Source organism: Oncorhynchus tshawytscha, linkage group LG09, assembly GCF_018296145.1.
Source record: "Oncorhynchus tshawytscha isolate Ot180627B linkage group LG09, Otsh_v2.0, whole genome shotgun sequence".
Classification (NCBI taxonomy): domain Eukaryota; kingdom Metazoa; phylum Chordata; class Actinopteri; order Salmoniformes; family Salmonidae; genus Oncorhynchus; species Oncorhynchus tshawytscha.
In genome coordinates, this window is record NC_056437.1 from 38,882,101 (window position 1) to 38,954,189 (window position 72,089).

Sequence of the window (72,089 nt, forward strand, 5' to 3'; positions counted from 1 at the left end):
AGCTTTTCATGTCAGTGGATTGTGGTTGCAAGCACAATGTCAAAAAGTATTGAAAATCCATAGAAAATTAGCTATTAATAATAAAGTCAAGTCAATTTCCCCTTTCTGCCTGTTCTCAGTATGAACACGTGTGGCATATAAAATATGAGTGCTAAGAGAAAGCGCCCCCAGGGCAGGCCTCTCCGAATAAGATCATGGTGTCTCATTAGGGAAATGTCAATTGGTATGGATGTCTGGACACTGAACTGCCAGTGACCTGATTGCTTGAGGTGGAGAAAAAACATTGTCCCCGTTGTGTGTGGAAACACATTTACATTCGACATTTTAAGTCATTTAGCAGACGTTCTTATCCAGAGTGACATACAGGAGCAATTTACACGCTACATGCCTGATTCACTACAATACACCACTTACTATGAATTCATTGATCTCATAATTTCAACCTGGCCTACATGATCAAATCTTAACAAACAAAGTAGAAATACACACAATGTTCGCAAATTAAAGATGTTGGCCTTATTTGTATTCCTTGTAGGCGACACGGCCGGCCTGGCCGTCTATCGGCTGGACAATTGGTAGTGGCACAGTGATTGGGTGGGCCTTCAATATCCTTGAAGCTTAAATCCAGTTATAATCCTTTTCATTCACACCAAGAAAATCATCAGCCGTATTTAATAGTTGAAAGATACATTTGATCTATGAAAGCATATTTGCCTCTTTCCTATGCATGTATATTTAAGTCAGGTGAATGTTTAATTGAGGCAGACATTTTTAAATATTTGTTTTCCCTTCCAACTATTCACAGTATGGGATCAGGTGAAAATGTGTGTGTGTGTGTGTGTGTGTGTGTGTGTGTGTGTGTGTGCGTGTGCGTGCGTGCGCTGCTATTTAGCCCTATGAAAATGGTGTGGGGCGGGAGGGGGGTGTTTATTCAAGGAAAGGCCCAACGGAAGACAAGAAAGGCAACATGGGGAGAAGCTGTAATGTTCCACCTAGATATTTATCCGCCTTTGGTCTTTTAGCAGCGTCTATCTGGTGATTGGTCTGGGTTAGAACTGAATTTGAAGAGAGGAAGGGGGTAGCCCCGATCAATGTCCAATTCATGGGGGCCGTATCAAATGTATGTAAGTCCCTGCGCCCCCAAGACATTGGGCTGTAGCACAGCACAAACAGTACATCTCACTCAGGCTCCCTCTCTCTGGCTGAGGTTTTCTGGCTTGTTAATGCCGAACCCTTCCATCTATTCAGATTCATTTTGTGCCCATCTGCATGTTTTAAACATCACAGCGTGAGTGTGCTGCATATTACGTAATTGGCACATCCTTGCTTACATTAAAATGCTGTGAGCGTAATGGGGAAAATTCAATCATAGAGACGAGACAATCTAGACCCTCTCTTCCTAAAATGATCCGCCGCCATTGTTGCAACACCTATTACTAGTCTGTTCAACCTCTCTTTCGTAATGTCTGAGATTCCTAAAGATTGGAAAGCGGCCATGGTCATCCCCCTCTTCAAAAGGGAGACACTCTAGACCCAAACTGTTACAGACCTATATCTATCCTACCCTGCCTTTCTAAAGTCTTCGAAAGCCAAGTTAACAAACAGATCACCGACCATTTCGAATCCCACATACTTTCTCCACTATGCAATCTGGTTTCCGAGCTGGTCACAGGTGCACCTCAGCCACGCTCAAGGTCCTAAACGATATCATAACCAACCATCGATAAAAGACAGTACTGTGCAGCCGTCTTTATCGACCTGGTCAAGGCTTTCGGCTCTGTCAATCACCGTATTCTTATCGGCAGACTCAACATCCTTGGTTTCTCTAATGACTGCCTCGCCTGGTTCACTAACTACTTCTCAGATAGAGTTCAGTGTGTCAAATCGGAGGCCCTGTTGTCCGGACCTCTGGCAGTCTCTATGGGGGTGCTACAGAGTTCAATTCTCGGGCCGACTCTTTTCTCTGTATATATCAATGATGTCGCTCTTGCTGCAGGTGATTATTTGATCCACCTCTACGCAGACGACACCATTCTGTATACATCTGGCGCTTCTTTGGACACTGTGTTAACAAACCTCCAAACGAGCTTCAACGCCATACAACACTCCTTCCTTGGCCTCCAACTGCTCTTAAATGCTAGTAAAACAAAATGCATTTCCTTCAACCGATCGCTGACCGCACCCGCCTCCCCAACTAGCACCACTACTGTGGACGGTTCTGACTTAGAATATGTGGACAACTATAAATACCTAGGTGTCTGGCTAGTGTCACGCCCTGACCTTAGAGAGCCTTTTTATGTCTCTATTTGGTTTGGTCATGGTGTGATTTGGGTGGGCATTCTATGTTCTGTTTTCTATGTTTTTGTATTTCTATGTTTTGGCTGGGTATGGTTCTCAATCAGGGACAGCTGTCTATCGTTGTCTCTGATTGGGAATCATACTTAGGCAGCCTTTTCCCTTCTGTCATTGTGGGAAGTTGTCTATGTTAGGGGCACTATAGCCTTTGTAAGCGTCAAGGTCGTTTTGGTTTTTCTTGTTTTGTTGGTGACATTTTAACAAATAAAAAAAATGTACGCTCAGCACGTTGCACCTTGGTCTCATTCTGACGGCCGTGACAGCTAGACTGTAAACTCTACTTCCAGACTCACATTAAGCATCTCCAATCCAAAGTTAAATCTAGAATTGGCTTCCTATTTCGCAACACCACTGTGACCTGTATGCTCTCGTTGGCTGGTCCTCGCTACATATTCGTCGCCAAACCCACTGGCTTCAGGTCATCTATAAGTCTTTGCTAGGTAAAGCTCTGCCTTATCTCAGCTCACTGGTCAACATAGCAACGCCCACCCCGTAGCACATGCTCCAGCAGGTATATTTCACTGGTCATCCCCAATGCGAACACCTTCTTTGGCCACCTTTCCTTCCAGTTCTCTGCTGCCAATGACTGGAACAAATTGCAAAAATCACTGAAGTTAGAGACATATTTCCCTCACTTACTTTAAGGGTCAGCTGTCAGCGCAGCTTACCGATCGCTGCAACTGTACACAGCCCATCTGTAAATAGCCCATTCAACCAACTACCTACCTCATTCCCAAATTTGTTTTTCTGCTCTTTTGCGCACCAGTATTTCTACTTGCACATCCTCATCTGCACATCTCACTCCAGTGTAAATTGCTAAATTGTAATTAATTCGCCACTATTGGTCTATTTATTGCCTTACCTCCTTACTTCATTTGCACACACTGTATACAGATTTTTCTATTGTGTTATTGACTGTACATTTGTTTATCCCATGTGTAACTCTGTGTTGTTTTTGTCGCACTGTTCTTGTTCTCAACTGGCCTACCTGGTTAAATAAAGGAGATGTATATATATTTTTTTAAAGACTAGAGCTCACACAACGCCTCAAGAAAATCTCATGCAGGGTGAGTGGCATGAACAAAAAAATCCAGTGCCCTAGAGAGAAACTCATTGGAAGGTTGGGGGGAGAGTAGGTTACAGAGTTGGGGGTGATTTGTGAGTGCAAGTGTCTGCTTTAGTCAGGGAGCTGTTGTGAGAGCTGCCACAGCCTATTAAGACATGGGCTGGCATTAATGAAGAGAGTCTGTGAGCGCTTTCACAAACCAGTTCAGACAGGATTTACTGTGAGAATCCATCCTGTTGCTTCTGGACCTCCCTCAACCTGTTTAGCACACATACATGCTCTAACACAGGCATGAACAAACACACACACTCACTCACTCAGTAAGTGTGTATGGTGTACGTGTGCCTATGGGGAGTTCAATTGTGTTGATATCTGCCTGGATGAATGTCCATAAACATATTTTCCCTAAGGTGGATGTGCAGAGGGAGGAATTATCCCTACTGCTTTCTGTTTGGGATGTAACCAGTCTAATGCATTACAATGCTATGAGTTGATGCATTTTTTATGTGTATCTTATTTGCTTTGCGCAACTGCCTTTCTCTGTGGGACTGAAAGTAAGCCTTTTGAAATAGCATTTTCCTCTGTAACACTGTGGCTTTGACCATTCAGAGCATTTTGCATTAGTGGATGTATGTTTTTCATAACCGAGACCAGACCATTGATTGTGTGTCAGCTTTGGTATGGATAAGTGAGGTTAGTTTTCTCTTTACTGAGCAATGTGCATGATGTTGATGTTGAGGCTAATTTATAGCATCTTTAGAGTCTGACTAGGAATGCTACAGTAAATGTTTTAAAAAATGCTATGAAAAGAAATGGAGTTATATGCATATTCTTAATTTTTTGGGAGGGTTAGGGCTAACCTTAGCTCGCTCTTCTCCTTGGTGATGCATCCTCTTATGCCAACATGCCCAACAAGCATTACATGATGAGCAATGGCGACAGGTAGCCTTAGTGGTTAGAGTGTTGGGCCAGTAACTGAAAGGTTGCTGGATTGAATCCCGAGCTGACAAGCTAAAAATATGTCCTTCTGCCCCTGAGCAAGGCAGTTAACCCACTGTTCCCTGGGTGCCGTGGATGTTGATTATGGCAGCCACCTGCACCTCTCTGATTCAGAGGGGTTGGGTTAAATGCTAAAGACACATTTCAGTTGAATACATTCAGTTGTACAACTGACTAGGAATTCTTTCCCCAATGAGCAATAAAGAGATAATGTGTCTTATTTAAAGTAAGAGAGTTGATTACTTGGTCACAATGTGATACTACTTTTACTGCGCAAGAGCTGTGGATTCTGTTGCTCAAGGCAGAATCGAGCTAAGCCTCCCAAGATTTTTCCTTTAAAGGGGAAATTTGCGGTTGAAACAATAACAAAGAATTTTCCCTGCCACTGTTTCTGTAAAAACCTGAGGGATGGGGCTGGAGAAATGTAACACTCAAATTCATAGATAGATCTATGGATGCAAATACTGACCATATATATAGTTTGAAGCATGTTTTGAGGCTATACAGTGTTTGTTTACATTTACGTTGTTTACAAACATTGGAGTAAAACAAGTTTAGCCTATATTTTAGGTTCTGATAGGGTAAGACAGTTGAACTAAGTTTAAGGCATTTATAAGATATATTGTTCAAGAATCAATGATGGGTACTTAAATAATAAGGCACGAGGGGGTGTGGTATATGGCCAATATACCACGGCTAAGGGCTGTTCTTATGCACGACTCAACACAGAGTAGATGGATACAGCCCTTGTCCGTGGTATATTCGCCATATACCACAAACCTCAGAGGTGCCTTAATGCTATAATAAACTGGTTATCAAAGTAATTGGAGCAGTAAAAATACATGTTTTGTCATACCCATGGTATATGGTCTCATATACCACGGCTGTCAGCTAATCAGCATTCAGGGCTCGAACCACCCAGTTTATAAGTATCATGAATTTATAAGTTTAAAAAAATTATAGTAGCAAATGCAGATCGATCCTTTAAACTAGAGGGAGGAGTGCCCCCTACTGGCTCATCAAGAACTCTGCGTTGCAATTTTCCCAATGAGGTACTGAGCCTTCTTTAGAATAACATTCTGAAAGGTAAATCCATTACCTTCATTTGAAAGAACATCGTTATTTTGTGTTTTTCTACAAGTGCTTGCCTAATATACCATAGGTAAAATAATAACCTCACCAATTTTGTTCATACTAATTTTTAATTTCCAGCATTGCACCCCCTTATAACTAAGTATGCAGCCCCAGTACGCTAGGTGGAGCTAAACATTTTACGTACAAATCAATGTAGAAGAAGACAAACGTCATATTCGAAAGATGTCAGCGACCAGGGAAAAAGATGGTCGACCTGGGAAACCGTCAGGAAAGGAATCTCAACCTTTGATTATAGCCAGAACTCCAGCAGAGGAGCAGCGCCTTAAATTGGAGAGATTGATGAGAAACCCTGTAAGTGTCGGGGGGGGTGGTATTTGAGGATATAATCAAATAGATCATGTTTATCTCCACAGCCAGCAAGGCTAGCTAACGTTAGCGCCAAACGCAGTGATTCTGTTTACGCAGATAGTTAGCTAGAACATTCCCTGATTCACAGTCTGAGATTGATGGCATTCATTTGTTTGGAAAAATGAATCTCACAAGCCCTACAAGCCATAATGCTGAATACCATTGTATTTCAACGTAACGTTACTGTGCCATTTGTGTGTGCGGTTTGTCCTTTTTTTGGTAGGAATTTGAGAAAAATATCTGCAGGAAAGTACAGTATCAATAAACCAACTTTTCCAAACGCTGGTAATGGTTTATATCACATGTCATAAAACTTCCAAAATAATGCAAACACGTGTATGTATTTACATGCGCAACCGTTTCAGGTGATAAGGCACTTGAATGCACTACCAGCGCTTTGAAAAGGTTTCGTTAGTAGGGAACTAGTTAGGTGACGAAGATGGCGGAAGTGGATGCTGAGTTCGAATTAAGCAGGAAGTCAGTAGTGACAACAGTAGTATCGAAAACTAACGAAAATGAATTTGTCTAAGATTGGAGTGCAGTAAATGATAATGAATTGCATCTTGTTTGGATGCATATGTGGAAAACCCGTTTGTGGTTTCGAAAATGGTGACGTCAGAGTGACATGAGCTGTGTTCGAATACCCATACTAACTTACTGTGTAGTACATACTTAATGAGTATATATTATTAGTTAATTTTATTATACTGTAAATGAACGGTATCCTTTCAGTTGAGCATACTAGCGCTTCGCCTGTCTACAGGAAGTTGATTATGTTGCTATGCAACCTCTTGCTCTCTTATTAGCATAACAAATTACTAGCTAGACTTCGAGTGTGTTTGTAAATTCAATCTGTATTGCCAGAGTGTGCTTTGGGCGTTTGTAAAATCAGGGCGTTGATTGTCCGTTAATAAATTCTGAGAGTTTCGCTCCTGGAGTGTGCTTTGGAGGAGTAGGGTTGATCTGAGTGTTCTGACCTCAACTGCACCCAAGCTAACTGGCTAATGTTGGCTAGCTACTTCCAGACACAAATGAGAGAACACCTCACTCTGACCATTTTACTCGCCCCAGCAGAGTTGGTTAGGCAGTTTTCATGTTATCCAGAGCGTTGGTGACTAACTGTGCTGCTGGCAACAATTTAATTACGCTTTTTTGCCAATGTTTACTGACACCGGCCACATTCAGCGATCGTTTGTAAATTCATCAGCTATTCTGCGTTCTGCCTCTGGCAGTCAGGCGAGAGTGCTCTGAAATCGGAGTAGATATTCAGAGTGAATTTATGAACAGACCCGAACGACTATACCACTTAGCTAAGCTATGAATGACGTGAATAATCAAGTCAATAAACGTTGGGTTGTTAGCATAAAGTAGATATACTGGCAAGTTCGATGTACTCGGAGCCAACAAATCTGAAAACGTTGTGAAGCCACGCCCATTTCCAAAGAATTGCATTATGTGCCCTAAAAGCATGGAAATGTTGTCCATTGCTTTTATACTTCGTATTTTGGCCGAATGTAGGACCACATCTGGGACATTTTGGCATACTTACTCTTTCCATACTATGACCAATAAGCATACTACATACTCAATTTAAGTCACAAATAGTATGGTTAGTATGAGTTTTCCAACACAGCTCAGGAGTGGTAATATTTTGATTAATTAAATTTCTGAAGAGCAGAGGAAGATTGCAGTGGGCCTCAAAAGAATCAGGACAACAAAGGAGTCATCTCAGGGGTGACGAAGTATGTTCATGTTGAATACCTGAAGAGAATTCCTGATGTGGTTGGTGCCCGTAGTCTGACCCGCTGGGTGAATGGAGTGAAAGAAAGTCTGTCGGTCCTGTTGTTTTTTGATAAAGAGAAAATACCCACGCAGGTGAACCTTGGTTATGTAAGATATGCCGTAATGGCTTTCATCCCTAAACCACTGCAGTGTAAGAATTGAAAAGGATTTGGCCATGTTTCAAGTGTGTGCAGATGAACAGAGTATACTGAAGAATGGTGTGTAAAAGGATGACGTTGCAATTGTGGTGGGGATTATGATCCTGAGTTCCTGGAATGCCCTGTAAGAGTGAAGGAAATTGAGGTGGCAAAAGTCAGTGGTCAATTGAATCTCCTATGCAGAGGCGATTTAAAAGAATTGAGAAAACAAGTGATGCTAGTGAAGTTATGGTAGTGGATACACCACAGCCTGTAGTAAATGTTTGCTGCCAGACAAGAGACCCTGTGTGTTAAATTGATTTTGTGTTCATTGCCACAGTTAAACTGTACAGCACAAGTCTCAAAGAAGTCGAGGAAACTGGACATTATTGTGGCTGTGGCAGAAATGTTTTTGGGACTCAAGGATTTTACATCTGAAGACTTGCAAGGGGTACTGGCGCTGGAAGACCCACACTCCCAGGTTCCCCATGAGCCTGTATAGGGATGTTTTTTTTTTATTTTTTTTACAAAAGTTGTTTAATATTAAAATATATATATTTTGTTTCTGGTAGTTCAGTTTTTTGGGGGAATCCTGTTTCCATCCCGCATAGTAGGTGGCAGGATGCACATTAAATTGTGTGATCGCCAATATACCATAAAAGAAGAAGCACTTTGAAAAGTTGATTTAATTATGCTTTCCTGTGGACATTTTATCACCACTTCCTTCCATCAAAAGGACCAACAGAATGGGCAACCATTAAAGTAAGTTTAAATATAATTTATTCAACATTCTGGCTTGTAGAGACTTTTAGGGTAACTTAATTCAGACTGAATGTCCATGGGGTATCCATGGTAAGTCTGTATTAGGCAAGCTAGAACAGTGAGTGACAATACTAGCTAGCTAATTGTCGTAAAAATAAATACTCATGTATGTTTGTAGGATAAACCTGCTCCTATCCCAGACCGACCAAAAGAATGGAACCCTCGGGCTCCTCCGGAGTTTGTGCGGGATGTGATGGGTAAGCCTGCAAATTTAGCTAAATACCTGTGGTGGATTAATTTGTGAATTAGCAAGGGCAAGTTATTTTTTTGCAGCCAACGAGTCGAGCGAGCTCTGCAAGAATTATGGTTATTTATCTTGCAAGACTCGTTATCTACGCACATACACACTATCACATTATTAGGTAGGCAATGACATGTTGGCACAGTTCCGGCACTGGAAATCTTACCCCCTACTACTGAGTTGATTTTAATAAAAAAATCAAAATAATAAAAAACCCTTTAAGCCCGCTGATGAGATGTGTAATGAATCTCCCCAGGCTCCAGTGCAGGGGCTGGCAGTGGAGAGTTCCATGTGTACAGACACCTTCGTAGGCGAGAGTATCAGAGACAGGACTTTCTGGACAAGATGACTGAGAAGGTGGGCAGCTGACCTTATCGTTTCTCTTGGGAACCAATTTCTTTTAAACGCTGGGGTTCAGCAATAAACTCTTTTCTTTTTCTTGCAGCAAAAGATGGATTTGGACTATCTTGACAAGGTGTCAGATAACCAACAGGCAGCTGATGAAAGAACAGCCAAACGCAGGAAGAAAAGGTTGGTACATTAATCAAGGACCCACTAAAAATAAAATCTATAGAGTTTTTATTCTCTGCTATAAACTTTATACTTGCTGGTTTGTTACATTACACGTTTGTGTATTTCAGGGAAAAGCTGAAGCAGAAGAAGCTTATGGCAAAGAAAGCCAAGCAGGAAGCCAACAACGTTGAAGGTAAATTAAACAAATAATATTTAAGTGATGGATTTCATTGAAACATGTTCCCTTCAGACTTTAAGTGCAAAAGCAAGTCCATTACTTGTGTTGCTATGGCCAGTGCAGGAGCCAAATTGTACTCGCATATTATGCTTCAGCAGGGTTTTTCTGGATCAGAAAGGGGCTTAGGTGGAGGGCGTGGCAATGGGCATGGTCAGCCTGTCGGTGTTGCTGAATTTTAGAGACCCCCATCTTGGCGGTGTAGAGACATTTTTGTAATTTTAAGCCAATTTCCTGCAATTCTACAAATGTATCCATGGAGCTGAGAGAGAATGTTTCAGTTTTAAATATAATTTCCTGTGACTACATATTCTGCCATGAAGCTGAGAGAAGATTTTGCTGTTTTTAAAGCTAATTTCCTTAAAATCTATACCTTTTGCCATGGCTAATGCTTTATTTTGCTCAAACATGATAACAAAATCAATATTGCTAAATTCATTGTTTTGGAATTTTAAATTCTCCCATCTAGCTTTTATTTAGGTGATTGTTGTCAAATATGATAAAAAAATAGATAAATTGTATTTTTAAGTAACTTTACAGTGCATTCGGAAAGTATTCAGAACCCTTGACTTTTTCTACATTTTGCTATGTTACGGCTTAATTCTGAAATTGACTAAATTGTTTTCCCCTCATCAATCTACCTCATAATGACAAAGCAAAAACTGATTTATAACATTTACATAAGTATTCAGACCCTTTATTCAGTACTTTGTTGAAGCACCTTTGGCAGCGACTATAGCCTGTATTTGGGGAGTTTCTCCCATTCTTCTCTGCAGAGCTTCTCACGCTCTGTCAGGTTGGATAGGGAGTGTTGTTGCACAGCTATTTTCAGGTCTCTCCATAGATGTTCGATCGGGTTCAAGTCCGGTCTCTGGGTGGGTCACTCAAGGACATTGAGACTTGTCCTGAAGTCACTCCTGCATTGTCTTGGCTGTATGCTTTGGGTCGTTGTCTTGTTGGAAGGTGAACCTTCACCCCAGTCTGAGATACTGAGCGCTCTGGAGCAGGTTTACATCAAGGAGCTCTTTGTACTTTGTTCCATTCATCTTTCCCTCGATCCTGACTAGTCTCCCAGTCCCTGCTGCTGAAAAACATCCCCACAGCATGATGCTGCCACCACCGTGCTTCACCACAGGGATGGTGCCAGGTTTCCTCCAGATGTGGCATTCAGGCCAAATAGTTCAATCTTGGTTTTATCAGAACAGAGAACCTTGTTTTTCATGGTCAGTCCTTTAGGGGCTATTTGGCAAGCTCCAATTGGGCTGTCGTGTGCCTTTTACTGTGGAGTGGCTTCCGTCTGGCCACTCTACCATAAAGGCCTTATTGGTGGAGTGCTTCAGAGATGGGAGAACCTTCCAGAAGGACAACCATTTCCACAGAGGATCTCTGGAGCTCTGTCAGTGACCTTCGGGTTCTCGGTCACCTTCCTGACCAAGGCTCTTCTCACCCTATTGCTCAATTTGGCCGGACGGCCAGCTCTAGGAAGAGTCTTGGTGGTTCCAAGCTTCTTCCATTTAATAATGATGGAGGCCACTGTGTTCTTAGGGACCTTCAATGCTGCAGACATTTTTTGTTACACTTCCCCAGATCTGTGCCTCGACACAATCCTGTCTCGGAGCTCTACAGACAATTCCTTTGACCTCATGGCTTGGTTTTGCTCTGACACACACTGTGAACTGTGAGACCTTGTATAGACAGGTGTGTTTCTTTTCAAATCATGTCAAATCAATTGAATTTACCACAGGTGGACTCCAAGTTGTAGAAACATCTTCAAGGATGATCAATGGAAACAAGATGCACCTGAGCTCAATTTTGATTCCCCTAGCAAAGGGTTTGAATAGTTATGAATTCGGCAGGTGGCCTAGTTGTTAGAGCGTTGGGCCAGTAACCAAAAGGTTGGTGGATTGAATCCCAGAGTTGACAAGGTAAAAAATCTGTTCAGCCCCTGAACTGTTCTTGGGCAGTTATTGTAATTAAGAATAAGAACATACTTGCCTAGTTAAATAAAGGTTTAAATTATTTAAAAAAAAATGGTATTTCTGTTTTCTATTTGCAAAGATTTCTAAAAACCTGTTTTTGCTTTGTCATTATGGGATATTGTGTTTAGATTAATTGAGGACATTTGTGACCGACTGGCTCAAATCAGTCTTGTAGCAAAACTTGAAATAGTTTTTTTTACATTGGATAAAAGCAGAGACTCAGAGCTACAAAATGTTATATCATACACTACAGTTGAGGAACAAGGGGAAAGTAATTTTGCTTTTGAGAAAATGGAATTTGAATGTTTTGGTACTACTATTGGAGAGCCCTTTGTGTACCCCGATTCTGCACCGTTCATACCCTCTTAAGCTTTAGCCCCACCCTTCTCTTTAAGGGTTGATCCTAATGTACTAACAGCAGTCAAGCACCCAAGCTATCTTGCTAGCTGTTTCCAGACATTTTAAGTGCGAGAGAACAGCTCACTGAACATTACTCGACCTAGCAGAGCTGGCTAGGCTGTTACGTTATTCAGTGCGTTGGTGACTGCAACTGTGTTGTCAGATCGCAAATTCAGAGCGTTTCACGTTGAGTGTACACTGGACGAGCTAGCTTGCTAGCTATTTCCAGACACATAATAAGAAATCTCGAATTCTAACCATTTTACTCACGCTAGCAGAGCTGGTTAGGCTATTTTGATGTTATCCAGAGCGTTGTTGACTAACTGCTGCTGGCAACAATTTAATTACACTTTTTTGCCAACGTTTACTGACACTGGCGACATTCAACGGGTGTTGAGCGTTCGTAAATCATCCGTTATTCTGCGCTCTCTGGCACACTGAGACGAGTGCTGGCCAACATGAATCTGCATGTAGCTAACCAACCAGGTTTAATGTAAGCTAGATAACATTAGGCTATAGCTAGCCAAGCAAATAGCTGAGATGCGAATAATAATGTCAAACACATTTAGCTAAATTTAACTAGTTAAACAATGAACAATCGTAACTCATGACTTTATTATTCTGCCTGAATCTGCAGGTGATTAACCAACCAGGTTCAATGTTAGCTAGCCAACATTAGGCTAGCCACGCAAATGGCTCTTTCTGTCAATTTTAAACTTGTAATATCTGAAAAGGTAGCTAGCTAGACTATCTTACCCATATACATCATTCATGGTTGGACGCGTCTCCTGTCGGATGCCATGGTTGCCCTTAGTTTGAAGATGTAATCCGGAGACAGGTGTTTTCTCAATCTCCTTAGCTATCATATTTGAATTACACTGATTTTCAAAAACTCAGTCCTCCAGAAAGTGGAGAGCAACACTTATGTAGTTTTAGTACATAATAATTTTTAAAAAGCCGCATTAGACAGGATTACCTAGACATACTGACCAGCTCAAATAGACAGAAGCATGCTATATGGCAGACCAATCCAAACTCATCTCTCGGCATGTCCAGCCCACTTATTATCTCAGCCAGTCATGGCTAGCGGGAAGGTTGCTGACTTTTTCTGTGGTTAAACCAACTAGGCTCGTAATTTAACAAATGCCTTCTCGAACATGTGAACATTCATGTGCCTTTGCAACAAACTTGTATGCCATCTGTAAATACGAATAAAAGACAGCAAGCTTCGTCTTGCACCGAACTGCGCATATGCAGGCCGTCAAATCAAAAGGGACTGCTTTCAATAGTTGTTTTTGACGGGGGAAAAACGTGTCAGTTTGTCACTTTCATGAAGTTGGAGTAATAACATGTTCAAATACTTAAGACATTGGCTTGAATCTAGGTTGTGCCTTTAGATTGAGAAAATTAATAACTAAGGAAGATTTTTTCACTTCTCTCATTGACTTCTCAAACCCCAAATCCAGTTAAAATTGCATTTTAACTCTGTGATCTTGAAAAAGGTTGGTGACCACTGTTCTACAGTTTTCCCTGTTAACACTATCAACATTTCCCTTTACTGTGGAAATTGTGATCGAATCAATGCAATATTAGCCATTTTATATGCAACATACCGAAACAACAAAAGGAACTATGCAAGAGATTTTGTTGTAGGCAGAACGCATCGGAGATGGATTCTATTGCATTGGTACACACAACTCAGCCCGTACTCTACACAGACCGGTGGGGCATAACCAATCAGAGCTGCAGTAGGCCTATATGCAAATAGACCATTTTCATATGGATCTGTGCCATTTACTTTTAACTGGACTGTGTTTACAGCATGAGTGGTAGTGAGTAGATACGCTTGTTTTGAGTTTAAAGCGAGAGCGGCCTGTAGCCACGTTTGCACATTTTGTTCATGTCCTTTGCTAGTTAGTTGTTAGCACAGTTTTATAATTTGTAGCCAGCAATAGGGGAATGATTGCTTCCTACAAGAGCACAGAACGTGTACATTTCTAGGCACTTATAGTGGCAGTGTTTTCAGTCGCCTCCTTGTCTGAATGACAAGTGGATAAACAGGTTAATGTCAAGGCCTGCATGTTTTTTTTTCAAGTCTTATGGAATGTAGGCTTACAATGAACAGCATATCTTTGGGGAACATTACTCCCAACCCATAGGAATCCCCACCCAGTTGACATTGAAATGGCAGAAGCCCTCAATGATAATGTCCGTGCCAAAATGGATATAACTCCTCTAGAGCCCTCTTTTTACCTTTATGGTGTAAAGTGACGCGGGAGGGTAAACATATAATCCAAAGACACTTCTATGAGTGGTCTGATGCATTTGTTAGATTACTAGCATTTAAGTGCAACATTGGTAGCAATGGTTTTGGAAAACAGCTTAGATTGAACACTAAACCTGGCCCAGTACAGTTTCTTAGTGGAAAATGGTAAAGGTAATAAGTTATGGCAGAAGAGACTGATTTTTAGATTGTACCCTCTGTTCAGATTCTGAGAAGTCCTCCTCCAGCAGTGAAGAGGACGACCAGGAGAGGGAGGCTGAGGATGATGCAGAGGCGCCCAGCTTCGTCATGGGGAAGAGGTGAATGCCTACCACCGGGTCATGAGACACACTTCAGGAAGAAATTGAACAGGGGGGGTCAATATCTAATACCTGTTTAGAAATCAACACAGCTGAGCAACACAGCCCAGCTTTTATCAATGTCATGAACTCCATAGACATCTGAGAGAGAACAAAGGGAGATGAGCCTCTGTTAGGGAACTGACATTATTCCAAACTCATGTTTGTAGTTTAGAGCAGTGTTACCTGGCCCTGGTCCTCGGGTACCGCCAACAGTACACATTTTTTGTTGTAGCCCTGGACAAACACACCTCATTCAACTCATTGAGGGCTTGACGATTAGTTGACAAGTTGAAACAGGTGTGCTTGTCAAGGGTTACAATAAAATGTACTGTTGGGGGTACTCAAGGAACAGGGTTGGGAAACACTGGTTTTAGAGGACCTTGTTCCAATTCAGTGATTCGAGGTTGACAAAGCTGGGTTTCGCATTTATTAGGCACCAAACAGAGGAAAACTGACTAAAACAGGGAGGAATACCTGAACTTGAAATGCTCCTATAAGAAATACATATTTTTGTTTTCTGTTGCAAAACCTTTTGCTACAGTGTCCCCTAATGAATGCAATGATACAGGTGTTTCTCATTTGAAACATTTTCTTTTGTGTGGTAGTATAATTGCTCACTTGTTTATTTTTTTATACTGTACTTGTGTATATATTTTTAATAAACATCTGGGAAGAATAAGGCCTATATTTGCTGTATTTTCCTCCTGTAGAATCTTCTGGAATAGTTTATTACGAAATGATAGCCCAATTTCATAAGCTATACATTTACTTAAGGACAAGCATTGTCAAGCTATTTTCACAGTGCTGATCAGGACATAACTCCTATAAGGGTCACTCTCCACACGTGAAATGAATTTGGGGAAGGATAATGGAAATTTGAGTATTTGTTCTAAGAGGAAAGCAGATGCTTGTATTAAGATTTTTATAAAGAAGTGCTTGCAGTAATAACCTGCGTAATACATGGGTCTGCAATTACTTTACCAGGAAGCAATCTTTGCAGGGTATGTTGTCATCTTTATTGCATGTGTCTTGTTCATCCAATGAACAAAACATTTTGGTCACCTACTAATTCAAGGGTTTAACTATTTTCTACATTGTCAAACTATGAAATTACACATGGAATCATTTAGTATCCAAAAAGTGTTAAACAAATCTAAATTAGATTCTTCAAAGTATTGTCTGGAATGCTTTTCCAACAGTCTTGAAGGAGTTCCCACATATGCAGGGCACTTGTTGGCTGCTTTTCCTTCACTCTGCGGTCCAACTCATCCCAAACCATCTCAATTGGGTTGAGGTCCGGTGATTGTGGAGGCCAGGTCATCTGATGCAGCACTCCATCACTCTCCTTGGTCAAATAGCCCTTACGCAGCCTGGAGGTGTGTTGGCTCATTGTTCTGTTGAAAAACAAATGATAGTCCCAGTAAGTGCAAACCAGATGGGATGGTGTGGCAATGCTGGTTAAGTGTGCCTTGAATTCTAAATAAAATCACCAACAGTGTCTCCAGCAAAACACATCACACCTCCATGCTTCATGGTGGGAACCACACATGCGGAGATCATCCGTTCACCTACTCTGCATCTCACAAAGACACGGCATCTGGAACCAAAAATCTAAAATTTGGACTCATCAGAGCAAAGGACATATTTCCACCGGTCTAATGTCCATTGTTCATGTTACTTGGCCTAAGAAAGTCTCTTCTTATTGGTGTCATTTTAGTAGTGGTTTCTTTGCAGCAATTCAACCACGAAGGCCTGATTCATGCAGTCATTGTAAGTAAGAATTTGTTCTTAACTGACTTGCCTAGTCAAGTAAAGATTTTAAATTAAATTTAAAAGTTGTTACTTGAACTCTGTGAAGCAGTTATTTGGGCTACAATCGGAGGTGCAGTTAACTCTAATGAACTTATCCTCCTCAGCAGAGGTAACTCTGGGTCTTCCTTTCCTCTGGTGGTCCTCATGAGAGCCAGTTTCATCATAGCGCTTGATTGTTTTTGCGACTGCATTTGAAAGTCCTTGAAGTGTTCCAGATTGACTGACCTTCATGTCTTAAAGTAATGATGCACTGTCATTTCTCTTTGCTTATTTGAGCTGTTCTTGCCATAATATGGACTTGGTCTTTTACCAAGTAGGGCTATCTTCTGTAAACCACCCCTACCTTGTCACAACACAACTGATTGGCTCAAATGCATTAAGAAGGAAAGAAATTCCACAAATTAACAAAGCACACCTGTTAATTGAAATGCATTCCGAGTGACTACCTCATGAAGCTGGTTGACAAAATGCCAAGTGTGCAAAAATGTCAAGCCAAAGGGTGACTACTTTGAAAAATAAAAAATATTTTATATTTGATAACACTTTTTTGGTTACTACATGATTCCATATGTTATGTCATAGTTTTTATGTCTTCACTATTATTCTACAATGTAGAAAATCGTTTAAAATTTAAAAATAAACAAAAACCTGGAATGAGTAGGTGTCCAAACGTTTGAATGGTAAATGAATAGGTGTCAACTTCTCTACTGAACTAAGTTTTCAACATAACATTCTATTTAGATTGTTCCTATTCTAAGATTTTTTTAAAGTAAGCTTAATCTTATTTCCACATCTACCAAGTCTAGACTTTTCACAAACTGCCTCCGAAGTGAGTTGTTGCTCTAAAGTTGTAGAACTGGAGATGCAGCAGTGCAGTTGACAATGTAAACAACAGCTGCCTATATTTATGAAGCTGTCTGAATGTCTTGTTTACAGTCTCAACGCATTTTGTTTGTAGTCAAATGAAAGTCAAATGTTATGTCACATTTTTAGACTAACAAGTGAAATGCTTACTAACAGGTCCTTTTCCAACAATGCAGAGTTAAAGAAAATAAAAATAGTGACATGAGAAATAAATACACAGTGAATAACGAATAACAACTAGTAAAGATAACATGGCTATATACAGGGAGTACCAGCACCAAGTTGATGATCAAGGTTACGAGGTAATTGCGGTAGCTATGTACATATAGGTAGGGGTAAAATTAGTAGGCAACAGGATAGATAATAGACTGAGCTGTAGCAGAAGCGTATACGGTGAGTGTGTGGCGTCAGTATGCGTGTGTGGGCTTATGTAGTGTATGAGGGTAGAGACCAGTGTGAGTCGGTGAAAGAGAGTTAAGTAAATGCAGGTAGTCCAGGTAGCTATTTAGCAGCCTGGTTTAGCAGTCTTATTGCTTGGGGGTAGAAGCTGTTCATGGTCCTCTTGGTTCCCGACTTGGTACACTGTTACTGCTTGCCGTGCTTGGGTGGCTGTAGTCTGACAATGTTTTGGGGGCCTTCCTCTGTCACCGCTGGGTATAGAGGTCCTGGATGGCAGGGAGCTCGGCCCCAGTGATGTACTGGGCTGTACTCGCCACCCTCTATTGCGTCTTGTGTTCGGGTGCCTTGCAGTTTCTGTACCAAGCGGTGATGCAGCCAGTCAAGATGCTCTCAATGGTGCAGCTGTATAACTTTTTTGAGGATCTGATGGGAGCTGTGCTGGACTGGTGAGGCACACAGGGACATAACCTAACAATGGGTAGTTAGTGGGGTTAATTTCAATGAATGCCAAGGCAACAAAAATGACTTATTGTGAATTTCTAAGTTATACCAGGTTATACAGCCCATTACATATTCTTTACCAACTAATGTCTCATCTTGAGGTGTGTCTGTTTTTGACTTCAGTCTTCCAAAGACCAGATAGATGTCGACTTCTCCTGCACGTAGCCCTGGGATCACAAATTACAGCACACACCACCTTAGTAACTACTACAGCAATGTCCATTAAGGAAAATACACTTTGCTTTACAATGAAGGCATAACATGTATTTTCTTTTATATAAAAAAGTGATCACTACAGTTTTACATAGCTGATCAAATCAGGTTTGTCTCATTTTGAAAAACACCCTAAACTGTTTAATATGTTTCAATTCCTACAAGTGTTATTTGACTTACATAGGATACCCTTTGAAGGTGTGAACATATGTTTGTAATACAAACTGAAGACTAATAACTTTGAATAGTTCTGCAGGTATATTTACAGATTCTCAAGCTTTGACATAATGATTGTTTCTTACACCTGTCCGTTTACAATGTAATAAACCACATCTCTGGAGAAATGAATGAACAATTGAGTAACTGGTAATACCTGCCAAGAATATGTCAAATGAATATTCACCTGAATGAAATAATAGTCAACATGGGCTATGCTATGTGGTTTTTGTGTATTAAGCAAATAAAACTAAATTGAACAAAAGAGTATGCATGTCTAGGCGTGCAAAACACCTGTAGCAAACACCACAAATGGTTTCAATCAGGAATAACCACACACACCCATACAGACTAACCTGTGTTTGATTCAATCTCTTTTAAAAAGGGATGGGTAGGGAATCTATTTAGGAACGGTTCACATCAGCTAAGTTCAGTCACTTTCCCAGGCGCAGTGAGCAACATACAGCATACCAAATTGTTCAAAGAAATGGCATTACTATTTTATGTAGTGTTGTGCCTGTCTGTCTGGACTGGGTTCTGTCAAAGTAAGTGGATTTTTTTCAGTTGTAATATTCACAATATGTCAAGTGTCTGAATAGGTTTTTTTGTGGATTGTTAAAGTTATTAATATCCAGGATTATCTTTCACATATGATCTTAAAGGTATTTACCTCAGTTTCAGTTATGCAAGTTAGTATTTATTTAACCATTATTTTGACTGGGAGTCATGCTGAGACTAAGGTCTCTTTTACAGATGAGCCCTGTATCAAACATATACATTAATATACACTATAAACATCAATACAAGAAAAGCAAATCATTATTAAAGCAATCATTATTAAACAAACAAATCAAATTTAAAAAAAAGGTCCTCAATCAGCCCTAGAGGAACCAACCCTTCCAATTTTAGAGAGCTTTGGAGATAATCCAGAAGTAAGGTGTAAAAAACCCAAACAAATCCGATTTAGCTAACTCAGTTGAGATCAAAGGGATCTCCAGAATGAGCCATTCCTGAGACCTGGTATGGTAGCTCATATGTTTTTTAAATGGATGATAATTATTAAAACAAATCACAGCAATTAAAGAAAGTGGGGGTTTGAAATGTGTTTTTTTGGCATTGAATGTAGGCTGCATGTAACTGTTTTGCAAAGGTTTACGTGTCAGTTACGAGTTTTTACTGAAAAACAGGTGGGTTCCATAAAACAAAATGTGTACTATAAGAGAGCAACCTTTCTTCAGATTTAATGTGTGAAACTATCAAGCTGGCTCCACCAGTATTAGTCAGATGTGCTGAGTTTCTGTTGAACAACATTGCAGAAATTAGTCACTTAAATATGTGTGGAAAACACACTCACAAGGTATGCTGAATGGAACACCTACAATATTGGGAGGAGACGTAATTAATAGGTATAGTTTTCAGATCCAATTGGCATGACTGAACATGAGTAGTGTGACGTCTCATGTTGCACAATAACCTGACCTCCCTCACTGGTTTGGCCAGTATTGAGAAATTGGGCCAAGATGACAGATGTGTCATTTCAATTAAATATATTGATGCAAAGTTGGATAGAAAGTCCATAACAGTTTTTTTTTTTTACAGGCTTTTTATACAACCGTCTAGCAGTTTCACTCGACACACCCAAAATGTGTGTTGGAACATTTCAGGTAGAAGAAGAATCTGTAAAAACAAAGGGAGGAAACAGTTTAGACTAGAAAACATTCTCTTTCATTGTAATGCTCAAATTATCAATAGTTTTTGGGAATAGTCTAAATGTTTTTTTCTTTGTCCTTTCACAGTACCAGTCAACAACACTCCTGCAATAAACCCTTCCAACCTGGCTGCGAAACTGACCACTAATTCAGTGATACTGACGTCCCCAAGTTGTTACTTCGACAGTCTGGCCAATTTGCCCTGCAATTCTACTACTACCTGTGAATTATGGCTCGTATCGGCCATAGATACAGGTACTGGAATCCTCTGCATTTGATAGGAAATATAAAACCAAATGGCATACAGGAAGAGCAATTGAACATTCTTCCGTCTTTGATTTATGAAGAAAAAGACATGCAATGTCAACATTTTAGAATGTTTTGGTGCACCAAAGTAGATACAGTATGTTGTACTTCACATACAGAACAAAGAAAAAGAAAGCACAGTATTGCATTTTTGTTCTTTCTTATTCTACAACCTTGTTACATTTCAACAGGAGTCAACAATTTTGATGCCGACAAGAACAGGTCCAACATTGACACCCTCTCTCCGTATCCAACCGCCTTCTCTTCCAACACCTCGAAGAAATACTTCCTGACCAAGTTGGGGCTTCAGAAAGACTACCCCTGCCCCATCGCCGCTGGAACAGACTACTTCAGGGTTGGCTCTGACGGTAGCTGTTCCACTCCGAACTGTAATGGAATATTGCCTGTTGGCTCCACTGCCAGGTCAGAACCCCTCCTTCACCACAGTGCATTGACTTTGGATCTAAGTTGAAGTACCATTGTGTGAATTCAATGCAACCAACCTAAATTATGTTCTTCCACTATTTCAGATTTAGGTATGTTCTTATCAACCCAGAGAACAAAACAGTTGTTGCGGAGAGTTTGTGGTCCAACAACATCACTCTTTACACTTGTAAGGACTTCCCATATATTTTCTGAATCTACAGTATTCAGTAAATCAGAAATCTCCATGTACCTCTGCTAAATGTTAAAACAACACCGTTGTCTATTCCAGTGAAAGACCTTGAAAGCATTGATAATGGCTTTGCTGGAAGGTCTGCGTCCATGATTGTCATTACATCTATCCTGTGTTCCTTCCTGGCCTTGCTGCTGCTGCTATTGCTCATCATGCTGTTCTATGTCCTGTGAGTCATATTACCTACTGCCTTTCCCAGTTAAACTTCATAGACATAGGATTCATAGACACAATGTTCATTTCCATTTCCATAGTTGGCTACTTAGCATGTATCTAATAGGCTACCTGACATTCATTGATTTCTCCAACCCTCTATGTCCTCTGCAGTTGCTGTCGGAAGGAGAAACAGGAAATCCAAGTTCCAGGATCAGTGCGCATGTATGACACTCACAACTTGAAGGAGCCTTCCCCCTATGTAAACCGTGCTTATGAGGATGAGCCACATAGACCCACAGCCACTAGCCCCATTAGGCTCAAGAGCTACACTGACTATGATTTGAAAAAACCAGCCACAGAATTGTAGTAAGTGTTTATGAGAGGAAAATGTTGCACTTAGTGGTTCATTGACACATCAATTTCTTACTGTCATTCATGATCAATATGTTTATGATATTAAGGCTGGGGGTTTGATAGCTATTTAGAGGTCTAATTTTGTTGCTTAATTTAAAATAGCCGGAGTCGAGTCCTATGTTTAAAATACAATGTTAAATTCACGTTATAGGCTAAATTTATTTGGAGGCAATGACTTGTGTCATAAATATAATCTATTTAGACAAAGAAAAATATGCAGTTGAGTGCACCAAGCTAATCAAAACTCAATTTTTTAACCATATATTTATAGGTATTTTTTCTCCCTTTTTACAATAATCAAAATAGAAAGAGAAGTTCATAATACTCAATTTCTCTCATATCTCCTATATGCTGTCATCATTGCTGTGTAGTGTGTAAATGGGTCATTCTATGAAAATGAACATTAAAAAGAATTGTTTACCAAACTTTGTCAGATAATAGCTAACCCCTTATCATTTTAAATCAACATAAATGACAGCTGGGGGTGATGCCTGTGCTGAAAGGACTAGTAATAAAGGACTGCTAACCTACAAAGCATTACATGGGCTTGCTTCTACCTATCTCTTCGATCTGGTCCTGCCGTACATACCTACACGTACGCTAAGGTCACAAGACGGAGGCCTACCCTGCTGGTCATCTTTGAACGTTTGAACATCATGGCCATGTACTGTTATAATCTCCATCCGGCACAGCCAGAAGAGGGCTGGCCACTCCTCAGAGCCTGGTTCCTCTCTAGGTTTCTTCCCAGGTTCCTGCCCTTCTAGGCAGTTTTTCCTAGCCACCATGCTTCTACATCTGCATTGCTTGCTGTTTGGGGTTTTTGGCTGGGTTTCTGTATAGCACTTTGTGACATCTGCTGATGTAAGAAGGGCTTTGTAAATACATGTGATTGATTGACTAGTAAAGGCCTAGTGCACTACTTTTGTGATAAAAAAAACCTAAATGTATTCAAGCGTTTACCAGCATTGCCATTAATGCATCATTTCCAACATTTTTTTTCTTTATTATTTTCCCCTAACACTAGCATCCCTCCCCTAATTAGAGTAAACTAATGGACAACAACACTTAGGTTTCTACTTCCAGCTTATACATACTATATACATTTTACGGACACAGTATATTTTACAATAGTTATCTTTTGTTTGTTTTTATTCCCATCCTACATCTCCACTCAACTCCTCCCATCTACCTCTGAACACCATCCAGTTTTTATTTCTATGTGCCATATATTTTTAAACTGTGCTGTGATGTTCCACAAAAGTTCTGTACCTTTCTATTCTCATAGATCCTACATTATTGTAAATTAAAAATACACTTTTTTTGCTAAAGGTATTATTATGTTATTGATAGTCAATCTATGATTTCTTTTAGGGCTCCCGGGTGGTGCAGCAGTCTAAGGCACTGCATCTCAGTGCAAGGGGTGTCACTACAGTCCCTGGTCCTCCCATTTTTGGGGGCATCTAAAGCACATTTCTACACAATTCTTTATGACACATGGCCCTTCTAGCCATCTCTATTTAGAAAAACAAAAGTAAGCAAAAATGACCACAGACATCAAGCTAGGTAAGCGATTATTAAATATATTTAAGTGATTGATAAGACTGAACTAGATCCATGATAATTCAATAATCAATATTGTGTTGCAATAATTGAAATGACCAGTTATTCCCAGATCCCAGACGGTAGCTTTAAGCTTAAGCAGCTGTCATGTAGCTACTATAGGTTTAAGCATCAATTCAAGATGGAACTTTGAATCATTCACTGAATATACTGCAAAATTGCACTTGGGACAAGTTCTTGCAGCGGGTGGGAGTCAGACAGAAAGCCAGCGGGAGCAGGCAGGAGCAGGATTAAGAAATCGGTCCCACACAGACCTCTACTGTGCACCATGACAGTAGAGCTGTTTATTACTGTGTCAGTGTGACAAGTAGGGAATTAGCTAGGCAAACTAACAGATCAATAAAATGACATTGCCATACTGACTAATAAAACTCACATTGCAATGAAAAAAATATCAATCTTCAATCGTTTGGCCGATTGTTTCATCGTTTGATTCAGGTCAAGTTTGAGTGAGGCAAAAATAATAGCTAATGTAAGCCAACTTTTGACCAGCTCTCTCTCTCTAACGGTACATCGACTGGTGAACGCTTGCCAAATTCATTAACTTCTGAAACGGGACAAAACAAAGGCTACAAAACATTTCCATACAAACAACTGCTGTTAGATAGTAATAATAGCCACCTCATATCGCTGTCTAACAGATAAATAGAGGCTAGAGCTGACCTGGCTGTGGTTGCTACTCACTAGCGTAGCATATTCATTCACCTCAGTCGAGAGGGGATGAAACATTAGCTAACGTTACATGTCAGTTACAATACTAGCGCAGCACTGCGAATAAACACTAGTTTAGTTTTTCCTGTTAAGTTAAATAACAGTTACCTTGCCAGCTACATTAGTCATCTAAAGAGTAGCCAGTTTCTGTTCTGCTACCTTTTACAACTCAGTGAAAGAGCGCAAAAGTTACACACTGAACCATGCTCAACTTTGCCTTCACACAGCCTGTCAGACCGCTCTGTGGTGTCTGCACAGTCCAAAATCCAGTCTGCTCGGAGGCGTCCGCAGGGTCCTAAAGCACACGTGTTTTGTATCACATTCCAATGTTAAATATGTCCCCCCTGTCCTCAGGGAAGGTTGTGCCCATAACATGACAGTGCGCTTGGAGTTTGCCTGATATACTGTACAGCACAAAGCTGTTATCAAGGCAAAGGGTGGCTACTTTGAAGAACCTAAATATATTTTGATTTGTTTAACACTTTTTTGCTTACTGCATGATTCCATATGTGACATTTCATAGTTTTGATGTCTTCACTAATATTCTACAATGTAGAAAACAGTCAAACATAAAGAAAAACCCTTGAATGAGTAGGGGTGTCCAAACTTTTGACCGGTACTGTATGTTTTAGAGTTTCTTGAAATGCAACGTATTTCTATGTGGAAACTGAAATGGTCTATTCATTCCTTTTCCCTTTTAGTAGACGCTCTTATCCAGAGCAACTTACAGTAGTGAGTGCATAGCCGTGGGAAGTAGTTTGGAGTTGGGGCTGCGATTTGCTGTTGGAAAATGTGCGCACTGAAGACATCTGTCATCTGCTAATACAGGACTAGTAAAGGCCCAGTGCACTACTTTTGTGAATAAAATATATATTTTATGTAACTTTGTGACATCTGCTGCTGTAAAAAGGGCTTTATAAATACATTTGATTGATTGATATGTATAATATAGTAATGTACATTTACATTAAGTGTTTTTTTAATACTGAACTATCACATTTACGTTAGTATTCAGACCCTTTACTCAGTACTTTGTTGAAGCACCTTTGGCAGTGATTACAGCCTCGAGTCTTCTTGGGTATGACGCTACAAGCTTGGCACACATGTATATGGGGAGTTTCTCCCATTCCTCTCTGCAGATTCTCTCAAGCTCTGTCAGGTTGGATGGGGAGCGAAGCTGCACAGTTATTTTCAGGTCTCTCCAGAGATGTTTGATTGGGTTCAAGTCTGGGCTTTGGCTGGGCCACTCAAGAACATTCAGAGACTTGTCCCGAAGCCACTCCTGCAGAGTCTTGGCTGTGTGCTTAGGGTAATTGTCCTGTTGGAAGGTGAACCTTCGCCCCAGTCTGATGTCCTGGGTGCTCTGGAGCAGGTTTTCATCAAGGATCTATGTACTTTCTCTGTTCATCTTTGCCTCAATCGTGACTAGTCTCCCAGTCCCTGTCGCTGAAAAACATCACGTCAGCATGATGCTGCCACCACCAAATCAAATCAAATCAAATCAAATTTTATTTTTATTTTTTTTTTTTAAAATTTTTTTGTCACATACACGGAGTTTTGGCAAACTAGTTCCGACAATGCAGTAATAATAATAAGCGCACTGTCATGTCATGTAGGCAAGATACCTTTTACTGAAGAGTGGCTTCCGTCTGGCCACTCTACCATAAATGCCTGATTGTTGGAGTGCTGCAGAGATGGTTGACCTTCTGGAAGGTTCTCACATCTCCACAGAGGCACTCAAGAGATCTGTCAAATCAAATCAAATGTTATTGGTCACATACACATGGTTAGCAGATGTTAATGCGAGTGTAGCGAAATGCTTGTGCTTCTAGTTCCGACCGTGCAGTAATATCTAACAAGTAATATAACAATTTCACAACAACTACCTTATACACACAAGTGTAAAGGAATGATGCAGTAGATGGTATAGAGTACAGTATATACATATGAGATGAGTAATGTAGGGTATGTAAACATTATAAAAAGTGGCATTGTTTAAAGTGACTAGTGATACATTTATTACATCAATTTTTTTTATTATTAAAGTGGCTAGAGATTGAGTCAGTGTGTTGGCAGCAGCCACTCAATGTTAGTGATGGCTGTTTAACAGTCTGATGGCCTTGAGATAGAAGCTGCTTTTCAGTCTCTCGGTCCCAGCTTTGACTGTACTGACCCCACCTTCTGGATGATAGCGGGGTGAACAGGCAGTGGCTCGGGTGGTTGTTGTCCTTGATGATCTTTTTGGCCTTCCTGTGACATCGGGTGGTGTAGTTGTCCTGGAGGGCAGGTAGTTTTCCCCCGGTGTTGCGTTGTGCAGACCTCACTACCCTCTGGAGAGCCTTGCGGTTGTGGGTGGAGCAGTTGCTGTACCAGGCGGTGATACAAGCCCGACAGGATGCTCTCGATAGTGCATCTGTAAAGACGTCCAATTTTTCAGTTTTTGATTTGTTAAAAAAGTTTGAAATATCCAATAAAGGTCGTTCCACTTCATGATTGTGTCCCACTTGTTGTTGATTCTTCACAAAAAAATACAGTTTTATATCTTTATATTTGAAGCCTGAAATGTGGCAAAAGGTCGCAAAGTTCAAGGGGGCCGAATACTTTCGCAAGGCACTGTATATTTTAGTTTTTTAAGTAGATTTTTCGAAGGGACCTGCAGCACCCCTACTTCCCGCGGCTATGTTCGGGGGACACAAGTGTATTACCTGGATCCTAGATGATTGTTAAAATGGACTGTCTCAATATCAACACAAAAATATTTGTGATGTCTTGGACATACAGTTGAAGTCGGATGTTTATATACACTTAGGTTGGAGTCATTAAAACTCATTTTTCATCCACTCCACAAATTTCTTGTTAACAAACTATAGTTTTGGCAAGTAGGTTAGGACATCTACTTTGTGCATGACACAAGTCATTTTTCCAACAATTGTTTACAGACAGATTATTTCATTTATAATTCACTGTATCACAATTCCAGTGGGTCAGAAGTTTACATACACTAAATTGACTGTGCCTTTAAACATTGAATCTAATGTTATATTTCGAAATGCAACACTGGAATGCAGACTCAGAAAGTTAGTGCCAGTGTGTGTGTGTTCAGATTTCACTTTCACCTGCTACTCTTTTTGTTGACTTTGCGACAAGATATTGTACCAAGTCATCTCATTCAACATATGGTAAGTTGCTGAAATCAATTAGTGTAACACAAGGATCTTGTCTTATATACTGTTTATTACCATTCTGCGACGACAAACTTCTGACGTATAAATTAGCAGTATTTAAACATGAAAAACCACGTACCAATACTACTTTACAATATGCGTACACTTCCCAGTTGCCGAAATTTGAATGGTTCGTCTAATTTCAGTTTGTGACAAAACGAGCAATGTATAGTGTGCAGAATCATTGTGCCATCTAAAGCAGTGAGAAATATATTATCAATAACCAAAATATCCCATTTTCAGCACTTTGAAACTGGTGTACAAAACCGGAAGTAAAAGCTACAATTTTATTTAAGGGGAGAAAAGAAATGGTGCAAATAGAACAGGTCTACCGCTTCTCAGATTTACACTCACATTTGTAGATTAATTTGTTCGGGTCGCCCAAAAAACTGAGAGGGGTGTAATTGCGGTCCTCATTTCGGGCCGTTCCAGTATGTGGGCATTTCTGTATCTGCCCTTACGAAAAAATACTGCAGTCAGAGTGCAGTATAGCTGCAAATACTGCATCCAAACACCACAGTCGTTACTGCAGTTTCAAACTTGATATATTTTTTGTAAGGGTGCAGGAACCCATCTTCATACTTCTATCTGTTGGTCAATTTTTATTAAGCTAGGTCTCCGGTACATAGGTGGGAGTCGGGGGCGCGTACACGAGATGGCGGTAATGCACCACAACGTTGGATGCCAACCGCGATAAACCCCATTGAAGAGGCGGGGACAATAACCGTAACCAGTAATGCACTATTCGTCATTTTCTTGCTTTGAAAACGATTTGACGACTGAAATATATTGGTCGCGGTTTGAAGGTTTTTGGGCTATCCCTAAATCTTACGGCTGCCGCCATGGCATTTCCCTTAGAAAATCTATATTTCACTGTTACTTGCTACTGACTGTCAGAAAGCGAGTCAGGCGACTGATTGAGTGGTGGGAGGGAGAATGAGTGCATGTGTACAGCTATTGGCTGAGTCACGTGAGCGAGAGGAGACCGCTGCAAGCGCACACTTCGCGTGATAGCGTTTTACCAGTTGTAGATAGGCTATTTAGATACCTATTTCCAACCCCTTTTCCATAAAACATTAATACGCTAGAACTAATGTACATCAATAAATAATGAAGCATTGGAAAACGACTTTGGCGCACTACAATAATTCCCTAGAAGGCGGTTTAAACTGTATTCTAATGTTGAGTTTGCTTAAATAAAACGGTATCAAACGATTTGTTTTATGCATGCTCAGTTCTTGGGTCTCGGTGGCTGCCCGAGTGGAAATTTCAAATGGAAGTTATGGAACTCCCTCACGTGATTCTTTTTATGGGGAAAAGTTCTCAATGAAACTGACATTAAATGTGGAGAATGATACATTTGCCTCTGTTGGCCATCAAATAGGATACTATTTGATACAATACATATTGTAACGATCCTGTAAACCCACCGAAACTCGCACGTTGTTTGTTGACTAGCGAAAACAGTCTTGGACACTGATTTCCCATCGAATAATCGAGTTGATTTCTTGGGGGGATGAACAGAGTGTACACCAGCACTGACAAACCGCACACAACGCCTTCCCAAAAACTATCAGCATGCCTCCCGCATCCTCACATACAGCAACTCATTTGTATAACATTGTGTGATAGGCTGAGAGACTTTCGAATGGGTAAAACATTACAATATGTTGAAATGACGATATCACTGGAGTCATTGCAAATCAATTTGAGCCGCTTGTATAGCTGTCAAACCAATTTTAATAAATAGCCTATAACTTCAGTTTGTTGTTGTAGCCTTGTGCGATTATTAATGGACATGTTTAGTTAATTAAATTGGAAGTTATCAAAGCTCTATGGCAATTGCCGATCAGTTGTTAGAATGCATTAGATTGACGCAACAATAGTCAGATTAAGCTACAGGTATAAAAAAAATATATATAAAAAATGATTGACAACAACACTGGCTGTTGTTCGCAAGCATATTTGGTTTATTCATATTTAATTCAGTGATTGAAATTATGACCCCCATCCTCAGTAGCCAATCCAGCAGGCTATTGGAAAACACAAGCATTTATTACCTCGAAATCGCCTCGCCATTCATGTTGAATAAATTAGTCTGTTAATTTGAACTAATTTAGCTGCTAAATCGTTCAGTTCTTGCCTACATCTTGCCTAGGCTACTGTGGACTATCTGAAATGAGATGTAGGCCTTTCAGGGGCTATAGGCTACCTGCCTTTATATAAGCAAACCATGGCAAAATTTACAATCCTAAACCCAGATTTTTTATATATATATATATATATATATATATATATATATATATATATATATATATATATATATATGCAGTATATACACAAACAACAACACAGAGTTACACATGGAATAAACAAACTACGTAATACATTAGAAACATTTGAAAAAGTCTATATACAGTGAGGAGGTAAGGCAATAAATAGGCCATAGGCCAAATGACAAGTTGATCTCGCAAATGGGCCATTTGTTTATTATTTAAAATGTTATTTCACCTTTATTTAACCAGGTAGGCTAGTTGAGAACAAGTTTTCATTTGCAACTGCAACCTGGCCAAGATAAAGCAAAGCAGTGTGACACAGACAACAACACATGGAGTAATCAATAAACATGCCAATAACACAATAAACAAATCAATGACACAGTAGAAAAAATAAAGTCTATATACAGTGTGTGCAAAAGGCATGAGGAGGTAGGCAATAAATAGGCTATAGGAGCGAATAGTTACAATTTAGCAGATTAACACTGGAGTGATAAATGAGCAGATGATGATGTGCAAGTAGAGATACTGGTGTGCACAAGAGCAGAAAAGTAAATAAAATAAAAACAGTATGGGGATGAGGTAGATAGATTGGGTTGGCTATTTACAGATGGACTATGTACAGCTGCAGTGATCACTTAGCTGCTCAGATAGTTGATGTTTAAAGTTGGTGAGGGAAATAAAAGTCTCCAACTTCAGCTATTTTTGCAATTCGTTCCAGTCACTGGCAGCAGAGAACTGGAAGGAAAGGCGGCCAAATGAGGTGTTGGCTTTGGAGATGATCAGTGAGATATACCTGCTGGAACGTGTGCTACGGGTGGGTGATGTTATCGTGACAAGTGAACTGAGATAAGGCGGAGCTTTACCTAGCATAGACTTATAGATGACCTGGAGCCAGTGGGTCTGGCAACGAATATGTAGCGATGGCCAGCCGACTAGAGCATACAGGTCGCAGTGGTGGGTGGTATAAGTTGATTTGGTAACAAAACGGATGGCACTGTGATAGACTGCATCCAGTTTGCTGAGTAGAGTGTTGGAAGCTATTTTGTAGATGACATCGCCAAAGTCAAGGATCGGTAGGATAATCAGTTTTACTAGGGTAAGTTTGGTGGCGTGAATGAAGGAGGCTTTGTTGCGAAATAGAAAGCCGATTCTAGATTTTTGATTGGAGATGTTTAATATGAGTCTGGAAGGAGAGTTTACAGTCTACCAGACACCTAGGTATTTATAGTTGTCCACATATTCTAGGTCGGAACCGTCCAGGGTGGTGATGCTAGTCGGGCGGGCGGGTGTGGGCAGCGATCTGTTGAAAACCGTTTGTAATGTTTTGTAGTCTTAACATCTGGCACATAATAACAGCACAATTACCAGAAAATAGTCTAACATTTGTTTTTTGTTTTTTTATTTTTTATTTTAAATTTAATTTGACCCCTTTTTCTCCCCAATTTTGTGGTATCCAATTGTTGTAGTAGCTACTATCTTGTCTCATCGCTACAACTCCCGTACGTGCTCGGGAGAGACGAAGGTTGAAAGTCATGCGTCCTCCGATACACAACCAAGCCGCACTGCTTCTTAACACAGCGCGCATCCAACCCGGAAGCCAGCCGCACCAATGCGCCAGAGGAAACACCGTGCACCTGGCCACCTTGGTTAGTGCACACTGCGCCCAGCCCGCCACAGGAGTCGCTGGTGTGCGATGAGACAAGGACACCCCTACCGACCAAGCCCTCCCTAACCCGGGCGACGCTAGGCCAATTGTGCGTCGCCCCACGGACCTCCCGATCACGGCCGGTTACGACAGAGCCTGGGCGCGAACCCAGGGACTCTGATGGCACACTGCGCCACCCGGGAGGCCTAACATTCGTTTTTTTAATGTTCATCCAAGTGTTTCTTGCTTAGAGATTTCGAGATCCTCTGACCAATTTTCATCACTCAAACTCTCCTGTCGGATTGCGCAAAGGGGATTTATTTACAATTATAAACCTGGTTCGAGCACTTAATGCTGATTGGATGAACGCCTTGGTATATCAGACCATATACCATGGGTATGACAAAAAAAATACTTTTTATTGTTCTAATTACGTTGGTAACCAGTTCATAATAGTAATAAGGCACCCCAGGGTTTGTGGTATATGGTCAATGTACCACGGGCTAACGGCTGTATCCAGGCACTCCGCGTTGCGTCACGCTTAAGAACAGCCCTTAGCCGTGGTATACAGTGCATTCGGAAAGTATTCAGGCACCTTGACGTTTTCCCCATTTTGTTACGTTACTGCCTCATTCTAAAATTGATTCAATTGTGACTCCTTGCGGTGGGCTGGGCGCCTGCAGGCTGGACGTTTTTTCCTCAGTTGAACGGTGTTTCCTCCAACACATTTAGTCCAGATGGCTTCCGGGTTAATCGTGCGGGTGTTAATTAAGAAGCGTGGTTTGGCGGGTCATGTTTTGGTGTATGCCTGACTTGACCTTCACCTCTTCCGAGCCCATTGGGGAGTTGCGGCGACGAGACAAGATCACAAAATTGGGGAGAAAAAGTGGGTAAAAAAATAAATAAACGGAAACATCACATTTACATAAGTATTCAGACCCTTTACCCAGTACTTTGTTGAAGCACCTTTGGCAGCGATTACAGCCTTGAGTCTTCTTGGGTATGATGTATATCTGTCTAAAAACATAATCTTGAAAAATACCTAATTTTGAGAGCAATTTGATGTCGATGCAACATTCAAAGTTCTATTATGTGCTTCATTTAGTCAAATTTCTCATAAAAACATAATGTCTGTCAGTTTTATTTTGTTAGGGGTAATAAGTCTTACTGCCAGTGACGGCTAAGGAGGAAGAAGTGTGGAGAACACAAAATGGCAAGTAGGGCTCCTCCCTCCCTCGGTAAGTTCTGTGGCAATGTTCAGGATTTACAGTACCCTGTAAAAGAAAAACTCATTCCCATTTGAGGAGTGCCTCAGGAATATACTGAGCTCTTTCTTTGACAGGGGAGACCCACCATCGGTCAGAGATGAAGATTGTGCTAATTGGGGGAAGACAGATGTGGGATATAGAAGCCAGCGGGAAGAGTTCAATAGGAAACACCATCCTGGGCAGAGACATTTTTGAGACAGGAAGAAGAACTGCCCAATGTGTGAGCGGACAACGGTATGTGTATGGGAGGCAGATAACTTTGATTGACACCCCAGGCTGGTGGTGGGGTTATCCTGTAGATGATACTCCCAAATTGGATCAATTGGAAATCATGAGAAGTGTATATCTATGTCATCCTGGACCCCAAGCCTTTCTCTTGGTCATTCCCGTGGACACCGTTTTTCCCAACATATTCAAAAGATCGTTACAGGAACACCTGGAGCTATTCAATGATAGAGTCTGGAGACACACTATTGTGCTGTTTAGTACAATCACTCCCCCCAATGACAGAAGTTTACAGAAACACATAAGCGATTGGCCGGATCTTCAATGGCTTATTAAGAAGTGTGGGAACAGGTATCATGTTTTGAATGTCAATAACAGGGGTGATGACACCCAGGTCACAGAGCTGCTCGAGAAGATAGAAGAAATGGTGGCAGGAAACGATGGCAATCATTATGAGACAAACCAAGCACTGTCTGAAGAGCTGGAAGAGAAGAGATTAGCAGTGATTGAAGTAGCCAAACGGATGATGGCTAAGGTACAGAGACAAAGGACCAGACTCAGAGCGCTGATCAAAGGTGAGCTTAAATGTGTGTGTGAAATACTAAGGACAAGATTGAATGAAACCTGACAGCATTATACATATAGTTTCTTCTTGAGTACCAGAAAAATTGCATAACACAGGAGCAACCACCCCTTCTCTTACCTCAGAGCATTTGATCTGCATCCTCCCTGTAGATTTCTGATGTATTTTCAATTTTACAGGAGAGGCAACTAGCCCAACATACCTCAGGCTTGTGATTGTTGGGGCACAATGGGCTGCCAGGAGCTCAGCAGGAAACACCATTCTGGGGGAAGGTGTGTTTGATGTTGCTGATAATACAAGAAGAACAGTGCACTGTGTGACAAGACATGGTGAAGTAGCAGGGAGGCAGCTTACGGTGGTTGACACACCAGGCTGGCACTACAATAGTTCTCTACAGAACACCTCCAAGATGGATAGATTTGAGATAGTGCACAGTGTGTTTCAATGTCCTCCAGGACCCCATGCGGTCCTTCTGGTGGTTCCCTTTGCAACAGCATTCAACAAATCATATGAGAGAGCTGTTGAGGAGCACATGGGTCTCCTCACAGATGCAGTCTGGAAGCACACGATTGTGCTCTTCACACGAGGAGACTGGCTGGGAGACACAACTGTTGAGCAGCGCATTGCGAGTGAAGGGAAGGGTCTTCAGTGGCTCATTGAGAAATGTGGTAACAGATACCATGTTTTTGACAACAAGAATCGAAGTGATGCAACACAGGTAATCGAGCTGCTGGAGAAAGTAGAGGAGATGGTGGCAGGAAACAGAGGTTGTCCTTATGAAATTGACACAGATGTTTCAGCAGACTTGGAACAGAAAAAGAGGGCTGGAAAAGAAAGAGCTCAAAAGATCACAATGAAGGTGCAGAGACAAATGATGACACTCAGAGAACTGTTTAAAGGTGAGTTTATTTGAATTCTAAGCATAAAACTAACAGATTATGTCTACTTTCACCACTTCTACATTGTTGTTTCTGTTTCCTCTGTGGACAAACATTTGTGCATATCTCCTAGGTTTAAAAAAAAGGCATTTGTTATTGATTTAGTCTTTGTAAACACCCTTGAGTTGAGGAAATAGAAGAAAAGTTGTTTTTTTGTAACAAGAGCATGCAGAAATTGTAGATTTTTGTTTTTAAGGGGAGGAACACATATTCTCTGAGGATGAGTTGAGAATTGTACTTGTTGGGAGAAGAGAGGCTGGGAAGAGTGTGGCAGGAAACACAATACTGGTTGGAGAGTTGTTTCCGACAGCTTTGACCAAGGTATGGAAACTTGAATTCACCCTGCTCTATATCCCTTCAGATACTGTATGAGTGCAACATACTTTGAGATTTTGGGTCCTCCTGTCCTGTAACTGTAACTATCGTTTAAAGTGTCTCTATCATTAAAGTGGAAATTAAAGCCCAGGAAATGTTTCTTTAATACTAAGGAGTTTGTTGAAATTAAAAACATAAAGTGATGTTTGTTTATGACATTCCCCTGTTGGTAACTCCTAAATACAGGTAAAGTTATTTTCTGCTTAATTATTCTGATTATAAATGTTTTTGTTGTTGATATATTTAGGAATTCAGAATTCAAAACAGAACTATGCAGTGTGTAATGCAACAAAAGAGAGTTGCTGGGATGAAGCTCAAAGTTGTAGATACACCAGGCTGGTGGAAGAGAACCCCACAGGATGCACGAGATTGGATTCAAGATGAAGTGGTGCGCAGTGTGTCTCTCTGTCCACCTGGCCCCCATGCTTTTCTTCTGGTCATTCCCATTTCTGCACCATTTTCAGAGGGAGACCTCAAAGCAGTAGAGGAGCACCTTGGGCTATTAACTGAGAAAGTCTGGAGACACACAATGGTGCTGTTCACCTGGGGAGATTGGCTAGGAGACAGAGCCATTGAGGAATATATTGAGAGAGAAGGAGAGGCACTCCAACAACTTGTTGAAAAATGTGGGAACAGGTATCATGTAATGAACTGCCGTGGCTGGGATGATAGCTCTCAGGTCACAACACTGTTGAGGAAGGTAAAGGAGATGGTTGTACGTAACAAAGGGCACAATTTCACTATTGAACAGAAGAGTAGGCAGAAGCCAATGCTTCACTGGTTAGCAGGAAAGGGCATGATGACCGAAGAGGAATGGAACAGGAGAGAAGAGGAACTCATAGAGCGGATGTTGAAGGCAGTGGTGGTAGAACCAGAGGAATCCAAACTGCCATTTGTACAGGGGAAGGAAAGCATTGATTTCTTCATCCCCAGCAGTACGTTTGACATTACGTTTTCCAAATCTGTTTTTTTTATTTTTTTATCTTAGAAATGTTTCTTAGAATCCTTAACATTTATTGTTGGGTATTCCAGTCAAAGGGATCTTCTAACAGTGTTTGTTGCCCTGGTTTTCAGTGAGCTGTGAGACTCCCTCTGAAGTTGGGAGTTCCTACATAAATTATGGAGCACATGCCAAGGTGTCTGAATGGAGAGTGAAGTATGCTGGGAGATCTGCTGCATCCTCTGGGCATGGCACTATGAGTTCAGCAGTCAGTTTCATGGGCGAATCTCTGGACCGATGGGAGAATCTAGTCAAGGAGAGTCTGGGGGACGGCAAGATAAGGGCAAGGATGTTGGATAGTCCTGCAAAGTCAGAGGCCCACACTTATGGGGTGAAAACCAAACGTAGGAATTCACATTGAGCAGGGTTCAAAATGACAATACTAAGAGTAAGAAAGTAATACCTACTTTTGAGAAAATACATAACACATGTACTGTTCTTGGAACAAGCTCTTGCCTTGGCTTGACACATCTGGGGCATAATATCAGGACCTCATCCGAGAATTGCCATAAGCAAATGTTCTTGCAGGATATTTCAGCTTTGTCATGGGAGTTTCTTGATGTTCTTCTTTTTAGTTGAAGATGGTGGCAGATTACTTGTATCTTTCCATGTATTTGTGTACATATACCCTGAGTGTACAAAACATTAGGAACACCTGCTCTTGGTTTCACCAGGTGAATCCAGGGGAAAGCTGTGATCCCTTACTGATATCACTTGTTTAATCCACTTAAATGAGTGTAGATGATCAGTAGTAGACAGGTAAAGAATGATTTTTAAGCCATTTGAAGCATGGATTGTATATGTGTGCCATTCAGAATGGGCAAGACAAAAGATTTAAGTGTCTTTGAACGGGCATGGTAGTAGGTGCCAGGCACACCGGTTTATGTCAAATACTGCAACACTGCTGGGTTTTTCATGCTTAAGAGCTTCCCATGTGTATCAAGAATGGTCCACCACCCAAAGAACATCCATCCAACTTGACACAACTGTGGGAAGCATTGGAGTCAACATGGGCCAGCATCCCTGTGGAACACTTTCGACACCTTGTAGAGTCCATGCCACAACGAATTGAGGCTGTTCTGGGGGCAAAAGAGGGTGCAACTCAATATTAGGAAGGTGTTCCTAATTTTTGGTATACTCAGTGTACATTATCAAGTCAAACCAATTAACAAATGATATGTTGAACAGATATGTATGTGACTACTATATACTACTATTCTACAATTATGACTCTTTCAACATGCCACTGAAAAGATTGAGAGCTGCAATTAATTGTGTTCCTAATGTTTTGTGCACTCAGTGTATGTTGACAGAGATGGGCAGTATTTCTGTTACATGTATTTGAAATATGTATTTCCATTAACTTTGTGTATTCCGTCATTTATATTTCACTGGCCTGAACAATAATTAGATTAGTTTTGTAACAATAAACTTTAGAGATCTGTATTTTTGTATTTTGTGGCCCTAAATGTAAATGAGCACTTGCAAAGCACACATGGTATTATTTTAATGAGCTCCGTACCCAAACAAACAAGAGGCTTGACTCCACCCTAAAATCTGGCTGTGCAAAATTACAGCGTTAATCAGTGTGAAGTGGGGATATTTTTGCATGGAGGTCTATGAGAGAGTCGAATTTGGTCAAAATAAAATATAATTGCTAATATGCTATGTGAGGCTTATTTGATCGAATATGCGTTTTTTTATGTGTAGGTTCTAAAAAATTTACTCATAAACAGTCAGGTTCACAATTATTGGCACCCTTGATAAAGATGAGCAAAAAAGACTGTATGAACTAAATAATACAAATACTGAAGCAAAAACAAAAAATTATATATATTATTTGAAAGTAATACAATTGCTCAGAGAAAAATATTTTGTAATAAGGTAATAAAAAAATCTAAAAAAGATGACCCCTGTTTTCAATTGTTTCAGTACCGCACCTTGCGAGGATAATGGCACTGAGCATTTTTATCAAATGTTTTCTGAAATTGGAGAACACATTGGGAGGGATCTTAGACCATTCCTTCATAGAGAATCTTTCTAGATCCTTGATATCCATCATATGGTATAATGAACTTCCCACCGGGGTCTGTGTGTCTGTTTGAGTGAGAAAGGCCTAGCAGAACCAAACAGTAAAACATAACATCCCCTTTATTATCAATGCATCATGCAGTTTTTCATGCAGACAACATCAAAAGAGCCGTTCTAGATTCTGAAGTCAGGAAAGAGGAAACCAGGTTTTGGCTAAAATGTCCTGGTACTTGGTAAAGTTCATGATGCTGCTGACCATAACATGGGTCCCAGGATCAGTGGAGGCAAAATAGCCCCATAACATAAAAGATCCACATGTTTCAGTTTTTCGACGCCAAACCTACCACTGGTGTGTGTGGCTAATGAGCTTTATTTTCATGTCATCTGACCATAGCACCAGTTTCAAACCAAGTGCCAATGCTGTTTAGCATTCCTGGCGGTGCTATGGTCAGATGATACGAAAATAGAGCTCTTTGACCACACACACACTAGTGGTGGGTTTGGCATCGAAAAAACGTAAGTAAAATCTTTGTTAAAATACAAATTGTTTGGGGCAGAGCTCATTGGAATAGTTCTCAGTTTGCACATTTACATTTAGGTAATTTAGCAGACGCTCTTATTAAGAGCAACTGAGGTTGATAAACAACCACATAAAACAGTCATAACAAGTCAAACGTTTATGTAACCTTTACTGAGAATGTAGTTGTAGATTGGGGGCTACTTGCAGTGGTAGTTTTGGTGTTTTAGTTAGATACATTACTTGGCAAAGTATTTTTGCCCATCTCTGTATATTTATTGTTGTTTTTTATGTCCCTTTTGTATGGTGTTTTGGACCAAATGACTAACTTTTTGGGGATAATAAAGTTAAAGATATGCTTTGGAACTTTGGAGACTACTAAGTATTTTTTAAACATCTTGCTTTGGGCTGGAGGTGTCAATCTGTAGTTCATACATATATCATCTATGAGCGGAAGGACTGTCTTACCTCCATTTAAAAGTAGTCAATTCCTTCTACTTCTATGAGTTGGTTAACACACTGAAAGGGTGTACACTACTACCGGGAGTGTGTTGTCTGAACAGACAAAAAGCCAAGGTTGGTGATTTACTGCCATCTGCAGTTATGGAAACCCTTTCTCTCCGGTGTAGAGTGGACACCACCAGAGGGAACTGTGGCCTTTCCTCAATTGAATTTTATCAACTCCTCGCATCATCTCCTCCCATCCTTTCCTCTCCTCAGTGAGGAAGCGAGGAAAGGAAACGTGGAAACAAAGGTGCTTGTAAGAAATGAGACTCCTTCTCAACTAGCAAATTATGTTTATCGGGGTGGAATCCAAAAATACATGTGTAAAGTGGTAAAAAGAAGTGCAGCTAGTAGTGCTATACATTTTATAGATAAATGGATAATTAGCAGATACTTTTAAAATGTTTGCAAGCCTGCTTTTCTCCTCTGAGAATCATCAGCCGTTTGCAGGAGGTGTGGCTGATTTCAAAAGTCTTCCACAGTAGGATACACCTGCGCATCCTCCACCAGAGGAGGCAATTGAAGAGAGTAGGAAAATCCTTCATTCACCTAATAACGAATTGACACTCTCCTACATTTGTCAACCACTTTTCAGTTTCAGGGTCACTGAGGATTTTATCCAATTGAGAAAAGACATATGGGTCTATCCTCCCTATCAGTAAGCTTAAGCCCTTCCCCATCCACTATCCTACCTATTCTGATTAAGGACATTGACGGCCGGAACATCATGTTTTTAGTAGTTGTATAAATAAAATAGCAAGTTTCTAATAGTGAGCAAGCACTGCGCCTGTTCGTGCTAAAAGTGATAACCCTTTCTGCTTTACTTCTGTATCTAGTCCCATACTGTTTTAATTTAATCTACCAGATGCCTTTTAGGATGATTTTTGATTTACGAATATTGATACATTTGAAGGATTGATTGATTAAGTGTCGAAAGTAAACAAAATATCCCAAAACTGCCTTCATAAATCAACTACAGCCAAGGTAGAAGGAAAATTGTAATAGTTTGTATTCTGAGTAAACTATCACTTTAAAGATGATGTAGTGTGAGTTTGAAACAATAACACTTACCCTCAGATTCCAAGTTGTTTTTGCTAAGCAACATTTGCAAATGGTTTTGAATTACTCTGCAGTATTTTCAGGTATCATAAAATTCATTGCAGTGCTCAACCTATTCAATGGTATGTCGAAAGAGTTATACAGTAGATGAGCGTCACATACAATTAACATATCATTGTTTAATTGGTTTGCCTTGATAATGTACTCTTGGGGCAATGGGCATTCAGGAGAACATTCACAGAATGTTCACATAGAAATGTATTGTGTAGAACAAATATGACAATATGATTGGAATAGTGTAGGAGATTGTGTGTGCTCTATTCATGATAGTTCTATGTTCAACATGCTGTTCCAGATACAGCCCTACCATTAATTGAAGACAGTCAATCCAATAGTTTCTGAAAAGTAGTCACCTCCTGAGATCTGTATTAAAATTAATTGTTTAAGTAGTTGCTTTGTCGGTGTCACGACTTCCGCCGAAGTCGGCCTCTCTCCTTGTTCGGGCGGCGTTTGGTGGTCGACGTCACCGGCTTTCTAGCCATCGCCGCTCCATTTTTCATTTATCCATTTGTTTTGTCTTGTTCCCTGCACACCTGGTGCACACATAGTTCCCCAATCACACTACATGTATTTATTCCTCTGTTCCCCCTCATGTCTTTGTCTGAGATTGTTTTGTGTTACGTGTCTATGTTGACCCGCTTCTAATAAAGTGTGCGCCTGTTCACAACTCTCTGCTCTCCTGCACCTGACTCCGCTCCCAGTACGCACGCCATTAGGCAGTCGGATCTGTTTTCAAATGGGTCAATAAGAATTCAACCCCTTTCTTGTGGTAAGCCTAAATAAGTTCAAGCCTAAGTAACAAGTCACATAATACGTTGCATGGAGAAAACTGAGGATGGATCGACAACATTGTAGTTATTCCAATATCCACAATATTAACCTAATTGACATACTGAAAAGAAGGAATCCTGTACAGAATAAAAATCCTAGAGGAAAACCTGGTTCAGTCTGCTTTCCACCAGACACTGGGAGATGAATTCATCTTTCAGCAGAACAATAACCTAAAACACTTGGCCAAATCCACAGTCGTGGCCAAAGGTTTTGAGAATGACACAAATATAAATTTTCAAAATGCCTGCTGCCTCAGTTTGTATGATGGCAATTTGCATATACTCCAGAATGTTATGAAAGGTGATCAGATGAATTGCAATTAATTGCAAAGTCCCTCTTTGCCATGCAAATGAACTGAATCCCCAAAAAACATTTCCACTGCATTTCAGCCCTGCCACAAATGGACCAGCTGACATCATGTCAGTGATTCTATCTATTCTATCTATTCTATTCTATCGTTAACACAGGTGTGAGTGTTGACGAGGACAAGGCTGGAGATCACTCTGTCATGCTGATTGAGTTTGAATAACAGACTGGAAGCTTCAAAAGAAGGGTGGTGCTTGGAATCATTGTTCTTCCTCTGTCAACCATGGTTACCTGGAAGGAAACACGTGCCGTCATCATTGCTTTGCACAAAAAGGGCTTCACAGGCAAGGATATTGCTGCCTGTGTGATTGCACCTAAATCAACCATTTATCGGATAATCAAGAACTTCAAGAAGAGTGGTTCAGTTGTTGTGAAGAAGGCTTTAGGGCGCCCAAGAAAGTCCAGCAAGCGCCAGGACCACCTCCTAAAGTTGATTCAGCTGCGAGATTGGGGCACCACCAGTACAGAGCTTGCTCAGGAATGGCAGCAGGCAGGTGTGAGTGCATCTGCACGCACAGTGATTCGAAGACTATTGGAGGATGGCCTGGTGTCAAGAAGGGCAGCAAGAAGCCACTTCTCTCCAGGAAAAACATCAGGGACAGACTGATATTCAGCAGATTGGACTGCTGAGGACTGGGGTAAAGTGATCTTCTGAATGAATCCCCTTTCCGATTGTTTGGGGCATCCGGAAAAAAAGCTTGTCCGGAGAAGACAAGGTGAGCGCTACCATCAGTCATGCCAACAGTAAAGCATCCTGAGACCATTTATGTGTGGGGTTGATTCTAAGCCAAGGGAGTGGGCTCACTCACAATTTTGCCTAAGAACACAGCCATGAATAAAGAATGGTACCAACACATCCTCCGAGAGCAACTTCTCCCAACCATCCAGGAACAGTTTGGTGATGAAAAAGTGATAACTAAGTGGCTTGGGGAACAAAATATCGATATTTTGGGTCCATGGCCAGGAAACTCCCCAGACCTTAATCCCATTTAGAACTTGTGGTCAATCCTCAAGAGGCGGGTGGACAAACAAAAACCCACAAATTCTGACAAACTCCAAGCATTGATTATGCAAGAATGGGCTGCCATCAGTCAGGATGTGGCCCAGAAGTTGATTGACAGCATGCCAGGGCAGATTGTAGAGATCTTGAAAAAGAAGGGTCAACACTGCAAATATTGACTCTTTGCATCAACTTCATGTAATTGTCAATAAAAACATTTGACACTTATGAAATGCTTGTAATTATACTTCAGTATTCCATAGTAACATCTGACAAAAATATCTAAAGACACTGAAGCAGCAAACTTTGTGGAAATTAATATTAGTGTCATTCCCAAAACCTTTGGCCACAACTGTACACTGGACTTGCTTACCAAGAAAACAGTGAATGTTGAGTGGCCGAGTTACAGTTTTGACTTACATATACTTGAAAATCTATGACTAGACCTCAAAATGTTTTAGTAATGATAGAATAATGGGAAAATATTGCACAATCCAGGCATTCTGTAACGGTTCTCTTTAGGTGAATTAGAGGCGGACCAAAATGCAGCGTGGTGGTTATTCATGTTCTTTAATATATAAAGACACTACACATGAAATAACTAACAAAAACAACAAACGTGAGAGAACCTAAAACAGTCCTATCTGGTGCAAACACAAAGACAGGAACAATCACCCACAAACACAGTGAAATATGGTTCCCAATCAGAGACAATGACTAACACCTGCCTCTGATTGAGAACCATATCAGGCCAGACATAGAAATAGACAAACAAGACATCCAACATAGAATGCCCACTCAGATCACACCCTGACCAACCAAAACATAGAAACATACAAAGCAAACTATGGTCAGGGTGTGACAGTACCCCCCCCAAGGTGCGGACTCCGGCCGCAAAACCTCGCAAAACCTGAACCTATAGGGGAGGGTCTGGGTGGGCATCTGTCCGCGGTGGCGGCTCTGGTGCTGGACGTGGCCCCCACTTCACCGTAGTCTTAGTCCCCCACCTTGTCTGCTTCTGTGGCCTCCTAGCCACGGCGACCCTACTTAATGACCCCACTGGACAGAGGGGCAGCTGCTCAGGACAGAGGGGCAGCTGCTCGGGACAGAGGGGCAGCTGCTCGGGACAGAGGGGCAGCTGCTCGGGACAGAGGGGCTCCGGCGCCGGAACACCGTGCGCAAGGCTGGTGCCATGTAAGCCGTCCCAAGGAGACGCACTGGAGACCAGCTGCGTAGAGCCGGCTTCATGGCACTTGGCTCGATGCCCACACTAGCCCGGCCGATACGCGGAGCTGGAATGTACCGCACCGGGCTATGCACCCGCACTGGGGACACCGTGCGCTTCACAGCATAACACGGTGCCGGTCCGGTCTCTCTAGCCCCCCGGTAAGCACAGGAAGTTGGCGCAGGTCTCCTACCTGGCTTCGCCACACTTCCTGTGTGCCCCCCCCCAAGAAATTTTTGGGGCTGACTCTCGGGCTCCCATCCACGTCGCCGTGCTGCCTCCTCATACCAGCGCCTCTCCGCTTTTGCCGCCTCCATCATCATGTCAGGCAGTGGGCACGGAGTGAGAAAATGACCCTGAAGCGTGAAATCAGGATGTATGATATGCAGGTATACTTAATTTCAAAATAGGCCATCATCAATGTCAAAAGTGAATGATAATTCTTCATGTTTTACCAGTGAAATGTCCAAACTGCGTCTGCATGCCAATCATTTGATCTCAATCAGTTTCATGGGAATATGCATTTATATCTTCTTGAATGACTGTTTCATGAGTGAATTAGAGCAGATGGTGTTAACAAACTATTAGACTTTCTTGTCTTTTGTTTCAATCAAAGCATATATCCTGCCTTGTGGGGCTCGCTGTTGAGTTTTGGCTGGAGGAGAACATAAATGTGACTATTGAGCTTCAGCTAACCATCCTAAAATCTCACTACAAATGAGGTGTTTTTGGCTGTAACAGTAACGTTACAGGACTACTATGCTATGCTATTATATTCGGTTCTGTTATGTAAAATACTAATTCATCATTATGTGATCTTGCAGTAAATGATTCAGCTTCAGAATCTTTTTTTCCAGAAATATTTTTACCAGCTCAGTGTATTTTCAAAATGAAACAAAATGAGGCCTTGCACTCTTGCAGCACTACACCCCTGGTAGGCTGCTATCCTACTTTAAATAAAATCACGTGGGAGAAAAAAATGGCACTTCGATGTAACATCAGTGCATTGGTCGCCAGGTTAAGGCGTCCGCATGCTTCACAGCCGAAATAGTTCGGAGCCGTTTGTGCATATATTATGACGACCTTTTCTAACGTTTTTGTTTGTTTTGGACTTCGGCAATGAGGCAAGCTGAAATCTACACCCTCATTCAACAAAAGACGACTCGTCCTCATGCACATTTTTGGGAGAAATGCTGCACCAAACATCCTGGTCAGATAAAAAAATCTCCTCGGAAAAACGTCAAAATGAATGACCGAATTCTTGAGTTGTTTTAGATTAATTCTGACTATTTTGAGGAAGGGTATACTGGCTACGGCATCTCGAAATGGACAAAGAGTATACTATTGCCACTTTTGTCAAGTTTTTCAAGCGAAGGTCATTTAAGGGAGTATGCAAGCACACTCCATCGGTTCGCCTAGCCGAGAGTGTGCAACACTGTCATCAAGGCAAAGGGAGGCTACTTTGAAGAATCTCAAATATAAAATATATTTAGATTTGTTTAACTCTTTTTTGGTTACTACATGAGGTGGCAGGTAGCCTAGTGGTTAGAGCGTTGGACTAGTAACCGAAAGGTTGCAAGATTGAATCCCCGAGCTGACAAGGTAATAAACGGTCATTCTGTTCCTGAACAATGCAGTTAACCCACTGTTCCTAGGCCGTCATTGAAAATAAGAATTGGTTCTTAACTTACTTACCTAGTTAAATAAAGGTTAAAAAAAACATGATTCCATATGTATTATTTCATAGTTTTGATGTCTTCACTATTATTATGTAGAATATAGTAAAAATAAAGAAAAACCCTTGAATGTGTAGGTCTGTCCAAACTTTTGACTGGTACTATATATTGTGATGTCTTTGATTGTGGCCATTTCTCAGAATTTGCACTTTCATTTTCAAGCTTGCAATATTCAATTTGTCCACAAGATATAGCAGGTACTCCATGCAATTTCACCATACTTGTATTTCCCTTCAATAAGCAAGTCAGCCCTCTGTTTGACTAGATTTCTTTAATAGCTTTATATCACCCCATCAATGTATTTCATTATTCTTGTTCATTCTTATTTCATTCCTAATTCATTCATTCTTATTTAGTTTGGCAATGGTTTTCACTGATAAGGAAAATGCAATAGAGGACTAGTATAGTTTCATCTGGAAAATTAACATACTGTATACAGTATACTGCAATGAAGCATCAATGATACAAGACCTTAAAAGAGGACTTATGTCAATAAATCAGGGTATCTCTAATTTTGTACTTGTTTTTTACGGTTCAATTCCAACATACAGGTTTGTACTTTGTACTTATTATTTTGTTAAAAAATTTACAAAACCAACAAATACAAATATGAAAACAACAACAACAAAAAACAACAATATCATAACATGACAATAGAAAAACAACACACACAGAAGTAAGGCATTTTACATTGCATCTTGGTGACCAAACCTTGCACAAAGATTATGCCAGATCATGCCATCCGGTATTGAATTAATTCTAATCTTGAGGTCTACAGAATTCAGATCAATGTTTTGCATACATCCTATGATTCGAAAAGGACTGAAATGACATTCACGTTGAATATGATTACATGCCAGATGGCCTAATATGAGCATTCAATTCATTTGGCATACATGGACATTTGTGGAAGTGTGATGGTCCATAGAGGTGTCATGTTAGAAATCAACACTTAGCTGCAATGAATAAAGATTTCTCTAGACTCTAGTAATCACGTCACAAGAAGTTAGCAGTTTCTGCTCTTGCTTTAGCCTGGTGCTGGTGCTCATCACTGATTTCCAAAGAACTTTTTGTACTCACACTCCCTCCATCCTTCACTGCCCTTTTGGGCTGCTAATGATCTCTCCCTCCCCCTGACATACTGTATGTGATCATTACTCATCATTGAGCCAACATGGTGTCTTGTTTGCCAGTTGCCAGCCAGTGTCTTTTGGATAAGTGATGTGTTAGTGCTCAAGTCTGTCTCTGGTGACATTCTGCTTTGATTGCCTTTACAAGCTACTCTTGTCCCTGAGGGGGGTTTGTATAGCATGGAACACAGCATCCCAGAGTTATTGCAGGCACTTCAGTTAAAGAAACAAGTTGAGGAAAATGTAACTAAACAAAACGTGTTTTATTGGCACCTGAAAAAATACATTTATCCTGATAGAAAAGGTCATATTTTGCAATCTCCCTAAAATAAATGTTCATTCAGTAGAGCAGCAAGACTCCGTGAAGATGATGTGTGGTGTAATGAAATACGGCACAATGTGTATAGGGCATAAACAGCTATCTTGCACACATTACTGAAATGTAATAGAAGAAAGCTCTCACAAATGTTGTATATCAAATAATGTAAAATGAATTGACTTTAAGGTCTTGCAGAAAATACACCCTTGTAATAACTTGTCTAAATTCATGGACATAGAGGACAAATACCTTTTTTTGTGAAAACGAAGGGGAAACTTCTTTGAGTGTGTCACAACTTCTGCCGAAGTCGGTTCCTCTCCTTGTTCAGGCGGTGTTCGGCGGTCGACGTCACCCATCTTCTCGCCATCGCCAATCCATTTTTCATTTTCCATTTGTTTTGTCTTGTTATCCCACACACCTGTTTTTCATTCCCTCATTACGTGTTGTGTATTTAACCCCCCTGTTCCCCCCATGTCTTTGTGTGGTATTGTTTGTTTGTAAGTGCTTGTGCACATGTTGACTGGTGCGCGTCGGGTTTTGTACCCAAGTTGTTATTTTCTTGATGCCGTTGGTTTTGGAATTAAACTGCTCCGTCTATTACCAAGTTCTGCTCTCCTGCGTCTGACTTCCCTGCCACCAGTTTACGCACCCCTTACAGAGTGTGACTGTGAAGTTATTTTGGAGCGAGCTAAGTAATTACATTTTTAATTTCATGAATAAGACCCATGTATTTACAATGACAGATGTAATATGTTAATATTAAAATGAAAACAAAGCTACTGAATTAGTTGTTCAGTTTTACATACACAAAAACAAATATTTGAAATCTGTCCCCAAATGCAATATATTTGCAATATATACTTGAAATTAAATATTTAATAAAAACATCAGTTGTCAGTTGTGAATCTGATGCAGCAGAAGAGCTACTGCCCCCTTACCCGGGAAAGCACCGAACAACAGACAGGGACGTTGGTCCATTGAAGAGGCGCAAATATGATGAGAAATACATTGATTTGGGTTTTACTTGTATTGGGAGTAGTGCCTTTCTTCAGCCACAGTGTGCTATATGTGCAAAATTACTATCACACAACTCAATGAAACCTTCACTCTTGCGCAGACATTTAGAAACAAAACATGCCAATTTGAAAAATAAGCCACAGGAGTTTTTGAGCAAGAATTAAGATGACTTTTGAGTAGTAAGACATGTATAAAAGCAACAGATACCATTACCCCTACAATAAGTAGGGGCTAGAAGTGTCTTATATGGTGAGCTACCGTGTGGCTGGGACAGTCAAGCCTCATACTATAGTGGAGGATTTTTCTTGCTGCTGCGGATATGGCTGGGACAATGCTGGGGAAAAAGGCCAAAAAAACGATACAGACAATGTCTTCATCAAACAACACTGTTTCTCGACGCATTAGTGACATGGCAGGAGATGTTTTGAAACAATTACTGCTTCGCATACAAGCCAGTGAATTTTATGCGTTACAGCTGGATGAGTCAACAGACGTGGCGAGCCTGGCACAGCTCCTGGTATTTGTCCATTACATTTATGGGGGGGTCAATTAAGGAAGGCTCCTCTTCTGCCAACCACTGGGAACCAGGACAACATGAGAGGATCTTTTTAAAGTACTGGACAGCTTTGTGACATCAAATGGACTTTGGTGGTCAAGATGTGTTGTACTGATGGTGCAAAAGACATGACAGGGAGATATAGTGGAGTGGTAACGCATGTGCAAGCAGTTGCTCCTGATGCCACTTAGGTACACTGCAGCATCCAATCAGCCAATCAATCAAATGTATTTATAAAGCGCGTCTTACATCAGCTGATGTCACAAAGTGCTGTACAGAAACCCAGCCTAAAACCCCAAACAGCAAGCAATGCAGACATAGAAGCACGGTGGCTTGGAAAAACTCCCTAGAAAGTCTGGAACCTAGGAAGAAACCTAGAGAGGAACCAGGCTATGAGGGGTGGCCAGTCCTCTTCTGGCTGTGCCGGGTGGAGATTATAACAGAACATGGCCAAAATGTTCAAAGGTTCATAGAGGACCAGCAGGGTCAAATAATAATAATCACAGTGGTTGTAGAGGGTGCAACAGGTCAGCACCTCAGGAGTAAATGTCAGTTGGCTTTTCATAGCCGATCATTCAGAGTATCTCTACTGCTCCTGCTATCTCTAGAGAGTTGATTGTATTGCATTGATTGCAGTAAGCCACTGATTCCTTCCAAACCACTCATTGTTGAATGTGCAATTTCCAACTTATTGTGTAATATTTATGTTCAATGGCCGATGAGCACCGATATGTTTTATCTATAATTTCTCTTCATTATTTCTCTTCATATGACAAGGATTGAAAAGGATTTGCCAGTAGATTGTCAACTTGATTCATGATGATGACTGCTAGCTTGCTAGCTAAGATTTTTAAGGTATGATAATGACATGATCAGTCCAATCAAAGCTACTGAAGGTAACGTGATTTGATATAATTTTATCTGTGGCCAATGACCTTGAGCCTTCTTGGATGGGCACTTCTATTCTGACTCTATGGCAGCACCCAAGGGGCTTGACTCTACCCGTAGATTTTGCGGTGACGTAGTGTCCCAATGAGTGACAGAACACTGAGCCAATCACGGCGCAATTAGAGAACATTACCAATGACCAATTAGAGAACATTGGCTGCCCAACCACCACAGAATGCACTGAGCTAGGCTGAAACACCTGCATTTTGGTACTGCCTTCTCAAGAAAGCAAAAAAGAGACCATGTTTATATGCAGCTTTATTAAGTAAAGATTTTTTTTTAAAGTTTGCAAATTGATATGTAACACGTGTTAATGCCAAAATAACATGCACAACAGGCATACACACAACAACAAAAAATATATCAATTTTTTTTCTTTATTTTGTTAAACAGGTGGGGCCCTGAATGACGTGTCGCTGCTGGTTGAAATACAGCTTTTTTTCTGGTTTGGCTTCCACCTGAGATTTTACCCACGCACAGCTACTGGACCCAGAGGAGAGTGCCACCGCATGACACAGCATGCCAAAGTGAACGTGATTGTTAAAAAAATCCCATGCTTCAAGCCTAATACATTTCCTGCTTTCTAGAATCTAGACTTAGCTATCGTTGATGAAAGTTATGTTTGTGATGCTAACGTTAGCTTATGAATGTGAGGATGTTTGAGTTGGAAAACCCCCCAGGAGTTATTATGTTGTTCTTTTCAACATAATATTTGCCGTGATGTCTTGATGGTTGATTTATGGTGAGCGATTGGATAGCGTGCACTGCAGTACACCCCGGCAGCTGTTTACTGACAGTTGGTATTAGATTTGGACAGGCAGTGGTACTTGGTATCCTATTTGTTTTTTAACTTGTCAGTTTGGCACAAGAATAAATGTTTCGGACAAATATCGATGCCACATTGGCCGTTTTCAACCAGAGAAGTTGGTTTTTGCGTTCAGTTGCTATTTAATAATAACAATCTATTCCTGCCTTTCATTCATTCATTCATTCATTCATATTCTCCAACCGAAATTCAGACATTCATTTTGACTCATGCTGTTCAGCTTGTTATTTGATTTGATTTGATTTACCCTTCATTTAACTAGGCAAGTTGTTTCAGTATGATATGTTGGATAAAGGAATAAAGACAGACACCAATGTCAAGTTCAATAGCCTTGTTCAAGCATTGTACAAATCCCTACACACGGAGTCCGTGGAGCAGTCCGGCTAGTCGATTACCTATCATCTAGACTCCGTAACACAAGTCAGTTAAAAAATATATATTATTTACAGTGACGGCCTACCCCGGCCAAACCCTAACTCCCAATCACTGCCGGTTGTGATACAGCCTGGAATCAAACCAGGCTCTGTAGTGACGCCTCTAGCACTGAGATGCAGTGCCTTAGACCGCTGCGCCACCTGGGAGCTCTTGTTTTATGCTACTCACATTATTGAGTGAAAATGTAATAATCATGTTGAGATGGAGTAGGGGTTTTTACAACAGTAAGCATCCATCTGAACGAATATTCTGCTGAAGATGTAACTGAGCTGGACCCTTGCTAGCCTGTTGCTATAGGTCATCTTGGTGTGATTATCACAGCCCCCACTAACAGAGTCAACTCAAATACCTGTGTTAACTCAAGCATCCACCATGCACAGGGCAAATCCCTGGAGTGATACAATACTGGCAACCACATCCACAACCAGCTATATGCACACTCACTCTCACACTCACAGCAGCCTCCCGCCTCATACCAGCCTTACTTGGTAATCACTCTGTGTCTGTTTTGGTGCTGCTTTTCAGATAAAGGAGTGCCGTACTACTATGGATGACCCTGTAAAACAACACATTTCACTTCACCTATCTTGTGTATTTGACAATAAAACATGTTTTTTTTTCACAACATGTCAGAGTAAACACAACTGTGATGATTCGATGACATTCATTACAAATGTATTAAACATTTATGACACATGTAATGACATTTTAGAGTTCGATATTACTTGTCTCACAAGGTCTTTCTACTGATCTCTTTACACCAATCCCCAGCATAGTCTGTTGTCAAAAGGTTATCTGATTTGATCCCTGAGAGTTTCATATGCCTTTCCTTTCAAGGTTAGGATGTGATGAAGAGTGATGACATGGACACCCATAAAAAGCAGTCGATGGTGGCCTGTTTTTGTTTGAAGTCAGTTGATGTTTCAGGCGAGCATCTGTTTTACTGTTCCTCTGGGTCATATACACGCTGATAGACTATCAATGTTAAGTATTCATCAAGCTGTAAACAAAAGGTGTGGCGGTGTCTATGTTGACACAGGTAATAAATATAGACTCACTGTGACACATTAACAGACCCCCACCCCACAGGTCAAACATTGACTGTTGTGTCCTTGCTGAATGAGAATGTGATGATATGGTTTCATTCATATCTACATTACTGTATGGTGTCAATATGTGCGCCTCATTTTGTGTCACGGTTTCACTTAAACTTCCCTGTAAACCACAAAGTACAAATCATTCTGTTCAATGCGCACACTCAGCACAGCTTCCAACACAAAGAAAGAAGGAGAGAGAATGTGTACTTTTTCTCTCGTAAGGCATAAGGTCAAAGACAGAGTACTGTTCAAGGGAATCTGGTCTTGTTAGTTCCGCACATTTTTCATTTCAACTGATAAGTCGTACACATTTCCACTTTCTGGCAAGTCAACAGGCCCCAGCAGCACAGTCTTTCATAAATGAATCAAGATAATATTTTAATATCCTGGTCTGTATATTAGCTACAGAAAACTCATCAGCACACACAGTTATTTCTTAAAGAGACAAGGGCTGACAGGTTGTAGGCCTAATACAACAACGAAGCGGCTTATTTTTATTTTGAACGAGCCAAAACCATTTTTCTCTTTATGGAGAGGTTGTTGAATATAATGTTGTGAGTGAGTGGGAGTCATTGGAATGTGGCAATGCCAACAAGAGCAAGTGAGAACATTTTTAAATGGTGAAAAAATCTGATGACACGTGCACTCCCCAGGTTTCATGCTGATAGTGGTCGGTGCGCAATGCTCTGTATCATCACTGTTATTACGTTGCACTATATGGAAACCACAGGAAACTTTTGATAAGATGTGTTATTCTTAAACCAGCATTTTACACCTTGTTTTTCTGTGTTTTAAAGATAAATACTATGCAATGGATATACCCATTAATTTTTTGAAGAATTTAATTTATAAATGCCTCATAAGCTTAGCTCAACTGTCATTCCCCATCATAACACCAAATATATACTTGTTTCACTCCATTGTTTGTTAACAATGTTAATCGTAAACAAACATTGTATCGCCTCAAAACATGGTTAAAACTCTAATTTTGATGTCATGGATGGTCAGACCTCGTACCCATAGCTCTATGAATTTGAGAGTGGTTACATTTCTCCAGCCCCATCCCTCAGATTTGTACTAAAACAGTGGTGGGGTGAGGCTTTGGTATTGTTTGAAATGTGGATTGCACCTTTAATCTATTTACACAGATCATTAAGCTCTTTTCATCATCTAATAAGCACATTTTATCCTCCAGTCATGTCTGCTCTTGTATCCTCATCACGTATCGGAGTCCATGATTCATCTTTCCTGGAACTTTCCCACTCCCGGCAAGCAAAGGTTCATGTCGATACAAACATTCCACAGTGTCAAGAGTCAGTACAGATGCCTTAAATTACAGAAAAGGCAAGTTGTTTAAATGTTGGAGTTGACATGTTATGGAATAAACCTGTACCCTCCCTGCTTGAGCCCCCTGAAGAAATTGTTTTTGAGAGCCTGCAGTGTGATTGGAGTGTTGAAGCAGACTCCGCCTCCAGCCTGAAGGGGGAGGGCTCACTTACCGTAAGTGGCACTGGGTGGAACACTTCCCACTTCAAGGGAAAGAGCTGCCTTGGCCCAGAGAAGCCCTTTCACATTTTTTTTGCCTTACCCTCTAGTGTCAAAGACAACTGGCAACCTGCCACTTTAAACAAACAGCCTAGCCTAATCTGCTTTTATCAGATATGGGGCGATAAACTTCCCACAAGTTAGCACTGGTGGAGGCGTCCGAGTGGAGGTGGTGTGCGTACTCTGCCCAAGGTTCCAAATACCTGAGAAATGCAGGGCCTCCCTTTCAGCGTTTTCACTCTTTACTTTGACTGAGTGTTTATATGGTCTCAACTCACATTCCTTGTATGGTTATTCACAGAGTACCTTTTCATCACTGTAACATACAATGTTTGAAATTGGCACAGATGCAGATAATAATAATCTATTACATTTGTAAAGCGCTTTTCATTATACAAGAATAATCTCAAAGTGAATCAAATAAAAAAATAAAAATGTTTAAATAACAAAACAAATATATCTAACCATGTCACGAAAGCAACAATCAAAGTCTAGGAGTCTAGGAGGAAGGGTAGGCCAGCCAATAAAGATAAGTCGTAGTCCTTTCCTACAGTCAAATAACCTAGTGGCCTCACTGGTGGAATGTTATTCATATTTTTCATAATTAATAAACATAAAAAACATAACACTGAAAATCCAGTATTTCTATGTCAAACAGTTTTGTTATAGTTCAGTCTTGTGATGTACTGTATATAAAGTGTAATATTGGGATGCAAACTCAAAATTGAATAATTTCAACTCTGCAGTATATCTGACATGGTGCAGGTGACTTCTTTTTTGTAATTCCATAACCATGTGTATAAGGTGTATACTTTTGTTTCAATGTAGATTTGTTTAAGACTACCAAAAAAACATTCTGTGTGACCTTTATTTAGCCAGCTGAGGTAAAAGGTTAAGGCCTGCTTTAACAACAGTCTGAACAGCCCTGAGATTATCTGGAAGGGAGTTCCATAGGAGTGGTGCATGGGAGAGGAAGGCATAGTCCCCCATTGTTCAGAGCCTGGTCCTGAGGGCATGAAGGAGTTTGGCGTGGTTTGAATGTGGGGTGTGTGGAGGTTCGTTGGGGGAGAGTATGTCTGACAGGTAGTCGGGTCCGATGCCATTTAGGGCTTTGAAGTCGAGGAGGAAAATGTAATAGTCAATTATTTGAGGAGATCAGCCAATGGAGATCAGCAACGATGGGGGGGATGGGAGAATACTTTTTTGTTTGTCAGAATCGTTTCGGCACTGTTTTGGATGAGCTATAGCTTATGAATTGAATTTGCAGGCAGATTACCAAGTACTGTGCACCCATAATACATTTGGGTGGAAATGTATGCATGGATTAGCTTTTCTGCGTCAGATGTGGTGAGGCGGGCTGCTTTTAGTGTTTTGAAACAGCACCTGGTGGTCTGTATAGGCCATTAGGTTGACAGTTAGGCCAGTACTTCTCCACAAACTCCCTAAACTTCGGCCATGGGTCTTCATGCTGCGCAGCCCCTTTGTGAACCATGAGGAGGACCGTTGGAAGGATACTTCACGTGTTTTTTCAGGGGCAAGGCTGTTTAAGGTGTGCTTAGAATGCTATTATACAGGTCGAACATCTCGTCAGGGGTGGACTGAAGGCACTCAGCTTGTAGGGCAGGGCGAACAGACTCCTGGAAGACGGAATGTTGAAATCTCCTAGGATAACAACATTGGACAGGGTAGGACACAGAGAGGTTATCAGCTCAGAAAAGTTTGTTTTGGGAGGGCGATAGATGAGTTATCACAATGAGAGAACTGGGAGACTTAATTTTAAAAGCCATGCACCCAAATGACAAGCCAGGCAACATTTTCAGGTCAAAACTGTTTTTGTGGAAAACAGCAAGACCACCATACCTGCCATGGGCGTGGGCTTTTTCCAGATATTTATAACCAGGTGGAGATGTTTCATTGCGTAAGTAGAATTCACAATGCTTCTGTGCTACGTCTTCATCAAGCATATTAATCCCAGGTCGTTGTCACTGATGAACTCTTGTACTAGTATAGACTGGTTAAAGAGGTCTGAATGAGAGGTGGTACATTCACTGGCCGCAGAGTCAGAACCTGCACTGCATAGAGGGGTGAGAGAGGGGGACGTATAGTTCTGTGTGGAATCTTTTGGCTTATGAATGGAATTTGTACCACCTTGCCATCCTCGATGTTTAAGCTTTTTCTGTAGGATTTCAAGTTGAAAAGTACATTTTTGAGCTCCTTACTCAGGGTTTATTTAATCTTCTTGAAACTATGAAGGAATCCTCCTGAGTAAAATATATGAGTGTTCCCCATTTCTGTACTTTGTGGTCCTTTGTAGTCCTCCAGGAGATAGTAAGTGAAACACTTCAACTTAGGTATTCAACTTAGGTATTCAAAAGAAAACAGTAACAAACATCTAGCTATACTTTGTTGATGGCAGGAAAGTCCAATTCCTTAACCGTTTCCAACGTTCAAAATTACTAGATTAAAATGACCAGTACTTGATTAGTTACTCAAAAACAAAAGGTTATTCAATAAAAATGCACATTAAAAAACAATAAATTGCAAATGAAATAGTAAAGCAATCAGCCTCGCCTCTTCAACCTCAGGAGGCTGAAGAAATTTGGCTTGTCACCAAAAGCACTCACAAACTTCTACAGATGCACAATCGAGAGCATCCCCTCGGGCTGTATCACCGCCTGATAAAGCAACTGCTCCGCCCACAACCGTAAGGCTCTCCAGAGGGTAGTGAGGTCTGCACAACGCATCACCGGGGGCAAACTACCTGCCCTCCAGGACATCTACACCACCCGATGTCACAGGAAGGCCATAAAGATCATCAAGGACAACAACCACCCGAGCCACTCCCTGTTCACCTCGCTATCATCCAGAAGGCGAGGTCAGTACAGGTGCATCAAAGCATGGACTGAGAGACTGAAAAACAGCTTCTATCTCAAGGCCATCAGACTGTTAAACAGCCACCACTAACATTGAGTGGCTGCTGCCAACACACTGACTCAACTCCAGCCACTTTAATAATGGAAATGGATGGAAATTGATGTAAAAATATATCACTAGCCACTTTAAACAATGCCACATAATATAATGTTTACATACCCTACATTACTCATCTCATATGTATATGTATATACGGTACTCTATATCATCTACTGCATCTTTATGGAATACATGTATCACTAGCCACTTTAAACTATGCCACTTTGTTTACATACCCTACATTACTCATCTCATATGTATATATTGTACTCTATACCATCTACTCCATCTTGCCTATGCCGTTCTGTACCATCACTCATTCATATATCTTTATGTACATATTCTTTATCCCTTTACACTTGTGTATAAGGTAGTAGTTTTGGAATTGTTAGGTTAGATTACTCGTTGGTTATTACTGCATTGTCGGAACTAGAAGCACAAGCATTTCGCTACACTCGCAATAACATCTGCTAACCATGTTTATGTGACAAATACATTTGATTTGATTTGATTTGAGGCTGCAATAAGGGTGCCATGGGAACGAATTGACGTGGCAACATTGGCACTGTATATTGTTTTCTGAGATACTGAGCAACATGGCTTTGTTGTCTATTGTGCAGTCTGAATATCCAGAACCATTTAGCTCAAAGTGTGCTGTGTGCTGCCATAACAACTCATTTTTACAGTGCCTTCATTGTAAGAGTAACACAAGGCTGGCCCTGACAGATACAATATCCATTATTCTCTAATGACCACATAAATCTGTAATGACATATGAAACTAAAAGCATGGTACGTTTGACAGGCACCATGTCATTATGACATTGTTATAGAGCAGCGAGGCATTTTGTCTTTTCAGGTATGTCACCTAATGCCCTACTATCATACTATTCTACTAATGAGAGATATGATGATGGGTATGGTGTTTGATGCGTTTATATGAAAGGTATGTTTCCCAGGGTAGGCCTATAGCCCATTTCCTCTAGTTTGTTAGGCCATGCTTCGCCTGTGCAATAAAAACATGTTGTAATGATTCACTTGAGCATTTTAATGAGCCTCTGCCGGGGATGGTTACCATAGAAGCCAGACGTCACAGTCTGGTCTGCTGAGTTTATTGGTTTCTAATAACCTGACTGCTCATAGTGTTTTGGTTAGAGCTACTGTGTAAGCTACTAAGTAGTGTCAAATGGAGCACCAAATCATTTAAAAAAAAAATGTTACATTCATATGGAAATCGCAGGAGTTGATGCACTGTGCTACTATGCAAATATATCTTTGGTAATCAATTTGTGCAACTAAAGTGAATGTGTGGTAAAACAATTTATCTTTAAAATGTATTTTATAGGTGTGAGGACACAGTCTTATAACCAAAGGATATTACACAAAGTGCATTTATTGGTTCAATCTATAGTTATATGACACCATGATAAAGGAGTCAAAGTTACTAAAGAGCCACTGGACTATGGAAATCCTTGCATAAGCTAGCTGTTATGTGTCACTGTCGGGAACTAATGTTGGAAATCTATAACTGTAAATAGGAAAAATACCAGAGCTAAGTAAGGTTTACTTCTACAGCCAACTAAGGGCTCAGACACACAAATAGCGTTTGCGAAACAAATGTGCACCGATTTTACATGTAGAATCATGTGAAAAATGCCTGCACTCAGATGTCTACTGCGGGTGGTCCCTAAAATACAGCGCGCTGAATGATCGGCAGACGAACGCTCAGTGACCTGTATTCATGTATGCCAAGGGAAGCCAGCCTCCCCAAAAAATTGATCACGAAAAATTAAAAATAATTGATCTTTTCCTTAAATTCGCAAGAGGCTGAATATCTCTCACCGGAGAAAGCATCCGAGCAAGCGAAACAGCACCCCTCTGTCTCTGTATATATAGGTAATCTATCTGATGCTGTCTGGTCAAAAAGAGTATGACATTGTTACCGCCAATAGCATTGAATCCAAGGGAAACCAGCAAGCATTTGGCCTGCCTTGATAAAAGTAGTTGTAAAATAATAGCCAATTAGCGCTGAGTTAAACTGATTGAGCTCAACTGTGAATGGTTCTGGCGCACCAAAAAAGTGTCAAAGGAAGCCAGTTTGGATTTGATTTGACTCCAATCACATCGAGAGCAATACGTCATTGACAGGACAGAAACAACTTGAGTTGCTGCATCTTGTTGTCCTTCGGTGGCTAGCTAGCTAAAATTCTCAATTTCCTAAATTAACCATGAATGGAGATAGGGATTTGGATTTGTGGTTTTACTTAATTCGCTGTACTGGCCAATGATTATAACAGCGATTCTGTTTCAACCATAAATTCATACATTGTGCCCCTGGCCTGAGAGGATGGAACTTCAATATGTAGCTAGATGTACAGTAGAAGGCTAATGTTAACTAGCTAATGTTGCCCATGAAAGGAAGTTAGGCTAGTGAGCAAGCAATTTAGCCAGGTATCTGAGGACAACCAAAAATAAAAGCATATACTGTAATGACAGAGTCATAGACAGTTTCGTCAACATGAATGAGAGGAGGATGGCATTGGCGTTTCTCTACAGGTAGGGTGAGTCAACATGTTTTTTCTACTTGCGCACACACACACACGAAACATGGTACAAACATTGGGCACAGACAACAGCACAAAGGGCAAGAAGGTAGAGACAATGTTTCATGTTATATGGTTATTGTCAGTTTCTTTAAGAAACCACTTGAACTCAAACAACTCATTTTGCTGAGCAATAAATTGGAAACTGTTGAAATGTTCCCTTCCATGCTGATCGATGGTCTAGACCAGGTATTCCCAAACTGGGGTACACGCGCAATGCCGTTGGGGGTATGCCAAATAAAAATGGGATTCACTTAAAAAATATATATATATTTAAATCATTTTCAAACAGTACATTTATATTTTCCAACGGGGCTATACATTTGCTGAGATTTTTTCTTGCCTGATTTGCCTCGTTTCACTGCCAAAAATAAAATTAAACAGTCTAGTGTTCAGCAAAATAACCACACAATATCAAATATAGGTAGCTTAGTCAAATAATTAACATCCAATCACATTAACCGTTACTCTCTCTCGAGGGAAACCTTCACTCTTAAGCAGACATTTAGAAACTAAACATGTCAATTTGAAAAAAAAAGCCACAGGAGTTTTTTGAGTGAGAATAAAGACGACTTTTGAGTAAAAGCAACAGATATCATTAATAAGGAGGGGCTAGAAGCGTCTTATATGTTGAGCTACTGTGTGGCTAGGACAAGCAAGCCCCATACTATAGTGGAGGACTTCATTCTTCCTGCTGCCGCGGATATGCCTGGGACAATGCTGGGAGAAAAGGCACAAAAAACTTTACAGACAATGTCTTCATCAAACAACACTGTTTCACGACGCATCAGTGACATGGCAGGAGATGTTTTGAAACAATTACTGCTTCACATACAAGCCTGTGAATTACATGTGTTACAGCTGGATGAGTCAACAGATGTGGTGGGCCTGGCACAGCTCCTGGTATATGTCCGTTACGTTTATGGGGGGTCAATTAAGGAAGACATCCTTTTCTGCAAACCACTAGAAACCAGGACAACATGAAAGTATATGTTTAAAGTACTGCACAGCTTTGTGACATCAAATGGACTTTGGTGGTCAAGATGTGTTGGTATCTGTTCTGATGGCGCAAAAGCCATGAAAGGGAGACATAGTGGAGTGGTAACGTGTGTGCAAGCAGTTGCTCCCGATGCCACTTGGGTACAATGCAGCATCCACCGAGAGGCTCTTGCCACCGAGAGGCTCTAAGGGAATGCCTGACAGCTTGAAAGATGTTTTGGACACTACAGTGAAAAGCAAGGCCCCTGAACTCTCGTGAATTTCTGCATTATGCAATGATATGGGCAGCGACCATGTAGCGGTTTTAAAACATACAGAAGTGCGCTTGTTATCAAGGGGGAAATAATTGACATGTTTTTTTAAATTGAGAGATGAGCTTAAAGTTTTCTTTACTGACCATAATTTTCACTTGTCTGACTGCTTGCATGATGACGAGTTTCTCGCACGGCTGGCCTATCTGGGTGATGTTTTTTCTCACCTGAATGATTTGAATCTAGGATAACAGGGATTCTCTGCAACTATATTCAATGTGCGGGACAAAATTGAGGCTATGATTAAGAAGTTGGAGCTCTTTTCTGTTCGCATTAACAAGGACAACACACGGGACTTTCCATCATTGTATGATTGTTTGTGTGCAAATTAACTCAAGCTTACGGACATTGTCAAATGTGATATAGTGAAGCACCTGAGTGAGCTGGGTGTGCAATTACGCAGGTACTTTCCCGAAACGGATGACAAAAACAACTGGATTCGTTTTCCCTTTTATGCCCTGCCTCCAGTCCACTTACCGACATCTGAACAAGAGAGCTTCATCAAAATTGCAACAAGCGGTTCTGTAAAAATGCAATTTAATTCGAAACCACTGCCAGATTTCTGGATAGGGCTGCGCTGAGAGTTTCTTGCATTGGCAAATCACTGTTAAGACACTGATGCCCTTTGCAACCACGTACCCAGAGACTGGAGAGTGGATTCCCGTCCCTCACTAGCATGAAAACTAAATACAGGCACAGACTGTGTGTGGAAAATGATTTAACTTAAGGCTAGGGACGCCTGTCGACAACATCCGGTGAAATTGGAGGGCGAACAATTCAAATAAATATCATTCAATCATTTATTCAAACATTTATGAACATACAAGTATCTTATATTTGTTAAAAGCTTAAATTCTTGTTAATCTAACTGCATTGTCAGATTTACAATAGGCTTTACAGCAAAAGCATACCATGCAATTGTTTTTAGCACGGCGTCCCACATCAACATATTTTTCAACCAGCACAGGCTTCATAAAATCACAAATAGCGATTAAATAATCACTTACCTTTTGAAAATCTTCCTCTATTTGCAATCCCAAGGGTCCCAGCTACAACATGAATGGTTGTTTTGTTAGATAAAATCCTTCTTTATATCCCGAAAAGTCAGTTTAGTTGGCGCCATTAATTTCAGTTATCCACTCGTTCAACTTGCAGACAAAGGAATCCAAAAAGCTACCGCTAAACTTTGTTCAAACAAGACAAACTACCTTTCTATTTAATCCTCAGGTACCCAAAAATGTAAATAAACTATAATATTTCATACGGAAAGAAGTATGTTCAATAGAACACTAAAATTAGCAAGTGCGCATCCTCTTCCTCGCTCGCCCACAGACTGATTTTCCACTGTGACTCTTCGTACCAAAACTCAAAATACTTCCTCGTTTTGGAAGAAACAAGCCTGACACCTTGAACAAAGACGGTTGACATCTATTGGAAGCCATATGTATTGCAATCTGGGAGCTGGAATTACATAGGACCCATAGCTTTCCATTGAAAGAGCATGGGATCTCAAAAAGCAAAACATTCTGGTTGCTTTTTCTTCGGATTTTCGGCTACCATATCAATTGTGTTATAGTCTCATACATTATTATTTTTTACATTTTTACAAACGTAAAGTGTTTTCTATCCAATGATACCAATTATATGCATATCCTGGCTTCTGGGCCTGAGTAACACTTTGGGCATGTCAGTCAGGCGAAAATTCTGAAAAAAGGACCCTAGCCGACGAAAACAACAACACAGAGTTACAGATGGGATAAACAAAACGTACCGTCAATAACACAACAGTAAATTCTGTATACAGTGTGAGCAAATGAAGTAAGGAAGTAAGGCAATAAATAGGCCAATAGTGGTGAATCATTTGTAATTTAGCAATTTACACTAGAGTGATATATGTGCAGATGAGGATGTCCAAGTAGAAATACTGGTGTGCAAAATAACATAAAAACAAAAACAAATATGGAGATGAGGTAGGTAGTTGGATTGGATGGGTTATTTACAGATGGTCTGTGTACATCTGCAGCGATCGGTAAGCTGCTCTGACTGCTGACACTCAAAATGAGTGAGGGAGATTTTTGTAATTCGTTCCAGTCATTGGCAGCAGAGAACTGGAAGGAAAGGCGACCAATTAGGTGTTGGCTTTGGGGATGACCAGTGAAATATACCTGCTGGAGAGCGTGCTAAGGGTGGGTGTTGCTATGTTGACCAGTGAGCTGAGATAAGGCGGAGCTTTACCGAGAAAATACTTACAGATGGCCTGGAGCCAGTCAATCCGGAACATTTCAAGAACTTTGAAAGTTTCTTCAAGCGGAGTCGCAAAAACCATAGAGCGCCATGATGAAACTGGCTCTTATGCCGACCGCGATAGGAAAGGAAGACCCAGAGTTACCTCTGCTGCAGAGGATAGGTTCATTAGAGTTAACTGCACCTCAGTGGGGGTGCTTTGCTGGTGACACTGTCTGTGATTTATTTAGAATTCAAGGCACACTTAACCAGCATGGCTACCACAGCATTCTGCAGCGATACGCCATCCCATCTGGTTTGTGCTTAGTGGGACTATCATTTGTTTTTCAACAGGACAATGACCCAACACACCTCCAGGCTGTGTAAGGGCTCTCCGAGAAGGAGAGTGATGGAGTGTTGCGTCAGATGACCTGGGCTCCACAATCACCCGACCTCAACCCAATTGAGATGGTTTGGGATGAGTTGGACCGCAGAGTGCAGGAAAAGCTGCCAACAAGTGCTCAGCATATGTCGGAACTCCTTCAGGACTTTTGGAAAAGCATTCCAGGTGAAGCTGGTTGAGAGATTGCCAAGAGTGTGCAAACCTGTCATCAAAGCAAAGGGTGGCTACTTTCAAGAATCTCAAATATATGTTTAACACTTTTTTTGGTTACTACATGATTCCATGTGTTATTTCATAGTTTTGATGTATTCACTATTATTCTACAATGTAGAAAATCGTAAGGAATAAAGAAAAACCCTTGAATAAGTAGGTGTGTCCAAACTTTTGACTAGTACTATACGTGTGTAGTGAGGTGGTGGTGGGTGGGGGTTCTCTGAGTGTACAGTACATGAGTAAACAAGCACGAGAGAGGGGTGCTTGGCTGGGGATCTGCTCCAACCTCAGTTGGCTGAAGACCAGCAGCACATTTCCTTATTCTTATTTAGGGTGTGACGTCAATGGCAGTGCCAGGGGCAGTTTCTCAGGTAACCACTTGCAGATGGAGCTGGTTGACTGGCTCACTGGCTGGACCTCCCATAGCACTGTTCCTGGAACTGAGCAGCCACCGGGTAACCTGACAACAAAACAACACACAGTGTAGTACAGTAAACAGAACTGTTTGGTCAGAGAGAGTCTTTACTGTGTGTGTGTCAAGGTTTTTATAGTTTTGTGATTTTCTATTATTTTTTTCTATTAGATTATTTGAAATTCAGTTTAGTATCAGTTCATTTTCATACTTGATTTACTGGTTTTTATCCAGTTTCATTTTTTATATTATTTAGTTTCAGTTTTAGTTTTAGGGAAAGAAAGTTGTTTTATGCATGGGAGGCTAGGAGCCATTTATGTTTTGTAGGCCTATAGCAGGGGTACTCAAGTACTATTTGTGATTGTCCGGTCACACAAATGTCCTAGGTGGCAAAGGTCCGAATGGATTTGATCATTTATTGGCATAGTAACAAACCCCTACATCAAACCCATATGACCCCAAACTGTCTCAAACTGTTCAAACCAGTCTTTTGTTGGAAGAGGGAAACATTTGCAGTTTTAAAGTAAATATTCTGCAATTCTACATGTTAGGCCATCAAGCGAATAGAACATTGAGAAGTTTTAAAGCTAATTTCTTGCAATTCTACACATTTTCTATGTCTTATCTGTATTCATGTGATACCAGGAGTCGAATTCTGACCGGATTCCAAAAATGTGACCGATTTATATTGCAAAATTTGAAATTGTGTTTTTTACACTGGATAAAAGCAGAGACACAGGGCTATAACATTGTATATCATACACTGCATTGGAGGAACAATGGGAAAGTAATTCTGCTTTGAAAGTTTATAAGCTTGTAACCTCACTTTTGAGAAAATGGCCTTTGAATGTTTTGTTACCTACTGGAGAGCTCTTCTTTGTTTACACCCATTCAGCATCGTTCACATATTTTTAAGCTTTAGCTCCACACATCTCTTTAAGGGTTGATCCAAGCATTCTGTTCTAACAACAGCAGTCAAGCACCCAAGCTAACTGGCTAACGTTGGCTAGCTTGCTAGCTACTTCCAGACGCAAATGAGAGAACAGCTTGCTGACCATTTTATTCACCCTAGCAGCACTGGTTAGGCTGTTTTTATGTTATCCAGAGTGTTGGTGACTGCAACTGTGCTGCTGGCAAAAATTTGCACTTTTTTGCCAACGTTTAGTGACACCGGCCATATTCAACAGGTGTTGAGCGTTTGTAAATTCATCAGTTATTTACCAGCTACGTCTATCAACAGTTGTCACAGTGAGATTCTATTGATATGGTTACTTGCATGGTGGAGTCTTTTGTTAAGACATGTAGCTAGCTAGCTAGGTAAACAATGAACCATAATCCCAACTCATGACGCTACTACCCTGCATGAATCTGCAGGTAGCTAACCAACCAGGTTCAATGTTAGCTAGCTAACATTAGGCTAAAACTATCAAAACAAATGGCTCTGAGATATGAATAATAAGATCATACATGTAACGTTAGCTAGCAAGCCAGCCAGCTAACATTAGCTAGCTAGCTAACAGTACATGTTAACTTGAAATGAAAGTGACTTTCTGTCAAAATTAAAAACGTGTAATGTCTGAAATGTAGCTAGCTAGACTATCTTACATGGAATGGCCACTTCTCCCTATCACTGATGCCATGATTGCCCTTAGTTTGAAGATGTAATCCGTGTACCGGTGTTTTCTCCATCTCCTTAGCTATCACACTCGAATTCCAATGATTTCAAAACTCGGTCCTACAGAAAGTGGAGAGCACACTTATGCAGATCTACAATGCAATATATATTTTTAAAAGCATAATTAGACAGGATTACCTACACGTACTGACCCGCTCAAATAGACAGAAGCGCGCTATATTGCAGACCAATCCAAACTCATCTTTGAGCATGTCCAGCCCACTCATTATCTCAGCCAATCATGGCTAGCGGGAAGGTTAGTATCCTTTTCTGTGGCTAAACCAGCTAGGCTTATAATTTAACCATCTTATTTGTATTTACAGATGGCATACAAGTTTGTTATTAAGGCACATGAAAGTTCACATGTTCCAGAAGGCATTTCTGCCAAAAAACACATTTGGATTTAAAAAAAAGTTTATGTTCAAATGGCTCTCCTGTGAAGTAGTGACCTGCAACATACGGCTAGTTTCCTGAAAGGAGTAACAAATAAAACAATAGCTGTTTCACCATCCTGAAATTCTTTGTGGTTGCTGTTCAGATTGACTTTGAGGTTGGTTGTGTTTTTCCCTTTCATCTCTGTTCCACACTACAATACATCTGCTTTTGTCCTTTCCAGCAATTGACTTTTGCAACCGACCACTGCTGGTGTTGGGTCTACTGCCTCCATTGTACACACCTACTGTATGGTCTGCGCTCGCCCCCTGATTTCTTCCCTGTCAGCTACTGATAGCTAGTGATAGTGATGCACAAGCTAGGCCTTTATGAAAAATAATCATCTACTGGCAGCATTTACTCCCCAGATTCAGAAGCTCAAACCACCCCCCCCCAAAAAAAACTATAACTATCATTTATGATGGTTTTATTTTAGTTCAGTTAGTTTTGCAGTCAAAGATAATAGTTTCAGTATAGTTGTAGTTTTTCAAATGTTTTTCTTAGTTATATGTCAGTTCACAACAGTTCACTTTCCAATTTTTATTTCATTTTAATTTCAGTTTCGATTACCATAATAACCTTGGTGTGTGTGTGTGTGTGTGTGTGTGTGTGTGTGTGTGTGTGTGTGTGTGTGTGTGTGTGTGTGTGTGTGTGTGTGTGTGTGTGTGAGAGAGAGAGAGAGAGAGAGAGAGAGAGAGAGTGACCCATATCATAACTTGTTTTGCATGAGAATTGTAGCTATGTGTAGTGAAAGTGATGAAGTATCCTACTGTACAGTAACACACCTGTCATTGCATGGTATGTGTGTACACATAATTATCTGTCTTTTATATCTCCCTGAGGCAATAACACAGTTAGTGAGTAAACCTCTGAGAATTCCATATGCTCATTGTAGGTGGGCCTACTCATTGGGTCAATATTTCCTAAAAATCCAGTTTCAAAGATAACAGATGTTAATCAAGTGTTCATTAAGAGGGTGCTATCTGGGGTGTAATAAGGCCTATTGTCACAGACCTGCATAATCAGTTGTGCTGCCCATTGACGGTAACACTCAAGATATGAACAGGAGTTTCCAGGAAAAGGCCATTAAAGTGTTTTTGGAGTAGGCAGTGGAATCCTTCTGTGACTGGTTTTAATTTGCAATGTGGTAGAAGGGGCAGGCTGACTCCTTCATTCATCTTTGTAGTGTATCTGAGAACTTTGTAAAATGTGATCTAACACTGTTATACAATAATATCATTATATTCTACAGAGGTTTATGGTATTGTTATAGCAACTTATAATCATATTTTTTATATAGTATAAGAAAAGGGACAAACATAATTTTTGTATGTAGCACATTAGATAGGCAGCTACTAAGTTCATAATATGATACAGATATATCCAAGTTATATAACTGAGATAAATAACATGCCTCAAGGCACCATCTGATTTACCATTATATATAAAGAAAGACTCACGGCGGTGGGCTAGATTTTGTTTCGTAAGCGCCATTTTGTCTTTTCAGTTGTGGGGGAGGTGTTTTCTCTCCCACACGGATTGCCAGTGAAGGCAGATGGAGATTTTAACCTTTATTGCTAACATACACTCAGTAATGCTACTGTGCGCTGCCATCCTTACTGTATGGGCCAGTGTGGAGACAGGACTGTAATGTCTGTGTGTCTGTGGAAGTGGGAAGGTCTGTTACTGTGTGACTAAACTCAATCTGTGAGGTCCAATAACTTTTACGGGGCTCCTCAAGGTTCAGTATTTAAGTCCACTTCAATTCCATTTACATGAGTTGTTTTTGAACACTGGAACAATGTTTTTTTGTAGAAATGAAACGTCAAATATCCAACTATAAACTTCAGCCCTATTGGTCTGAATGAATGTAATGTAATTTTGAAGCTGCAACATGAAAGTGAGACATTATTATTACATGTGATTGGTTTGGATAAACCACGCTCAGTTCTATTTGCTATCTATCATACCTTGCATCAAAATAAACAAGTGTCTTTGAAGAAAACTCTGTCTGACAACCTGCTCATTTTGACAGGCACTTGGAGGTTGACTCACATAGACACCCACTTCCAGTTTGTTTACATAGCAACAAAAAGAGACAATGATACCTATATTGTGATTCATTTTAAAATGTTCTTAGTGAACTGAGGGATACATGTAAGTGAAGCCAACAAGAGTGTCGGTTTTATGGCTGATTTGTGTGACCTCTCCCAAATTCTATGTTATTCGCTTAAAGCCATTTGCAATCTGAATTTGCATATTTACTATGGAAAAAATAAAGTAATTTATAATATTAATCATACGTTACCGAAATAGCCATCTTACTGTTTTCTTCAACTTTATACATCCACAATTTCACGATAGACCAAGTTAAATGACCATAGGGTTGTCTAACAGGTCCCCTGTATTCAGTAAGACTAAGGTATGATCCATAGAAATTAATTTAAATAGAATCTTATTTTTATATCAACAGTATATCTATAGGTTTTCTACTTGAAGATGTATTCATAGCCGCAGGCTTCAGTCACTTTCAGTTGACAGTTCTCTATCTGAGCATGAATCACATAACAGAGGGTGAAGCAGCAGTTGTTCAGCAATTGCCTGTAGATGACAGACTTCTACTCCTTCAAACCATATATACTGCTAGTTCTTCCACACACTCATTCATAAGAAACCATGTTCTGTACACTTCAGTGTTGTCCTTCACTGTAGAACAGCATGTTCCTCAAGGGGCCGATTCAGACCCAGGTTAAGCGTGCGTAAATGGAACTTAATTGCTTTTTTATGGACTGTATTCTGACCCTCAACTTAAGCATGAGAATAGCATGCTATTCACCTGCTATTTGTTTGAGGTGGAGATCTGTGCCGGAGGCGTATCTACAGATATGCCATATTCTGACCTTGACTTAATTCCCCAAAATTCCCCCACCTTTAAAAGCGAGGAAACCATGAATAAGGTCAAGTGAAAAAATATAAAATATGAATAATAGCATTCCCCATACACTGTCATGTATAAATTCATAAGAGCTATTAAAAATAGGTAAAGAAGTAATCCATTTGGAGAAGTGGATTCTCCAAACCCCCTCAGGGTTGCGTGCTTAGTCCCCTCTTGTACGTCCTGTTCACCCACGACTGCATGGCCGCGCACGACTTCAACACAATCATTAAGTTTGCAGACACCATGAAGCTGATAGGCCTGATCACCGAAGACGATGAGACAGCTTATTGGGAGGATATCAGAGACCTGGCAGTGTGGTACCAGGACAATAACCTCTCCCTCAACATCAGCAAGACAAAAGGAGCTGATCGTGGACTACAGGAAAAGGAGGGCCGAGCACACCCCCATTCACATTGGCGGGGCTGTAGTGGAGCAGGTCGAGAGCTTCAAGTTCCTCGGTGTCCACATCACTAAGGACCTATCATGGTCCAAACACACCAACACAGCCGTGAAGAGGGCACGACAACGCCTCTTCTCCCTCAGGAGACTGAAAAGATTTGGCATGGGCCCTCAGATCCTCCAAAAGTTCTACAGCTGCACCATTGAGCATCTTGACTGGCTGCATCACCGCTTGGTATGGTAACTGCTTGGTATCTGACCATAAGGCACTACAGAGGGTAGTGCGTACAGCCCAGTACATCACCCGGGCTGAGCTCCCTGCCATCCAGGACCTCTATGCCAGGCGGTATCAGAGGAAGGCCTTAAAAATGGTCAAAGACTACAGCCACCCAAGTTATAGACTGTTTTCTCTGCTACCACTCGGCAACTGGTACCGGATCGAAAAGGCCAAAAGGCTCCTGAACTGCTTCTACCCCCAAGCCATAAGACTGCTGAACAGTTAATCAAATGGTTACCCAGACTATTTGCATTGACCCCCTTTTTTTTTGCAATGACTCTATGCACACTCATTGGACTCACATGTACTACACTGACACACACACACACACACACACACACACACACACACACACACACACACACACACACACACACACACACACACACACACACACACACACACACACACACACACACACATACTTTCACACTCCTTCACACACTTTACATACGCTGCTATTACTCTGTTTATTATGTATCCTGATTGCCTTGTCACTTTTACCCCTACCTACATGTACATATTACCTCAATTTCCTCAACTACTTATATCCCTGCACATTGAGTCGGTACCGGTACTCCTTCTATATAGCCTCGTTATTATTATTTAGTGTTAAGGTTTTTAATATTTTTTTGTCACATTTTTTTGTCACATTTTTCTTACTTTTTCACTCTGCATTGTTATGAAAGGGCTCATAAGCATTTCACTGTAAAATCTACACCTGCTCTATTTGGCGCGTGACAACTAATTTGATTTGATTTGATTTTTGATTTGATTGTAAATACACGTAGCAATTTTTGGGGGGGATTTTCCACTTTGATTCTTGGAGACAAATGTGAAACCAGGCAAACTGAAAATCACATCAACATGACATGCATTGTGGCCCCTTTTACACAGTGACATAAGCTATAAATAGTTGTGCCATTATTCAGAATTTTTATTATGTGCCCTCATAATTTTAGTGTGTGAAATTTGGAGCCCCAAGCTATAAGCTTCTTTAGGGCTGAACCTGCCGAGTTGATGTATGCGTTTTAGAATGTTTTAATGATATAACCAGGCTTTTCTCCATTTTATTTTAAAATTAGATTTAAAAAAAAATATTAGCCACTATTGGGAGCCATCGTCAGTAGCTAATACCCACATACAGTGGGGCAAAAAAGTATTTAGTCAGCCACCAATTGTGCAAGCTCTCCCACTTAAAAAGATGAGAGAGGCCTGTAATTTTCATCATAGGTATACTTCAACTATGACAGACAAAATGAGAAAAGAAATACAGAAAATCACACTGTAGGATTTTTAATGAATTTATTTGCAAATTATGGTGGAAAATAAGTATTTGGTCAATAACGAAAGTTTATCTCAATACTTTGTTATATACCCTTTGTTGGCAATGACAGAGGTTAAACGTTTTCTGTAAGTCTTCACAAGGTTTTCACACACTGTTGCTGGTATTTTGGCCCATTCCTCCATGCAGATCTCCTCTAGAGCAGTGATGTTTTGGGGCTGTTGCTGGGCAACATGGGCTTTCAACTCCCTCCAAAGATTTTCTATGGGGTTGAGATCTGGAGACTGGCTAGGCCACTCCAGGACCTTGAAATGCTTCTTACGAAGCCACTCCTTCGTTGCCCGGGCGGTGGGTTTGGGATCATTGTCATGCTGAAAGGCCCAGCCACGTTTCATCTTCAATGCCCTTGCTGATGGAAGGAGGTTTTCACTCAAAATCTTACAATACATGGCCCCATTCATTCTTTCCTTTACACGGATCAGTCGTCCTGGTCCCTTTGCAGAAAAACAGCTCCAAAGCATGATGTTTCCACCCCCATGCTTCACAGTAGGTATGGTGTTCTTTAGATGCAACTCAGTATTCTTTGTCCTCCAAACACGACGAGTTGAGTTTTTACCAAAAAGTTATACTTTGGTTTCATCTGACCATATGACATTCTCCCAATCTTCTTCTGGATCATCCAAATGCTCTCTAGCAAACTTCAGACGGGCCTGGACATGTACTGGCTTACGCAGGGGGACACATCTGGCACTGCAGGATTTGAGTCCCTGGCGGCGTAGTGTGTTACTGATGGTAGGCTTTGTTACTTTGGTTCCAGCCCTCTGCAGGTCATTCACTAGGTCCCCCCGTGTGGTTCTGGGATTTTTGCTCACCGTTCTTGTGATCATTTTGACCCCACGGGGTGAGATCTTGTGTCGAGCCCCAGATCGAGGGAGCCCCAGATCAGTGGTCTTGTATGTCTTCCATTTCCTAATAATTGCTCCCACAGTTGATTTCTTCAAACCAAGCTGCTTACCTATTGCAGATTCAGTCTTCCTAGCCTGGTGCAGGTCTACAATTTTGTTTCTGGTGTCCTTTGATAGCTCTTTGGTCTTGGCCATAGTGGAGTTTGGAGTGTGACTGTTTGAGGTTGTGGACAGGTGTCTTTTATACTGATAACAAGTTCAAACATGTGCCATCAATACAGGTAACGAGTGGAGGACAGAGGAGCCTCTAAAATAAGAAGTTACAGGTCTGTGAGAGCCAGAAATCTTGCTTGTTTGTAGGTGACCAAATGCTTATTTTCCACCATAATTTGCAAATAAATTCATTAAAAATCCTACAATGTGATTTTCTGGATTTTTTTCTCTCATTTTGTCTGTCATAGTTGAAGTGTACCTATGATGAAAATTACAGGCCTCTCTCATCTTTTTATGTGGGAGAACTTGCACAATTGGTGGCTGACTAAATACTTTTTTGCCCCACTGTACATTTATAACTGTCACTTTAGTGTTAGTTTTCTTAAATTTTTAGCTTACATTTTGCATCATTCTATTCAATTCTGTGTACCTTTCTTTACTCTGTCATGTCTGTGTAGTTGTTCTTGAGGGTCGCTAGTATTATTAGATCATATTAATCTAACGTTGTACAATAATTTGGTACATGTAGCCTATTTGAATCATTATGGAACACAGACCACATGTAGTAAGTTAAACCTGGAGCCTGGCGCACGGTTCACGACGACTGGACCGTTGTCATAAAGTTTCATGATTAGTGAGGATTAGGGTAGATTTATAACTATTGTTCAACGCTTAGGCCTAATGTACATTTTTTTCCACCTTCCAATATTTCATGGATTAACCTTAAATATGACAACTTTCAGAATTAATTTAAAAACAGTATTTTTGAGTCATCAATATATTTTATGCATTAAGGCTCTGCAAGCCAGTTTTTTCCAAACCTTAAGAATATGCCTA

At 40.7% G+C, this 72,089-nt stretch overlaps 3 protein-coding genes across 7 annotated transcripts; all 3 read left to right on the forward strand.

Moving 5' to 3' along the window:
- Positions 1-5,704: 5,704 nt before the first annotated feature.
- LOC121838700 (PRKR-interacting protein 1 homolog) lies at positions 5,705-15,332 on the forward strand. Its single transcript, XM_042326873.1, has 6 exons — positions 5,705-5,866; positions 8,783-8,861; positions 9,162-9,262; positions 9,351-9,436; positions 9,547-9,611; positions 14,521-15,332. Exons 1-6 carry the CDS (start codon positions 5,738-5,740, stop codon positions 14,616-14,618), a joined length of 558 nt encoding a protein of 185 aa, XP_042182807.1. The 5' UTR covers positions 5,705-5,737; the 3' UTR covers positions 14,619-15,332.
- Positions 15,333-17,740: 2,408 nt separating this feature from the next.
- LOC112257943 (uroplakin-3b-like protein 1) lies at positions 17,741-22,347 on the forward strand. Of its 2 annotated transcripts, XM_024431895.2 has the most exons (7): positions 17,741-18,177; positions 20,261-20,325; positions 20,458-20,625; positions 20,868-21,099; positions 21,207-21,289; positions 21,392-21,521; positions 21,680-22,347. In XM_024431895.2, exons 1-7 carry the CDS (start codon positions 18,002-18,004, stop codon positions 21,873-21,875), a joined length of 1,050 nt encoding a protein of 349 aa, XP_024287663.1. In that variant the 5' UTR covers positions 17,741-18,001; the 3' UTR covers positions 21,876-22,347. The 2 variants fall into 2 exon arrangements, with proteins under 2 accessions (XP_024287663.1, XP_042182806.1); XM_042326872.1 differs by lacking the exons at positions 17,741-18,177; positions 20,261-20,325 and adding an exon at positions 19,041-19,206.
- A 4,963-nt stretch (positions 22,348-27,310) lies between these two features.
- On the forward strand, positions 27,311-36,674 carry LOC112257944 (GTPase IMAP family member 8). Of its 4 annotated transcripts, none has more exons than XM_024431896.2 (7): positions 27,311-27,432; positions 32,540-32,639; positions 32,744-33,469; positions 33,657-34,376; positions 34,612-34,736; positions 35,038-35,725; positions 35,865-36,674. In XM_024431896.2, the coding sequence occupies exons 2-7, from the start codon at positions 32,612-32,614 to the stop codon at positions 36,149-36,151; spliced, it is 2,574 nt and encodes an 857-aa protein (XP_024287664.1). In that variant the 5' UTR covers positions 27,311-27,432; positions 32,540-32,611; the 3' UTR covers positions 36,152-36,674. The 4 variants fall into 4 exon arrangements, with proteins under 4 accessions (XP_024287664.1, XP_024287666.1, XP_042182808.1 ...); XM_024431898.2 differs by having other exon boundaries at positions 27,328-27,432; positions 32,554-32,639; XM_024431897.2 differs by lacking the exon at positions 27,311-27,432 and having other exon boundaries at positions 32,037-32,639.
- Positions 36,675-72,089: the final 35,415 nt, after the last annotated feature.

Bases quoted from the DNA above. Each gene is read 5' to 3' on its own strand.
- LOC121838700 (XM_042326873.1), top strand. From the start codon at position 5,738: ATGTCAGCGACCAGGGAAAAAGATGGTCGACCTGGGAAACCGTCAGGA. The intron at 5,867-8,782 runs GTAAGTGTCGGG...GTATGTTTGTAG, and splicing joins AGAGATTGATGAGAAACCCT to GATAAACCTGCTCCTATCCC. The intron at 9,263-9,350 runs GTGGGCAGCTGA...TTTTTCTTGCAG, and splicing joins TGGACAAGATGACTGAGAAG to CAAAAGATGGATTTGGACTA.
- LOC112257943 (XM_024431895.2), top strand. From the start codon at position 18,002: ATGGCAGGGAGCTCGGCCCCAGTGATGTACTGGGCTGTACTCGCCACC. The intron at 21,100-21,206 runs GTCAGAACCCCT...CCACTATTTCAG, and splicing joins CCTGTTGGCTCCACTGCCAG to ATTTAGGTATGTTCTTATCA. The intron at 21,290-21,391 runs GTAAGGACTTCC...TGTCTATTCCAG, and splicing joins CAACATCACTCTTTACACTT to TGAAAGACCTTGAAAGCATT.
- LOC112257944 (XM_024431896.2), top strand. From the start codon at position 32,612: ATGGCAAGTAGGGCTCCTCCCTCCCTCG. The intron at 33,470-33,656 runs GTGAGCTTAAAT...TCAATTTTACAG, and splicing joins ACTCAGAGCGCTGATCAAAG to GAGAGGCAACTAGCCCAACA. The intron at 35,726-35,864 runs GTACGTTTGACA...CCTGGTTTTCAG, and splicing joins TGATTTCTTCATCCCCAGCA to TGAGCTGTGAGACTCCCTCT.